Source organism: Melopsittacus undulatus, chromosome 2 (genome assembly GCF_012275295.1).
Source record: "Melopsittacus undulatus isolate bMelUnd1 chromosome 2, bMelUnd1.mat.Z, whole genome shotgun sequence".
Taxonomy (NCBI): Eukaryota; Metazoa; Chordata; class Aves; order Psittaciformes; family Psittaculidae; genus Melopsittacus; species Melopsittacus undulatus.
In genome coordinates, this window is record NC_047528.1 from 99605044 (window position 1) to 99677132 (window position 72089).

The 72089-nt window shown below is 39.3% G+C and overlaps 1 long non-coding RNA gene across 1 annotated transcript; it reads left to right on the forward strand.

Moving 5' to 3' along the window:
• Nucleotides 1–21356: 21356 nt before the first annotated feature.
• LOC117437212 (uncharacterized) lies at nt 21357–43008 on the forward strand. Its single transcript, XR_004550394.1, has 3 exons — nt 21357–21440; nt 42255–42323; nt 42879–43008. It is a non-coding gene; the product is annotated as an uncharacterized lncRNA (long non-coding RNA).
• The last annotated feature ends 29081 nt before the right edge of the window (nt 43009–72089 follow it).

A 72089-nucleotide genomic window follows, 5' to 3' on the forward strand; every position in this document is an offset into this window, starting at 1 on the left:
GAGGGATGAAGGAATTCTCATATTGTCAGTTTCCAGACAGTCAAAGATGACTCTGGACTTTTTCCCGCAAGGGAGGTGATTCATCCTCTTATTCTCACCTAGGGTCCTCCTAATCTTTCTCTTGATATGCAAGGCAGCTTATTGTATCTGTGCCAGGATGAATGTCACTGCCTGGCAGCTTTCAACTACACACCCACTCTCACTTTTTTTCCTCAACATTGATGTTTGTTTTTTTTTTTCCCTCTCTTACTGGTTGTCCTCTGTCTGCAATTAGGATACAGAGAACACTCTTTGTGAATCTTGTCTTTCTGGAGTAGTAAAATAAGGAAGAATTCTGCAATGGAAAGGAGGCATTAAATCTTGGCCACCTAGAGGGAGCTGCCTTATTTCTGATCCGCAAGTAAGTGCAGGAATAGAGAAGGAGAGTGGAAAGAGTCTCTCTTTTCATTACAGCAGTGCCAGGATCTTCTGTCTGTGACAGACAAGATTTTAAAGCATATGGATAAGAAGGATTATTCTACTTAATCCCTGCCTCACCAACTTCTATATAGAAAAGGGCAAGAAAAGCAATCAGAAAATGAGCAACCACAACTACACTCTTTGTGTGCCACAGCTGTTCTGGATGTCATTTCACTTGTGTGTGCTACACCTGCGCTCTATGATTTTCCCATCATGTACGCCTGCTCAACAGGTAGCCAAGGAAAATTAAATAGAGAAGTGGACATCTTTTGCAGAAGAAAAAGGAATAACACAGACTTTATTTTATAGTATCATTGTTATGGACTTTTTATAGCCCTGCAGTGCATTCCAAAACATCTCCTTGCTTGCTGTGAGAACCTTTTTTTCTAGTAGCCAAGTTTCACTTGTGGTTCAAGGTTCAAGCCTATTACTGAGTCTGTCCATGAAGAAGGAAAGACTCATTTCCTCCTCTGCAGCAGTGTCTCTCCTCACACATCTCCTCTCCAGACTAAACAACTCACTTTATTCAACCTTTCTCTTATTGGCTATGTTTCATCCAGTTGCTGTCATCCACTTCCTTCTCCACTGGGCTTTCCACATGCTTGTGGGCATTTGTGCGTATCTGATGCAGCTGTCCTCAGCCAGGCAGCCAGACCCTGCTGGGGGTGGCAGGGAACATGCTCTGGGCCCTGACAGCTACATATACCTCTACAGATCCTGTTATGCTGCAGTATGTCTTTAAGGGGATAGCTTGCACTTTGGTGTTTACAACAGCAGAGGTTTCTCCTGTGAACTTCTCTCCCTTTTGCTCAAAGTCCATGTGAAATTGAAAGTTCAGCTCCCTGGTGGAAGTTGGCCCTGGCTTTTCTGATATGCCAGCCACAAACATGTGCAGGAGAAACAGAACAACCATCAACAGGCATTAAACAAACTGGATGAAAAATTAGATGGGTTTTAACCATGTGTGAATTTCTCTCCTAACCAAAGACTTGGGTTTCTGGCTTAGTTTGGTGTTGTAACACTGACTTAATCGATTGTTTTGTTTTGTTTTTAAATTGGTCGAGTTTATTGTAGAGTCCTAGAGCATACAGTCTTTTCATAAAGAATACCATGAAAGGTGGTCTATTGTTAGTGCTCTCACACAGGGTGAGAAGCATATAGTTAACCTCAAACATCCACACTCATGTGCTACCTGACTCTGGAGGAAACAAAATCTGCATTTGAACCTAAAGGTGCACCAGGTGCTGGAAAGTTTTGTTCTTGGTCAGATCCCGAAGTACTTTGGTTGTGACAAAGCTGAATATCAAGGCTGAACAGAGTGGTCACATCCCTAAAACTACAGGTGAGGTTTCTTTCACCTAAACTTGGAGGTCTGCATCTCAGTAACAGTTCACCCTACATACACTTTAGGGTTAGCAGAGTAACACAGGCACTTCTAGTGCTCACAGTGAGATGAACCATCCCTTAGAGGAGTCTGTTTCCCTCCTCAGACAACAAAAACATTTAGATGACTTGCTCCACAGAGAGGTCCATGTTTTGTCACCTGAAAAGTGTTTCTTCCTGGGTTTTCTGAGGACTGCACCTACTATGCATTCCCAAAGGATGTGGGGTCCATCCTGCAGGATGGGAAGCCTCTTGCTCAGCACCTGCACACACACATAGGCACTCTGGTGACTGCAATACAACACCACTCCTCATTCATGAAGATCAACTATGTCCCAGTTTCAGGCATTCTTCAAAAAGGGAAACAGTGTTGGGAGAAAATACCGTGTTGTAAACCGAAGCAGAAGCTCAGCCAGGAGAGGCCTGTGTGCTAAAGCAGCGGCTTGGGACACTCGGCTGTGTAATTTAATGGGGAGAATCAGGTAGACAGAGCCGCACACACCTGTTTTAACCACAGAGGCTACCTCCTCCTCTAAGCGCCGGCTCTGGTTCAGGGACGGGGAGTCTGTCTCTGTGAGACACTGACCTCCACTGGTGGCTTTCCTAATTACAGGATACTCTTCCACACTCCTGCCTGCTGTTGCATCAACCACCCCAATAGGGCTGGAATTCCTAATTCCAAAGTTTGACTTGCAATTTTAGGAGATCCTGGTGTGCAACAGAGCAGTAACTCTGACATCTCCTTAGACGGTCCCTGGCTTCTCACAATACTTTTGGCCTGCTTTCACAAAAAAACAGCCTTGGGGAAAACCAGAAAAAAATATCACAGATTTACAAGCCCAGATCTCAAAACTGCTTCTTTGCCTTTATTCGTCATATTAGTAGTAAAAACCCCAACATGTCCACATCTTATGTCTTATTCATTAGGTAGAAAACTGTAAGTAATACAACTTTCCGCACTATGATAATTCAGGTTGAGGAGTGCAGTGCTTTATCTTTGAGGATTTCAGAGCACATATAAACATATAAAGCCACTGTGCAAAGTCCTCTTCTCCCTTCCCCACACACTTGTTCCCGTGTACCCCTTTATCAGCACCAGTGTTCAAGATGGGCAAAAAAGTAACAGTAGCTAATTGTGATTTTACTACCATTGTTTACCTAGTAGAAGCCTAAAATGACTGGTCTCTGCCAAGACTGTGACTAGCATGAAAAGGGAAGCCTTCAGGTGCTGACTTACTCTGCTATTACATATAAACTGACAAACTATATGGGATTTACTGGCATGTTATCAACAGAACAAGCCAAGTGACACTGCTTGAGCGGTATGGTATGGTGATGACCAGCAAGTGAAGATGAATATCAATACGCTATACGGACTCGTGCCTGAGAAACAGCTGTCAGATACAGTTTGTGACCTGCCTCTCTTGCCACTAAATGTTTACTTTGCCTTTCCATTTCGTGTAAGGGAATAGCTGGACTGAAAGGAAAGGCTGCTCTGTGAAAGAGAAAAACCTCTGAAACCTCCATAGATTTCAAAGGGAGAGTCTTAAATAGAGAGCTACAGTGCTTGATCACTTTCCTGTATTTGCCTCAACTTGACCCTGTTGTGCTATTGCTACAGGAGTGCAAAGCATGTTGTGAGTGTTGTGGCCATGCCATTTCACCATGGGAGTAAAGAACAGCTGGAGTAGTGGAAATTATCTACATGCAACAGACCAGACAGTCTAAACTGTCTGAGGCTGAACAGAGATGCAGGCATTATATATTGACAGAAGTGTCTCTTGCTGATGTTACCTGCTTTCTCACAGCTTTTTTTCTCTTTTTCTATAAGCTTTCCTAAAGCCAGGAACCTTGCTAAATACAATCTTCATTAAAAAAATAGTTCTATCTCTGAGCAACAGGGCTGCTCTTAGAAGAAGCAAGTAGAGAGCTATTAAGGACAGACAGGCCTAGCACACAAGTATGGCCCAATGGCTGCATTATCTAAGCCAGGTTGGTCTTGCCACTGTGGGGAATAAAGGGTGTGTGACAGCGCAGTATCAAAGGGCTCCCTGCAGCAATGGTCGCCATCTCCTGCTTCTCTCCTCCCTCTGCCAAGACCCAGAACCACAACTCTGGATCACCCATCTCTGCCACATCCCCCGCTCCCCAGACAGTAACACCCCAGCCCAGGCCTGTAAGACCCTGAGCTCACTTTTGACCAGAAGCTATATACATGGAGTATCAATGCTGTATCAGTGCATCCCAATTAAAGTTTATTTACAAATGATTTTTGGAGCATTCCCTACATTAGAGGCATTCTGCTGTGCTATTTATTAGGCTAAAGGATAGTATCTGTACATCTCTCAGAACAAGTCTGCTGGAATAAGGCAATGTGTTAGAAAGCTTCAGTTTAATGCCATACAGGCTGGTATGGCTACATGACACAGGGCAGAATCATGTCACTGTATGACTTCAGGTCTCAGAAGCAGCATGGACTAGCTTGCTCTGTTTCTCCATCAGATACCATTCTGGTATTTATGCTCCAGCACTTGCAAAATCCTAGGTAACAGGTACTTCATCAGGAGTCCCTATGAGAAGGAATGTTCCTCTCCTGTGCTCCATTTCAAAGGCACTTCTATGCCTGTACTTAGTGGTCAGAGCACACAGACACTGAGCCACCTGATGATGTGAAAGCCAAAAAAGAGGTCTTACCAGGAAGTATCTGTAGGACACAGGTACCCTTGTATTCTGCCCTTGCACTCTCATGTTCCTCAAGTAGAACAGCAACTCTTTCTGTGGTGACTGTCACAGTAAAGCTGGCAGTCTAAGCTAGAATACCATGAAAAAGGAAGTAATCACTTGTATAAAATCTATAGCATTCTAATATCTATTAAGATTTCATTTATACATGTGAGCACTCTATGCCTAGCATCCAAGTCAGTCTCCCACTTATCTCAGATGTACTCTACTGACTTCCTTTACAGGAATAGTCTGCTCTTTGTCACTTGATCGGGTATCTCCACACTATTTGTAAGTGCCTCACTGATACCCTGTTATGGGGGATCTGTGCAAGACAGTATTTCTACGAGTAGCAAGACGTGGAAAACCTGCCCACTTCCAGTTTTCTGTCCCGTGTTTTCTGGATTTTCTATGGTAGCATATTGATTTCCTCTTCTATCACATACAGCCAATGCTGCAGTATTTCCAGGTTCTCTGTTTCCTCCCAAACCGTGTCTGTACTTCATTTTCTCTTATTGTCTCCTAAGTCTACTGAGACACTTAGCTCCTTCCTGTGTTGCCTGAGGCCTCCTGCTACACTCATCTCAGCAGTCATGCCTTCTGTAGCTCTCCCGTAATATTCCTGTTCCAATCGTTTTGCATGATGGCTGTGCAAGATACATTATATACTGGTGCTGGTTCAAAGTCCAGGCCTGCAGCTCAGTCAACTGCCTGACAGGTACCAGAAAGAGTCACAGCTGAACTTCAGCAAGCAATGAAGCACTACCTGTTCACTGGTTTTCAAGAAACCTGTGGGACAGAAGACTTTTTAAGATGCAACTCTATCTGTGACATATCTACATTATGGCTTAAAGAGTTTAAAAAGGCAGTGGTGACAGTGTGGCTGCACAAGCCTTGTCTCTGTATGAAATCTGACTGAAAATCAAAAGCCATTTTGCAACAGCAGACAGCAGTAAAAATGGTGGCATCAAACTAAAGCAAACCACTGCTGCTGGCAGCTGCTGCTCTCTAGATATGGATATTCTACTACAGCAGTGCCTTAAATTACAAGGCTACTGGAAAGCTATATCTTGCAAACCCTACTTATCACAAAGTGAAAATCATAATTACAAAAAGTCACTAGGAATTAAGTCCACAATGCCCAAAGCACCTCAGAAAACTTGGCATGTCTGTTAACAGCACAGAGTGAACCCACACATGACAGATCATTCCCCAGCCTGAAGAATGGGATCCATCTTCTCCCTGAGAGCTGGAGAAGTGGATATTCCCTCTGCCCTGCAGCAGGGCAGAGCTGATTCCACCCTCTGGAAAGGTCTGTAATCCACATGACTTGAGGGTCTTAATGTTCAGAGGGTAGGTGTTGCCGACTTACACTTGAACCTGGTCTCAGAGAGACCAAAGTTGTGCTTGAAATTACAGTTAAAAACTCTTGAAAAAATAATCCTTGTGCCAAACCCCATCTTGCCTAAACACGGCAAGTCATGAAAAGCGATCTGGTGGTTTGAGAGCTTTTTTATTTACTTTTTTTTTTTTTCATTGCTTAATATATTCTTTACATTAAATTTTCTTTAATCTTAGTTTCTTTAATCTTTAATTTCTTTAACCTTAAATCTTTAATTTTCTAAATCTTTCAAGATGTTGTCAGTTAGGGTGGGAGAAGGGAGTCTGCTGCAACTGAACATAATGGCTACACATACAAATATATAATCAGAGTTAATTTAGATTCACTTTACAGCCATAGAGAGAACTAGTAACTTTTAGCATATGATCCAAGTAAGTGGAGTCACAGCCTTTTCTGATGAATGTCTCTCTGAGGTCCATCACTTTTCCAAGCTCAGACATAGCAGTCTTTGACAACTGGCAGCATATGAAATATTTTCCTCTTGTTTATTTTGTCCTTTGTTTCTGATCTAACCTCTCTCCTGCCTTGCTTAGTTCAGGTTGTGTCTACAGTTAGATACTGGCTGCTGATCTGGAGGTGGCCAGAGGAGGTGCAATGTGCTTGCTTCTGACACAATTCTGCTCATAAGTGTTTGAGTTATCCCAGAGTAGAAAGCAGAAAAAACAAACACTTATGAGAGCAGCAGGACCAGTGCAGCCTGGTTTTCTGTGGATTAATGTTGCAAGATGTGGGTTCTCTGTTGTGTAATAGAGTACAGATACGGCAGCTGCAGCTTTTCCTAAACTATAGGCTAGTATAGCCTTCTCCTATATTAAGACTACCTATCTCCACAAAACATGCCTAAAATAATTAACTTTAACATCCACATTACCTGAATTGGTTGGAATTGGACAGTGGGTGGAAGAGACAGACTGATGTTTTTGTGTATACACACACACATAAGCACACAGCCCTGTCACTTAACTTGCTTAGTCAAGCCAAAAGCCGTAAGGATAGAGTTACACAGGAGGCGTATCGCAGATCATTCAGCTGTGACTATCAAGGTCAATTGCATACACGTTTTTCTGTGATCATGTGTATGTGAGGAGTTTGCACTTGTCTGGCTCAACAATCTAGTCTGAACATTGAAAATTACCCATTGAAGTCAGTCACTTTTAATTTAAACTGAGGCTGCTTGATGGAGATAGGAAGTCTGAGAAACTGCTCAAGGACACTGCTGCTGCTGTTCCCATGGCAGACAGGTAACCTGCTCTTCCTCACAGGCAGCACAGTTACAACCTCAGCGCCAGTATCTTCCTTTCCAGAACACACTCTTAACCCCGGTAACAGGCTGGGCAAACGTGTGCTGCTTTGGGAAAAGCAGACGCGAGCCTGCAGGTACAGGTATTACCACGGCAGTTAGCGAAAACTTTCAGCACTCGAATGCCGTTCCAGCTTTGGACTAAAAGCAGCAAGCAGAGCTCAACCTAAATCAGATCAACCGTTCCGACGGTAACCAGGCAGGCACGGCAGCAGCCAGAAGCAAACGCGATCAATACCTGTGAAATAAGGACACGTCCGGCTGTACAAGGGCACGAAAAGGGTTTTGTGACGTGAGAGGAGGGACCGGGAGAGGGCGCGCCCCCCCGCGGCAGATGCCGGTGGTACCGGCTTGTAGGGGCTGGGGGAGCTCCCCACGCGTCTCCTCCGGGGCAGGCGGACCCCGCTGCTGCTCAGTGGTGGGGGGGCCGCCGGCGGACCGGGACGTGCTGCGGCACAGGGTAGGCGGTAACGAGCGTCAGCCCCTCGGGATCGTTATGCAACGCGGGAGCTCCCGGAAACTGCTCCGGCATAGAATGGTTTGGGTTGGAAGGGACCTTAAAGCTCATCCAGTTCCAGCTCCCTGCCATGGACAGGGGCACCTTCCACTAGACCAGGTTGCTCAAAGCCCCATCCAACCTGGCCTTGAACACTGCCAGGGGTGGGGCAGCCACAGCTTCTCTGGGCAACCTGTGCCAGCGCTTCACCACCCTCACAGGAAAGAATTTATTCCTAATACCTAATCTAAATCTCCCCTCTTTCAGTTTAAAACCATTCCCCCTTCTCCATCACTACATCACCTTGTAAAAAGTACCTTTCCAGATTTCTTGTAGACTCCCTGTAGGTATTGGAAGGCTGCTGTAAGGTCTCCCCTGAGCCTTCTCTTGCAGCAGAGCAGCTTGTGCTAGGCTTTTGGGGGTAAAATCGCATCACTTAGTGCCTTTCATAGGATCTCAGCTCTTTTCACAGGAAAATATAAAAAAAAAAAACACAGCCCTTCAGAAATGGAGAAAGGGTTTCTCCAAGCCACAGTGAAACTGTAAAGGCAGAAATCCATCCCCAAAGGTATGGAGCTGTATTACCAGAAATGGTCAGCTGCACACTCCGACCTTTAACTCTGCATTTATTCTTGCATTTGAAGAATGATTTTATGTATTTCTGTATATAAATAATTTATGTATACATATGAATGTATATGTAATATATGTATACCTATACTTGGGTTATCTAGGAAGTTTGCATTAGATTTAATTCATTAATAAAAATAATACTGAAAAAATTGATTTTTTTTTTTTCATCAGATGTTCATAACATTTGGAACATTCATTCCTCAGAAGTTCTTTTTCTTGAAGTTGTGAACAATTTTTAATACTGCTCTGGGAGGTATTTCCAATTGAAAATAGCAATACAGCAGTGCATTACTGGTCATCCATCTTTACTGTATAGCACCATCTAAAGCTGTATCAGAACATTTTTATGCCTTGCCGTAGGCATAAGTTTTATAAAACATCTTTGTTCCAGATGGATTCATTATGGGAAGTATGGGACAGGGGAAGACAGGAATTATAGAAGATGTGGAAAGATGGGGAATTACTGACTGGCAGATAGACAAGACTTCATGAGAGCTTGGAAAACTGTTTTAGTTCTGAAGTTCACGTAACTATACACCATTACTTTAGAACTCTTTTTTTCCCCCAGTTCACACATTGCCCTTACCAATGTAGAGATTTTTGTCATTAGTTTATGTGGGAGTAAATTCTAATCCAGCATGCTTAAAGAACAGAAAATATTGCCCCCTAATTTATCAGAATTCATACATAATTTCTGTGCCCAAAAGAACCCAAATACAGCAAAAATGGAAGCAGAGAATTAATAGGGGAAAACAAAGGTCATTAAACTACCAGGCAGTTGTAAGGGGACAGAAAAATGCTTATTAAAAATCATAGCCCTACATCTGAAAACTATAAAACATAGTAAATATTGAAATAATACAAATTTATTGAAATAGGCAGAAAGGGAACATTTTCCTGAACAAAAATGTCATTTGCATAAAAACAAATAATTTGGAAAAATAAAAAAGTTTAATTTCCCTCTCCTTACACTAGATTATTATAATCAGATTATTTATCCATTAAAAATATTTAAATTAACATGAATTAATTTAAGTGAAGCCACTCCCCCAGCATAACAACTCAGTTGAAGGTATCCTTGATCCTTAGTCTGATTGGCAAATCTGAGGTTCCACCAGTCATAAAAGTCCCTGCAGTGGCATGTTCACTGTTATGCCATTAGGCTTCAATCTGAAAAAAAGATGTTTTGTGTGATGCAGAGGCAGTAAGATTGATGGCAGGAAAGACAAAATTAAAGCACAATGCCAATTGGATTGATGAAAACAAAATCCAACTAGACTCCATCAGTATAGAACAAAACACAGATTGAAGTCAGACAGGATGGTGCTCCAGAGGCAATCTATACAACATGCTACATAACCTAATAATGTAAGAGCCTTTCATCAAAGTCTAGTGGCATTTCCTCATAGATTTGTCCTGTGGTATATTTTGGTTTAATATTTTAAAGTCCACTAGTCCATTATCTGTTGCTGTCCATGGTTCAATCGCTCTAAATCTCTGGACCAAAACATCCCATCAGCCCTTAGCTCCACTGTCTCTACTTCATTGACTTTTGCTTCATTTTGGTGCCAGGCTTTCCTTTACTTCGGCTATTACTCTGACTCCTGAATTAGATTAAATGGCCCTAGGGACATTCTTCAATGTTCATATTGATGTTCTCTGCAGCTATTCATGGTCCTAATCTATCATATACTAATTAGTAAAATTAACCTTTTGTATTCAGTACCTTCCACCTAACAAAATCCCTGACACTGCAGCAACCTCCCCTGACTGCAGCAACCTGCTATGAATGCTGATATTCATGATTGTATGTTATGGCAAGGGCGTTGTTCAAGTTTCCAGCATGTCTTTTTACATGATTTGGTTCCTGGATATTTGAATGGAAATACTGTTATATAGGAAAGTTCAGAGGAAGAGTAGAAATCTATTTTAAACAAGAAAATTCATTTTTTTACTACTATTTCCAGGCTTTTTAAACACTAATTGTTTTCCCTGTTTCATGTTTGTCTGTATGACACCTTGAAATAATAGAATCATAGAACAGTTTGGGTTGGAAGGGACCTTCAAAGGCTATCTAGTCCAACCCTGCTGCAATGAGCAGGGGTATCTTCAACTAGATCAACAGGGAGCACAGAGTAATACAAATAAACTCAGTGAAAGCTGAGCTCTAGGTACATGTGCTGCATAGTGTTAAATAGCCCATAAAAGAAAGTCTTGGGGGGACCCAAAATTAGTGGAAACATTCAACTCTCAGTGACTCAGTTCACTACTTGCAAAATGGACATGAGACCCTTTTGCCTGTCTGCAATTGTACAATAGTAAAAATAGACTGAAAGTTATTGAGAACATTAACAGATGGAAGAACTAGTGTGTTATAAAAAACCAGACATAAATTAATATTGCTTTGTGTTTTAGGAGCAAGTTGGAAAAGAATCCGTCATGGAAGTTTCATATCCTATACTTAACAAGAAGAAGCAAAATCCCAAATAGCAGTGAATTTGGCCAGTCTTAGGTAGTCTGTGAACTGAGCAAGGCTTAGCACCAAAACTCCAATGATGGCACAAACGAGTATCATCAACTTTCCTAGTACTGAAGTACCAAATCAAGGTTTCAGCAGTAACTTTGATTCTGACACTTCCTAACCTGTCATCACAATCCTGTAGATGATTTTTCAAATGAAGTCTCTTATGTCACATATAAACTTGTTTGGTGTGTGTGCAGTGCTCAAGGCATCATTCTCACACACACAGACTCCCACTCTTCTTACTTTCTAATACAGAATCATAGAATAGTTAGGGTTGGAAAGGACCTTAAGATCATCTAGTTCCAACCCCGCTGCCATGGGCACGGACACCTCACACTAAACCATATCACCCAAGGCTCTGTCCAACCTGGCGTTGAACACCGCCAGGGATGGAGCATTCACAACTTCCCTGGGCAACCCATTCCAGTGCCTCACCACCCTTACAGTAAAGAACTTCTTTCTTATACACAATCTAAACTTCCTCTGTTTTAAGTTTTAACCCAGTACCCCTTGTCTTACCACCACAGTCCCTAATGAAGGGCCCCTCCCAAGCATCCTTATAGCCCCCCTTCAGATACTGGAAGGCTGCTATGAGGTCTCCACGCAGCCTTCTCTTCCCCAGGCTGAGCAGCCCCAATTTTCTCAGTCTGTCTTCATATGGGAGGTGCTCCAGTCCCCTGATCATCCTCGTGGCCCTCCTCTGGACTTGTTCCAACAGTTCCATGTCCTTTTTATGTTGAGGACACCAGAACTGAACACAATACTGCAAGTGAGGTCTCATGAGAGCAGAGCAGAGGGGCAGGATCATCTCCTTTGACCTGCTGGTCATGCTCCTTTTGATGCAGCCCAGGATACGGTTGGCTTTCTGGGCTGCAAGCGAACACTGAAGCTGTCTCATGTTCATTTTCTCATCAACTAATACCCCCAAGTCCTTCTCCACAGGGCTGCACTTGTGGAGACAGTGTTCTCACTGGAGAATGGATATTTGGTACATGAGCTCTGAATAACTCCAGAGGATACAGCAAGGCCGTGGGAGGCCCGAGGAAGCCTAAGCAAGCAAGATAAGAAGAAGCTGTAATTCACTGAGTTATGAGAACTGTGGACTGTTGGCAAGTGTTCGAGGTCAAGTTCTCACACCTGTGCTTAACCAATTATATGTTAGTCACTAAGAGTTTTCAAGACAAGTATCCAATCATGATATGCCAAATTGCTGTAGGTGTGTGTAAGCAATAGCATATAAGGAGTTAATGCTTTGCAATAAATGGCTTTTTGTCTGATCATATTAATCTCTGACTGAGTCCATTCTATGGCATGCACTGAATCTCTTCTCTGCCCAACCTGTAGCTGTGCCTGGGATTGCTCCGGCCCAGATGTAGGACCTTGCACTTGGCATGGTTAAACTTCATGAGGTTGTCATCAGCCCACCTTACAAGCGTGTCAAGGTCCCTCCGAATGACATTCCTTCCCTCCAGCCTATCAACCGAACCACACAGCTTGGTGTCATCGGCAAATTTGCTGAGGGCACACTCAATCCCACTGTCCATGTCACTAACAAAGATGTTGAACAAGACAAGCCCCAACACTGACCCCTGAGGGACACCACTCGTTACTGATCTCCAGCCGGACATTGAACCGTTGACCACAACTCTTTGAGTGCGACCATCCAGTCAAAATTTTATCCACTTTGTCCAACCATCAATTTGACGTTTCTCCAATTTAGAGACAATGATGTTGTGTGGGACAGTGTTGAACGCTTTGCACAAGTCCAGGAAGATGACATCAACTGCTCCACCCTTGTCCATCAGTTCTGTAGCCCCATCATAAAAGGCCACCAAATTGGTCAGGCAGGATTTCCCCTAGTAAAGCCATGCTGGCTGTCACCAAGCACCTTGTTGTTTTTCATGTGCCCCAGCATGCCTTCCAAGAGAATCTGCTCTAAGATTTTGCCAGGCACAGAGGTGAGACTGACTGGTCTGTAGTTCCCTTGGTCTCCCATTTTCCCCTTCTTGAAAATGGGGGTTATATTTCCCTTTTTCCAATTGTCAGGAACTTCACCTGTCTGCCATGATTTTTCAAATATGATGGCCAGTGGCTTTGCAACTTCATTCGCCAGCTCCTTCAGGACCCGCGGATGGATTCCATCAGGTCCCATGGACTTGTGTACATTCAGGTTCTTAAGATGGTCTCGAACCAGATCCTCTCCTACAGTGGTCCCAAGATCTTTATTCTCACAGTCCCTGCATCTGCCTTCCTAGACTTGGGCACTGTTGTCAGAGTGTTTGCCAGTGAAGACTGAGGCAAAGAAGTCATTCAGAACCTCAGCCTTCTCCAAATCCAGGGTAGCCAGTTCTCCTGATAGCTTCCGGAGGGGGCCTATGTTGTCCCTAATCTGTTTTTTATTCACAGTGTACCTATAGAATCCCTTCCTGTTATCTTTAACATCCCTTGCCAAGTTTGATTCTAACTGGGCCTTAGCTTTTTTAACCTGGTCCTTAGCTTCCCAGACAACATCCCTTTATTCTTCCCAGGCCTCCTGTCCTTGCTTCCTCCTTTTATAAGCCTCCTTTTTCCTTTGAATTTTCCTCAGCAACTCCTTATCCAATATTATCCAATACCCTTATCATCATACTGTCTTTCATCTGGACGAATTAATATCTTGTAGATCTTCATTTACTAATGTCATTTTACTTGTGAATGAGCAAATACACATAAAAATGGAATTATCTTCTGTGCATCATACTTGATTTGCAAAGTTGATGTTACTGCAGTCCTTTGGTTATACTTGCAAAAACCCTTAATGTGCCACTCAGAGTGGCAAACATTTCCTACATCTCCTCGCCAAAAAATCAGTCTCATAGGGAAACATTGAGTCTTTCTTTAAAAATGTAGTGTCATTCTTCAGTCTAAGAAGAAATGGGGAGAGATATGCAAATCTGCCTTCAGAACAGATTTTACAATGCACCACTTTTGTGCACAGCCTTCTGGCATGCTTTAAAGTTACTTTCAGTACTGGAGTGCTGAGCAGTGGTAATGACTGCAGCTAGAAGTGATTTTTGTGAGAGTTTGTCTCAGCTACTGAAAATAGAATGAAATTAGTAAAATCTGGAGATTTTTTTTTTTTTTTTGCTGTCAGTGATGGGACTTATTTAAGAGCTCTGAATCCAAGAATAAATCCCTTCTGGCCAGAAAGTAGCTCTAGAAACACACACCAGTAAGTGTATTGAAGAATAAGATTCAGAACTTACTCATTCTGAATGGCCTCAAATGCATGCTCTTGGTTTTCAGACTGTCATTATTGGGATGATATTAATATTTTCTTTTCAGTTGCTGGTCAGTACTGCTGGGAGAGTTCAGCATTTCTGAAATCATTTGGGTTGGTATCACAGTGTTTCCAGCCAAGGGAGATGGGCAGGGTAGTTGAGGTTAGGATACCCTGTGTAGCCTCTCTTCAAGACTGTTCTCCAGCTTACCTATCATGTCTTTCTTACTGCAGGACAGAGTTAAACTGATGTCCTATTCCTTTTCCCCAACCTTCTTCTGCAAACCAAAGCCTCATACTCTGTCTTTTATGTCTTTTTCAGGTGCTGTGTTTGTGTCAAGTGGACTTCCTGCTGCAATCTGCTCAAGTAATTTCAAAGGATAATGATCATTATCAGAGACAGGAAAAGGTTTTATACCAAAAGGGATGGAAAGGGCTGGGCTCCTCTACTTTAGAAGGGTAAAAAGAGGATGAGTGTGAGAAATTAACATGAAGAAATGCCTGGGATAGAAAAGAAAGACAGAGTCCATGTCTTCTAAGACATTAAATGGTGCAGTGAGACGTTGACTGATGCCCTGATTCATCAGTTAATGAAAACAGAAGGGCACAAATATAACATTAAGAAAGAAAGTAATTTTTCCAGAATTGTTGGGCTGTGAAACATGTTGACACTGGAAACCACTCTGGCCAATGATTTAGAAGTATGTGAAAGAACTAACAATTTCCAGTAATAATAAAGATATCCAGAATTATAACAGTTAATACAGCCAAAGAAAGGGTTCAAAAATTCTTTTACTGTGCCCTATTATGGAAGACATGAAATGACCTCTGTCAACTGTGTGGTTTTTGCACCTTCTTCTTCTGACATGTCTGGTACTATTTACTATTGTAGACAGACTACCAGACCAGATGGATCACAAATCTGATCCAATATGGTAACTCCTTATGTTCTTAAATGAAAAGTTTGCCCAAAGCATATCAGGAAAGCTTTTGGAAAATCTCAGCAAACTAACATAAAAAAATATCTTATAAATTGCCACCTTCTGTCTGCTAAAAGAATGTCAAAGAATAATCATTTTATTGCTGTCTACTCCAGTATGCTCTCTGTTTTTTTAGGGCAGCTATAGTCTTCAAACAGAACACTTCCTGAACTCTATTATTTTTTTAGGAATGACTTCCATCTGGCTTTGAATAAGCTAGCCTTGATCTGTGTTCTGTGTGTTAGGTTGTATCTCTGAATGTTTTTCCTGGTCACATTCTGAAGCCTGGACAAAGTGTTTTCAAGGTGGATATATTTCAATGCTGGAACCATGTACATGAAGGAATTCATGACCTGTCAGTACAGCAGGTATGATATTAATATAAAAAAAACAGAACATGCAATGCTTATCAGAAACAAGAGGAAAGCAGGCATATTTTACAAGATGCATTTCAGATACCCTTATCACATCTTTCCCTCCAAGACAGTAGCATTCATCAAATAACATTGCTTCCAGTAAAAATGGTAACAGTTTCCCTTCAATCAACAATTACTCTGAGTTCTGCAACACCCTCTTCTAGTGTATTTTTCTCCTATCCCAAACTCATTCTGTTTTCATGATAACTGGATTACTGAACCCCTGTAGGAGTGCTGAGTTTGTTACATGTGGCAAGACCTGGCTCATCGGCTGTTTTTCTGTGCACCTTAAGACAATCAAGGCACGGGGCAGGTAAGTATATTCAAATATCTGTTCACTGCTCCTCTCCTATCCAGTAATATTTTGCACCCATTTTGCACAGAAGAAAAGATGCAGTGAAGAATCAAGTCAATTAACCCCAAAGTAGTGACGTAACAGCTTCTGACTAGAAACATTAAAACTTAGCAGCAGCTCCAAGGTAGGACAACAAAGGTCTGACCCACAGTGCTTGAAAGGCCATAAGAAGTATAGTATTTCCTAGTGGATTGTTCCCTGCAGGACATGGACATTTCCCTATTTGCATCAAGTCTAATAAGAAGCCTCATGTAATTGCCTTCCTTACACTCCACAAAGTCAATCCCACTGGATGCAGATTTACAGAATTTCCAGGGGCATCAGGTCTCTTTTTTTCTCCCACTCTCCCTGCGGCAGGACAGTACAATAGTACAACTGGCACATTGCCAACACATCAGGAAGATCTTCTTACACCCTTATCCATGGGTCCCATCACCAGAGAAAAGCTGTGACAGCATGCTGTAACTGAAGACTGTGTATTTTTCTCCATGGCTGCAACCATGTGCTGTGGCCACACTTTTACCAATATACCTTTGCAGCTGTGGCACGTCCTGTCTGTGATTTAATGTAGAGGCTGCAGCCCCTTTCTACCGTATAATGAAGGGACAAGGATACAAGCATGCACCTTGAGGAGTGGGGTAAGATGTGGCCATGCAGATTTCTAGCTGCTTCATTCACTCATGGCCTCATCTGACCCTCCTGAATGTATGTCTGTGTATATATATGTGTACTGCTATACAGGAGGCCTTGTAACAACAATATGGCATAAAATATCTATGGCAGATGAGAATTTAGAGACATGACAAAGTTCTTGGTAGCACAGTGGGCAACATGAGGCACTCATAGTAGTGACTCATATGGGTTGAACTTCACAAGATTATTTACCTTTTCCAAGGGCATCTTCAATATGTGTCAGATGTATAAATGCATTCAGCATCTCGCAGTAGTCTCTGGCTTTCAGACTGCACCCCAGATTGCTTTCTCCTGGTTATCTGTCACACTTTTATTTTTTGTTAAGGTCTTGCAGTTTTGCTTCCCTAGGTACAGGGCTATGTAAGCATATCAAATGCCCTTTGTGAAAGAAAGGCCGTTATTTAGAACAATTGCAAAGAGAGAAAGCTGTTGGATAATGAGGCATTATATATGTCTTATCTTTTAAACCTATATAGCAGTTTCCTAAATAGAAAGGTTGTGTTGCTTCCCTGTTTGATCTTGCCATAGCTCTCTGTTAAAACAAATCAATATATTAATTCAGAAAAATATAATAACCCAGTATACCAGAGCTTGCTTTTGTGAGTTAGGTCATAGGTATGGTTGATAAAAAAAATGACATTTTTGAATTACTAAGTTAGTACACAGCAGTTTTAAATAAGGAAGAGCTACGGACTTAGATGTTCAAAACTGAAAAGGGATTTGGGGCCAGTCTTATAATCTGGGCTGTGACTGGAAGACACACTAACTCTTGAGTCTAGCAGTTAGAACTGGCTGGAGAGGAAGGAGTCAGATGCTAAAATGAAGGTCAGCCAAGATCATACACCAGAGAAGGCCAGCTGCACACAGCCAGTTATCTGGTACGAAGGATCCTGAGGAAGCCAGCAACTGAAGGGCAAGACTTTTAGCCTTTGAGGCAGGCTGGCTGGCTGGCTGTGAGCAGGAGCTGTGCCTGGGACAGCAGGAGATAAGAGAGAGGGATGAGGAGCCCACTGATGGCCCCAGAACCGGGATGAGAAACATGTGGCTGGGACTGAGCAAGGATTAGGATTAAGGCTGGAGATCGGAGGCTGGCAACTGAGAAGTACAAACCTGTAAGACAGGAGAGACACTCTGAGCAAGTCAGAGCAACGCACTTGGCTGCTTCAGGCAGATGAGATGCAGATCAAAAGCTCAAAATTATACCTTTGCTGGTTGCAAACTTTGGTTACTTCAGGCTGAAGATGCTGCAAAAATGACATTTCTGTTTCTGGTTCACAGTTAAAGGGGAGGTACAAATAGGAATACCTAAAGGAGCTTAAAGTAGGGTATTGGAAAACTGAGAAATCCTAAATAGCTAATCACCTTGGAAAAAAATAGGCATTAGTTACTAGAATGATTTATCTCTATTTGGCAATGAGTACTCTGGTTACTGATTATACTGTAATGTGCTTATGACACAGTAGTTCAAAGAGCAGAGGAGTGATACAGAAATAGGGAGACCACTGACTAATAACAGTTTCAACTGCATGGGAATTAAAGCTGAGTGAATAAACTAAAGAAATGATTATCCAAGAAACATGTGAAATGAAGAAGATCAAAGAGTGAATTTAACAGTGAACAAGAGATTATAGGCAGTTGCAGTTAACAGGGTCTAGTTACTGAACAGCAGTAAGAAAACTAGTTTAGATTGCCAGCTGGTGTAAATTGTCACCATTGGGTAGCACCAGTTTCTGCTATCTAAGAATCTTATCCCTCACCAGGAACATAAAAGAGGGTAAACCACTATACTGTACGTCTAGCAGATCTCCATTAGTAATAAAGTGAAGTCCCCAGTCAACAGTCACAGGAGAAAACCAAACAGGGAATGGGGAAATACCCACTTGGGCATAATGCAAGAGAAGGCCATAAAGTGGATCATTTTGGAGGTAGGTACATCTTTTAGAAGGGATGGTTGGGTAAAGGCAGGCAATGGTGCCATCATACTGCACAGCAGAAATTGAGACCCCTGAGCTGGCACCAAGCCAAGCGGTCTCAATTTCTGTGTATGTAGCATGGCATCCTTGTTGCTGGATCTGCTTGGGAGGTGGATGTGATCAGCCCATTTAGAAGTACCATGTGACCATGGCTGTCCTTCTGAGCCAAGCTTTGTGTCTTTTAGAACAGAAATATCTTCACCAGGTAGAGCATTGCCCATTAATGAAGCATTTAATAGTCTCTTCTTTTGCTGGTGGAACACCTGCGCATGCAGTTTTTAATTACCAAAAATTATTTTCACCATGATGGAAAATCAAAAGCAAGAAAACTCTGCAAGAGTGTCCTGGTTTGAGCAGTAGCAGTCATTTTTTCTCCTTCTTGGTAGCTGGTGCAGTGCTGTGTTTTGACTTTCGGGCTGAGAACGGTTGCTGATAGCAAGTATGTTTTGAGTTACTGCTCAAATGTTTGGTTTGTCCAAGGCCTTTTCTGAGCTCATGCTCTGCCAGGGAAGGAGGGAGGCCAGGAGGAAGGAGAGACAGGACACCTGACCCAGGCTAGCCAAAGAGGTATTCCATACCATAGCACGTCATACCCAGGATGTAACCGGGAGAGAGCCGGAAGGGCTGGAGCTCTGGGGGGATGGAGGAGGTATCGGTCGGTGCTCGGTCAGGCAGGGTGGGGTGAGTTATGGGTTGGTGGCTAGTGAGGTGTTGGATTCTCTTCACTTGTTATTTGCTTTATCATCATTATTTGTAGTAGTAGCAGTAATGATTTATGTTATACCTTAGCTATTAAACTGTGCTTATCTCAACCCGTGGGGGCTACATTCTTTGGATTCTCTTTCCTAACTCTCCGGGAGTCGGGGGAGCGAAGGGGGGGAGTGAGTGAACGAGCTGTGGTTGGACTTGGTTTAAACCACGATAAAGAGAGAAATAGTTACTGTTTCCGTCCTTCCTCTCACACCCAAAGACCAGCCCTATGACTGGAGCAGCACCCAAGGCAGGGACAGCAGGGGACTGCAAAGCCATGTCTGGTTTGGCAAGAGGGTTGCTCTTGAATGCTGCCAGAGTGGCCCACTGAAGCTGTGCGCTGTGCTGCTGGCTAGTGTAGCCATGGCAGTGCTTGAGGGCTGCTGCGGAAGCAGATGTGAAGGGGCTTCAAAGCTCTGCCTCCATGTGTAGAGGACTCCTGAGATAGTGTGGTGCCAGGGTGACCTGGTGCAAGGCTCAGACTTCAGGGGGCCTGAGACCTTTCAAAAGGGGTTCTGGTGGGATGATGTGGCTGTACCATATCCTTTGTGCACTCTAGTCTTTTTATAAGTACTTGTGTAATCCCCCTTTTGGCTTTTTGTTCATGATGGTATTTGTGTTGACTGGAGTATGGTGATCAGATGCAAATAATGTGCATTGGTTGTTAAGCTCTGATTGTGTATATTATTGGAAGTGAATAATTAATGATAACAATTATAATAAAAATAAATTTTTAAAAGTAATGATTTATAATGAATTAAATTATAATTAACCTAATAATTTATTGTGAATTAAATAAGGAATTTAGTAGTGACAAAATAATGAAAAAAAAGAGAAATATTGAAGGGGAGGTTTTGCCCCTGTTGTCATGTCCTCTCCTCTGCCCCACAGTTGTTTCCCATGAAAATGTTCCTTAACAGCACTGTTGATGTTTTAACCACAAGGCCACAGGAACAACACTATGAAAATAATGTCATGAGATAACTGAAGGGGAAATATTTCAGAGGCTTTGGGAAACACTGCCTCAGCAGCATCAAACGAAGGTTATAGCAATGCAAAGTGCATGCTGTTTGCCACTCTAAGGTACTCAAATAGCTGTGCAGCACAAGTATTAGAGGCTTGTAAAGGGGTGGTACTGGGTGTTAAATTTCTTGAAGAACTGATCAGGGATCTGGACGGAAACCATGGCTTTATAGACCATGGCATAATGGCAGTTCAAGACCCTGAGAGGCATGGGGAGGGCGTCAGCAGAATACAGGCCTTGGGACTCAGGAAAGCACTTCCTTCTCATATCACTAATGAAGGAAGTTCACATTCCAGGAGAATGATACACCTACAGGTAAAAATGGAAGAAGTAAAATTTGAGGATGTGTAAGCCTCACTTCAGTGTTGGGAAAATGATGAAACAAATCTTTTTGGAAGCCATTTCTGGGCAAGTAAGTGAGAACAAGATGAGTAAGAATAGTCAATATGAATTCCTTAAGGCCAAATGATGCTTGACCAATCTGATTGGCTTCAATGCTAAATAAGATGAATTGCTGGAGAAGGCAAGAGGAAATGATGATGTCTACATAGACTTTAGTTGGACTTGTGACATGATTTCCCACAGTAATCTTGTGGTATGCAAAGCATTACTCTGGCTGGCTGGCTGGAGAAGAAGCTCTGTCTGGGTGGATGGGTTAGGTATTCCAGCTGGCTGGCCACGATGAGCTGCTTTGGCTGGGCAGCCAGGCAAGATAATCTGGCTGGTTGGCTAGGGTGGATGCACTGGCTGGCTGGCCAGAGCTGAGTCTCTTGTCTGGCCGGCTGGTGGGAGATGTTCCGGCTGGTCAGCCAGGGTTGAGCAGCTTTGGTTGGCTGGTTGGGTAAGGTGATCTATCTGGGGCTGAGAACCTCTGGCTGGCCAAGATGGAGAAAGAGGATCTGGCTGGCTGAGCTGGTTGAGCTGCTCTGGCTGGCAGACCAGGTAAGATCTTGTTGGCTGGCCAAGGAAAGAGGCTTTGGCTGGCTGGGGAGGCAGGGCTCTGGCTGGCCAAGCTGGAGAGAGAGGCTCTGGCAGGATGGCTGAGCGACAAGGGCTCTGGCTGGCTGACCAGGTAGGATGATCTTGTTGACTGGCCAGGGAAAGAGGTTCCTGCTGGCCAGCTGGGGAAGCAGGGCTCTAGCCTGGTGGCTGGGGTTGAACAGCTCTGGCTGGCTGAAGAAACAGGCTGTGGCTACCTGTCTGGAGCAGGCTGTTCTGGCTGGTAGGCTGGGAGAGAGGTTCTGTCTGGCTGGGAGGTGAGGATCCTGGTTCTGGAGCAGAGCAATACTGGGTTGTTTGCACAGGATTATTTTTGGTGATCTAGTGAGATTTGATAATTTATCCAAATAAAATGAAAGTCCAAACAATATGGTCATTAAAAATAAAACAAAATTGTTGCTTATTACCAATTTATTGTTTTTTTTGTGATGGATTATTTCGGTCATATTCATGCAATTGTCATGGTTAATGTCCCACAGTTTAACTATGTATTAATTGTCATTAAATTAACAGCCAGTTGTCCAGGAAGACAACTATTTTCAGAGTGTTGATCTGAATTCTAAGTTGCGCAGAGCTAGACAAACCCCTGGGCACAGTAATTGCCAGCTGGGGTATCAGGAGTCCTGTGTCTCATCTGATACACAGGCAGCTACTCCAAACCTACTTCATCAGCTGGAGTATGCCTTATAGTCTGGTTCAAAAAAAACCTAACAAACTTCCAGAGCTTTTATCTCTGTAATTCTTTCTATAGCTTAGATTTGTTTCTATTTTCATTTTGTTTAAACAAAGTCTTCTTAATGGGAGGCAAGATGGCCATTTCTTTCTCAATTGGAAGAAATATTATTGTTTCTACCAACGTTTTTTGTAATGGAAAACTATGGTTCACACACTGTGTTCTTACCTGCACACTGTTACTTGCATAGCCTCTGCCCCTGTTCTTTTCCTAAGAATACATAGTGCAGTTTTCTACCCCTTCCCCATGGATCATGATGATGAAATAGTTAATCATTCTTGCTGTGCTATGGTACCTAGTTTGCCCATGTATGGTCTAATGTGCCATACTGAGTGCTTTGTATGAAGCCCACTGGACTGCATTAAACACTGTACATCAGAATCCAAGCAAATCCAAATGGGAAGTAAAACAAGAAAACACACCGCAGAAAAGAGGCTTTTATTCCTTATCCATCCAGCTGACAGAGTGCTGCACATCGGTGGATTTGCATTATTTATCTCAGCCATCTGTATGGAGGAAGTCTGCTTCAAATATTGGCTCTACTAAAAGAAGAACAAGAATGAGCAAAGAAAATATATTTTCATCACCAAACATATGATCAGTGGTTTGGCACAGAACAATATATTATTTGTTAATGATTTTTATATACTTAGTTTAGCCTAAAGGATTATGTTATGCTTTGATGCGCACTATTAAAGCAACTGTAGCATTAGCAAGAATTTACAAACCATGTCAACATTGGTAAAGGTTTGGACAGTATCCAACATAAAAAAACACACATTCTCAATTCTCATGCAGCAACAATTTCAGTGATGGCCATAACAATCTTTTGATCAAATAGTTATGCAGGAAGTAATACAATTTTCTTTTCACTGGCTCCCCTCAAACATTTATTTTCTCTCCTGGTTAAGACCATGGTGAACATACCAAAGTAATGGAAATAATTAATAACTTAGCTAATCCTTACTTTGGTGACTTTATGACAACCATGAATATATTCTTGGTTGCTACTGTTGTTCATCCACACCAGTGGGGGCAACGATTTATGCAACAAAATACTCTTTGGAAATCACAGCAATAATGTTTCTATGGTGAATGACTTGGTCTAAGACTGAAGGAAGTAGAGAAGTAATGAAAAAAACCCCAAACCTAAAACAGAGAAAGATCATGGGTAGGTAAAGTGAGAAATAAAAATACATTTCTAAGAAACAACATTGGTTTTCTTACATGACCATAAGTGCCTTTGCCTCATTAAAACTTTCAATTAACAGTGAAAGTTAAAAATAAAATAACAAGATAATATAGTTAGCAAATTATTCCAAATAGTAACTCTAGAGCAGCCAAATATAAAGATAGGAAGTTCTTTCAGTGGTGAGTCAGATTTGCTGCTGAAAAAATAGCCCAACTTTTCCCATGGCATTTGTCTAATAGCAGAATGTATTTGATATCCCTACATGCATTATTGCGGAATAAAAGTAGCAGCGTGGAGCAATGTAACTTAAGAACAACTGGGTTTGAATCTACTGGTCAGAGTAAAATACTGAGAATAACTATATTTCCATTTGCTCTCAAAGGTATGTTTAGAGAAGGAAAGAAAGGAAACACTGTCACAAAAAGATACAAAGGAATCTGCATTATATTACACAATTACAAAAATACCTTTTGTAGATTAACTATTATATTCTTTAGCTTTATATTATATATATATATAAAACATGAATTTTCAGCTGGATAAAGAATGAAAAACAGAGCCTGTAAAATTCAGAAATTGTGGGCTGATTGTATTTCCAGTTCAATATATATCAAGAGCAATTGCATTAGTCAATAGAGTCAAACTATCGTAAAATTTGTGAAAGGGTGGAGAATGGAAGAATAGTTTTAAGGCTAAAAATGTTGGGAGCCTGCTATTTTCTGACTCTGTCCATTATGTCAAGAGTACTTTGAATGCTAACCGTGTCTTCCACTACATTTGCAGTCCCTCCTGATTTGGTATTACCTACAAATTTAATAAGCCCCAGCCTAGGGTGATGGGAAAATGACAGTTCTTTAAAACTTTCTTGTGCTTACCCTGGAACAAAGGTGCCAAGTTTGACACTTAATGTTGGTTGTCCTGTAGCCATGATGGTTTCTAGAGCATGGCAAAGATATGAAAGGCAAAGTTGTAGAAAGAGAAAAAGCCTTCTGTAGCCTTTCCAAGTAAAACAGGAAATATGAAGGAGTTGTCTGGTTTTTAGGCTCCAGAGCTCATTAATGTTTTGCGCCAGTCTTTGTAAAAGATCTCTCCCCCAAAAGCCTTCCTTCTTCCCCCTCTTCCCAAGGCAGGATTGAGCTACTTGGCCAAAATGCAGCTCTAAGTTAACATACAGAAGCATCTTTTTAAGAAGGCACACCCCCTTGCCCTCTCCTATGATATATTTAGTAAAGGAGCTGCCACTTTGTTTCCTACTCATTTCCCATTCTACAACCCTTTAACTTCTTAAGACATCTTCTGCATATTACATTTCTCGTCCTCTTTTTCCTCCCATCTTTTTTTTCTGCTTCAGGATTCCCTCAGTACCTTTTCTCATCTTCTTTCAACACCAAGTCAGTGTTCCTGTCACCTTTTTCCTCTAAATCTTTCTCCTGCTCCGTCTTGCCTCCTCCTGTGCTTTTCAAATTGTCACAATTTTTCCCTCTATTTCTGTAAAAATGTTTAGTTGTACATGATATTTGAGGAACAGCTGAGAGAATTGTGTTTGTTCAACTCAGAGAAGATTAAGTGGGAGATCTAATTGCTCTTTTTAGAAAACTAAAGTATTCTCAGAGGTGCCTCCCCAAAGACAACAGATACTAGCTGAAGCATGGGAAACTGAGGCTAGGGATGATGAATAAAATTATTCACAATGACACTAGTACACTGGTACAGGTGTTCAGGGAGGCCGTGAAATTGCCGACTTTGAAGATACATAACACCCAACTGGACAAAGAAAGCTCAGAGAACTTTCCTTAATTTTAGCATTAACCCAGCTTTGAACAGGCAATTGGACCTCAAGAGCTACAGAGGTTCCTTCCAACATAAATAACTCCATGATTCTATGTTATTAAGATGTAAATTATGTCAGAGGCCACACGAACAGTGTCTGATAAAAACCATCTTTATTCAAGACACCCTGTTTTCTGTGTTGACAGTATGGAAATAGTGACCATCACCTCATTCTTTTCAGCTTTAATAGTAGTGGGAAGTCAAGGTTATTCTGAATAAGAGAAAATTCATCAAATAAAAATATTTCTTTTTACACATAAGCAAACAAACCCCACTAAATCCTAACATACTTAGGTTCCTAATAAAATCTTAATTTTTAAAATGTCATATTGCTCACAGCACAAATATCCACAAGTATCTTCTACAAGATACTCCACTACTGTCTTTTAAAAATGCTTATACCATACAAGAGCATGATTATAATCTGTTTACTGCACTTGCTATGGTGAATCTATCCCAAAATTTTCAAGCAACCTTTACAAAGCTTTTCTGAGCATCTTTTCCCAATCATACTGTGATTCTTTAACACAGCCATGTACGAGTGTACTTGTCTGACAAAAAAAAAAGGGGGCAAAAAAAAAAAGCTTTAAAAACTAAAGAAAATACTGCCATAGGAAAACTGTTCCTTTGGAAAACTTAAAATCCAGTATCATCCTGAAATATGCATAAATGCCATGAAAGAATTCTATGCATTCTGAGTACATCATGCCTCATCCAATGGCATCAGCCTGAGAACATACTCTTCTTTTCTGCATCTCCTGCTACTTTGAGTTATTAGGAGCAAACCGTGTCTTGAGAGGATGTCCACAGCTCCTTTGAAATACTTCTGCTAAAATGAAGTGTTTGATACCAGGTCATCAGTTCCTTATTGAAAGGTGTATGCAATTTCCTCGTAGCCCAAAACTAGTATTTAATGTTTCAGTATTTTCATACTTTTCATACTTTCATACGCTGTAATATCTTCAGCTTTACAAACCAAAAATGGTGCTGCAATGCAGATAAAGTTTAGATACAATGCTTTGAAGTTTTTTTTGCTGGATTCAGACCTAGGGCTATGTTGTTCCAGATACTTGCTACCTTCAGTCTCCTTTGCTTCAATACATTCATCAGACAACCATATGCTGGAAGAAGACTTGGCTGTAAAAGCCCATTTTCTTGGAGAAAACTTAATATTGGGTACATTGTTCTATTGTCCTGGTTATCCACTGAAAATGATAACAAATCCCTCCATGATAACAGTTAATAGCTGGGGGGGGAGGAGGATTATCTCCTCCTTTTCATGTGGCCTCACACAAGATGCAACTGGCTAAGCTACAGGAAAGGATGATGAACAAGGGAGAGAGAACCTTCAAAGGAGATGGACTCTGGCACTCAGCCCCACAGATTACACTGATGTCAGGGCTGAACACAAATCTCATTTTTCACTGCAGCAGTACTTTTCCATCCCTGCAATTAGTAAAGCCCTAACCAAAGTAAAATCCAACTACTTAATTTAAAACAAACAGCATATCCCTAGTTTAAATTAAGAACCTGGCTTGTTTGGGAGGAATGAGACTTGAAGCAGACATATGTAACTAGTAGAATGCTGTTACAGTATATCTCAGAAGAACAAATAGTAGAATATCAAGAAGGGAAAGGCATACAGAATTTCACCTACTCTTGGGGCTGAGTAGAATGAAAAAGTTGGGTTTCCCTTCAGCTCCACTGACCACAGACTTACAAGTTTTCCATTAATTCTTCCAAGATGTATGCAACTTGGAGGTTCTACTCCTCACTTGTTTCCATTCCTCTTCTATTCCTCCTCCAAGAGTTCAGCTTTGTGTTGCTCAGTGTCCTTCCCTAGGGAGCACCATAGGCTGTGAGTTTACCTTTTCTGCAGCTGCTTCTTGTTCCTGAACAGCTTTAAGAGGTGTATCTTTAAATTCTCTGTTGATAGCCATTGGAGGAAACAGAGCTGAGCTGCCCCTATCTAAAAGCAGAGGTTTACTGGCTGGATGACTTTATCAAAGCACATTATCATCAACTGTTAAGGATAGATGTCACTAAGGAAACAAAGTTGAGTAGTCGTTTGGCAGAACCATTGACTCATGTAGGAATGATGGTAATAAAGGAACAATACAGGTAATTTTTGTAAAGAGTAATTGCTGTTGAAAGGGAATGTAAAGGAAAATCTATATAGCTTTGGCTTAAATGTGGACTATACATAATGAACACTCCACTTACATAGTGGAAAATCTTTTCACGTATACATAAAAGGATGGCAAAACTCCACAGAATCTAGCTGTTCAAAATAGTACTACCATGGCGATAGCTCTAGGAGAGGAGTGGATGATGGTGAAAAACAGTTTTGAGCATCCATCTTTTTCTCACTTGATAGGCCTGAGGAGTTTTCTATCCACTCAGTTTCCCATACAACCATCTTTTTACAATATGGTAGCTTGCAAGACAGTGCCTGTAAGAGAAACATTAATTTATTAACACATTCACAGCAAGATGAGAGCACTCTTGTGCTCAGGATATTGTTATTTGACATAATGAAGTACAGTTTCAAGTCCTTCACTGGAAAAGCTGGCTGGGGCTTAGTCATGCAGGTGCAAAGGTGTCCTGAGAAACAGCACATGCAATAGGACTGGTAAGCACAATGGCCAAGGTCAAAAACAGTGCAGTTGCACACACCACAGACCAAGTGAGATTTGTCATATGGTCTAGGAACCTGGGACTCTGTGATAATAGGAAACTGATTCACTTTAATGAGGTGGATGTAAATATCAACTCCTTTGCACTGCTGTATATCTTACCACGAATAGATTCCAACTGAGTTGAGTGGAATAATCCCTTTGACAAGCTGCAGGTGCTGGGCCTGGCATGTATTCTGTGACTGCTCGGGGTTACTTTACCCTGGTCATCTACAGTAGATCTTATAATATAAATGATTTAATTTTTCAGTGGGAAAAAAACCCACCCCAACATGGGGCTGAAATATCTTATATCATCCAATGAAAAGAAAGGATAAAACATACAGTACACAGAGCCGCTTTATATGATTATAGCAACTTGAGTTCTGAAAGAAAGAAGCCTCAGAAGAGATTTTTTCCTTCCCAGATAGAGCTTTTGTGAAACATTGTCCTAAACAAATAAAAGATTTTTGCTCAAATGATCTACCTTGCTGTTTTCCTTTCCCTTGAAGAACCCTCTGGTACAATAGACAACCCATCAGGAATAATTAGATTATACGGCAGCATCCATGGAAACAATGCATCTTTTGAAAAGAACTCCTGCAGAAGATCTTAGAAATCACATCTATTATGGATATCTTTTACTGTTTCAAAGACAGCACAGCTCCAAATTATGGGAACTAGCAGTGGGGCAAAATCTGACTGCTCCATGCTTTGTCCCTTTGTCAATAATTATTACTACATGAAACAGTTAAGTAGTCATTGTGCTGAAGAGAACAATTGGCTGACAGGAAGAAATCACCATGTTTTATTCTGAGTTTTGGGAATCAGTAGTGAAATCTACATCTTTTTTATATAGCATGTTTAGTAAACTCACACCTTTCACATTCTTCAGTTTTTATCTAAGAGAGCAATTAGTGATGTCTCAAAAAACAAGAAAGAGGTGTTAGGCAAAGGTATCTGCATTTTAGGGCCTTATTCATAGCAACACAAGAAATTGAAGACTATTTGGTCTTACCGTGGCCACTTTTGTGAGCCAGCCTACCTTATCTTTTGCAATGTATTAATGATTTCAAAATTGGAATTATCTTAAAGGTGATTAAATTGTAAGAAAAAATATAATGTATTTATACTATCAAAATCAAAGGAGAAGGATATGGGTTCTGGTTTTCAATAACAGATTTCAAAACTTTAAAGGAAGCAAAGACATTTGACTTGAGGAGCCTACATCTTGTGCTTCAGATGATCTGTATTTCATACACCATTCTGTATTATTATAAGTCTCATTTTCTCATTCCCTGCTGTCCCTGGTCTCATTGTCCTTGCGTGTTTCTGTGTGTCAGGAAAAGGATTTGCATAATAAATCAATTTATTTGAAACAAAGCAACAACAAAACCCCTCATACCAGTGATTGTGTCCTACTGACTAACTACAGTTTGAAGTTTCAAAAGTACTTAGGTAACTTAGGAAACAAAGTTATTCTGAACTTCCATGAGATGCCTACTCTAAAAATACTGTCACACCCAGCTAGAAGAGGTCATTACTTAGGAAATTATGTTAGAAAGCAAATTTCTAGAGCAGGTACAGGAGCAGCAGTACAAGATTCCCTCTATGGCCTTGCCAGTTGATTTTTATACCTCAGCTTCACTGGCAGATTAGAATTTTAAAGGTAAGGCAATTAAAAAATTCATCCATTAGACCCATTAAGTTTCTAGATACACTGGGCTAAGTCATATGTTAGGATTTTTGGGAAGGGGAGGCTGGAGACTTCTGTGGGATTTCACTATGAAGTGAACTAAACCCACAGTCATTCAGGACTTCATAGAACATATCACTGTGAGAAGGTAATGGCATAGCAGTTTTAACCAAGGCTGAAACTGAACTGAAAACCAGACACACAGCGGAGGAAAGTGGTCAGATAAAAAAAAAAAAGAAAAAAAGAAAAAAAGGATAAATATTTGCTAGCAGAACCCCTACCCATATAATACATATAATTATTCTATTCATGAACCCCTAAGGTGGGGGGGGTGGGGGAAAGGTTCTTTACTTGTTGTGAAAACTGGGAGAGATAACTCCCTATTTATACTGAATATGGTTATTATTGTTATTTTCATTATCATAATCATTGTTATTTTTACAACATTTATCCATAAGACAGTGCAGACGTGCTTCTCCTCTTGTCCTGTCCCCCCCATTTTTTTATAACTCAGTATAAGGTGATAGCACACAAAGACAATATGTACTTCAGTAGTTTATCAATGTTTAATGTAATTTTAGTTTAATGTACTTCTTTTAGTTTAGTTTAATAGTACTTTTTTAGTACTTTTAGTTTAATGTACTTCTCTGGCTACAGTGATATGGTCAGGAGTGCGATTTTCTCCTACTTCACAGGGTTATTTAGTGTGCACCTTTCCACTCCATTTCATTAAAAAAAAAATATTTCCTGGAGCCAGTAGTGGAGAATATGGAGGTTTCAGCCTTGCAAATCACAGCATCTGTAGTAGCAGCATAAGCAGACAGTCAGGGCTCGCTTCTATTTCCAATGAACTTAAGGTCTGAGTCACAGAAGTCATAGACATGTACAGTTCCCACTGAATTAATCTGGTTTATTAGGGACTGGACAGCTCTAACAAATTAAATCTGTAACTGTTATCACTATTTGAGGGAAAGTGATTGTTTTTGAAAGATTGCTGACTAAAGCACAGGTTGTGCAGAAAGACCAGTGCTATTGCCTAAAGAGACTCTTCCTGTTCAATTAAAAGGAAATCTATTTCCAAAGTCCACTACTTATCAATGAAAATGGACAGTTATGGAAGATTAAAAAAAAACAACAAAACCAAAGCAGAGCGAATACATCAAAACTTTAAAAGTTTGGTAAAATGAAAAACTATGTTAAAGAAACCCTGGGAACAAATGTATTTAGTTAAAAAACATTGTTCATTGTAGTACACACAGTTTCCTCTGAGCTGTGCTAGCTCTCCAAATATCATCGTCCACACCCTTCTCTTAGGTAACTGAATTTGCTGTTTTATCCTCAACAATGTCCACTGCTGTGTCTCGGATTGCTAACCCTTTCATGCAACCATTTTATACACAGCATGTTTTCAGGCAAGAACAGCAAAATACTGTAGAAGAAATCTGCTAAACCAAGGGATGATTTCTCTATTTTTAAACAAGACAGCACAATTAGCTCCTGTCTGAAGCTAGCTGTCTTTGTGAGGGAGTGACATGGATATTAGCTTTAAATTCCTCAAAACGATCGTGTATGTTATCCTGGGAGAATTCTAGGCAGTCTTAACAGCGTGCAAGAGGAGTTTTTCATGCTGTTTTGACATTTGTCTGCTTCCATGAGCCATTGTGTGATGTTGTACCATCATTATTGCTACCACCATAAATGTAAGCTCCTTTTGCTTTTACATCAGGCTGAATTCTCTATTATTCAGACGTGTTTAAAACCCAAGGATGCTCAAGCACACCTATTGATATCTAAAAAAAAACAGATAACACAGTAGGTCATTTTTAAATCAGCCACATAATCAGTAAAGTAACAGAGATCCAAGGTTTAACAAAGGTAAATCTGCGGAAGGGGGGAGGGAATTTCATGTTGTCAGCTTTTTATTGCCTGCAGATTCTTAAAAACAGGTTACCTGTGATTTTAAGATGAGTTCATTCTATTTGCAGAGAGTAACAACACAATAATTTTCAGACTACAGGCAATCAATTTAAATTGCCACAAGGTGAATGCTGTGGTAGCTTTTCTTCTCAGCACAAAGCTCATGGACTCATAGTGTTGCCAATATGGAATACACATTTATTAGTCCATCATCAGCAAGATATGTGTTTCCCCAGGAGACTGGCAGATCTTTAAAAGTGGCTTCAATAAGAAATATAAAAAAGGAGACAGAAAGAGTTTAATAACATGACTGGAAGAAATTGAACCTTATAGTAATGTAATATTAACACAAAGGTTGCCTTGAAAAATAACACTGTACTGTCTCAGATCATTACTTAGACATTCAGGAAGGATTCACCTCACTTAATATTATATACCTACAGTGTAGATATCTGAAATCCTCTATGTAGTGAATGAAAAGAAATAAGCACACGTCAACTAGTCCACTGTAGGTATTTCCCTTAGGATGAGATGAAATGCCTTCACCTCTGTTGACTAGTAAAGGAAACCTACAGGACTACCTCACATGTAGACGCATGCGTTTTATGAGATGAGTGATTTTTAGAGTGTCCATATTTCTCTAAACTTAAAAAAACAAATGCAAGTGATGACAGATAGATCTTCCCCTTCCATTAAGTGAAAGACCAGCTATGAAGAAGGCTTAGCTAGTCTCAAGAGTACCTCAAGAAACCCAGGAAGGTTTCACCTAATTTATGCTTTTCCCTTCCTGTACTGTATTGTAGTGTAAAAGCTCTGCTTAGGGAAATGGCAACATGGTAGAAGTACCCTTTCAATTACTCAGTCATGAACTCAGTGGGCTGCCCATGATGGTGGGGTGCTGCAATCTAGAGCTTGTGTTAAGAAGCTTCTCAGATCACATCAGTAGTAGTAGCCTAAAGATCTGAGCAGCATAGCTGTCTGGGGACAACTGAAAAGTCCCCCATGTTGCCACCTTCCTCAATAAATGGCAAGTCAGCAACCCCCTAGGATATAACCTTAGATACAGACAGGACATTCTTTTAGCAGGAAATAAGCCTCCATTTAATTTTGCCATTTTAGGGAACTGCATTCAGAGTACTGTTCAGGTATCACAGAGCTAGTACATGCTGCGAGCACACTGGAAAGATTCCATCTGGAAGACATGAAATGCAAAAAGATCACATTCATATGGCAATTTGATTTGCAGGTTGAGATGCCAAAATAAGCAGATTCAGACAGTTCTGCATTTGCATTGCATTTTGGTGGCTCTACAACAGAAGTCAATATTTTTTTAAAAGGAGGTCTGCTGCTGATTTTACTGAGATCTGTTCAGCAGGAACCTTCACCTTTCCTCAAATTTGGAGACTGAAATGGCACACTCTAGCTGCTCTTCAAGAGACTTTGAAAATGATAGAACTCCTGTTACCACCTAAGAAACATGGATCTTGATCTTGGATCTTGATCAGGACTTGGATCTTGAATCTGTCTTTTAAGCAGTCCCATCTTCAAACAAAACCCAGTAAGGACTCTGAAACGTGCATTTAAGAGATGGACAGTGAGTCAAACAGGGACATGCCAATCCAGAGAATGAGCAGAAGAGTGAGGTTTGCAAAAAGGTCACACAGTTATCAGACAAAATTATAATTTTGTAGTAAAGATGAGAAAAGCCTACAGAAGAGGAATTATGGGCCCTTGTAGTAGTTTTAGAGGGAAAATGATCATTGCTGAGTTCATAATTTGCATAATTATTATGCAGCTAGTCAGTGTTTCAGCACAATAGGGGGTTTGCAGGAGATCATGTAGCCTTTGCTGGCCACAGCTTTAAAGAGCCAGGAGGTTGGGTCAATGACTTTCAGTGCAGAGGCACAACAATTTGTTTAAAGCACATTTGCTACCAATAAAGCAAAGCTGCTGGAGATGGAAATCATCAAGTTGCCAGACTTGCCCATCTCTACACAGATAAGTGGAGAACTGCATGTGTTGGAAACTCCATTGCTTGCATGAGTACACATTTCCCTGTGCCTTTCAGCAAATCCAGTATTGACAGGCTTCTGGTATATCAGGAAGGTAAGACTTCAGGCAAAGTAATCAATTTCTAGGGTAACAGGCTTGAAAGAGTAGCAGAATGGCCAGCTTTTATTGACAGAGACTTGCTGCTAAGCATAAGTAGCAGCAGCCATGGTGTGGTGTGGCAGTAGTCCCTCCTATGAACAGTAGTGATTTCACTAACACTCTCATCTCACTAAGTGCTAAATGGGCAGCAAATATGGCTCTCCAGGGCTCTCCTCAGCATGCTGGTGCATTAGTACACTTTTCCTTCACCACTTTTCTTTTGGTAAAAGCAGCCCTAATCCTGCCTGCCCTGAGCTCCTCATGGCTGGGCAACAGAATGCTTTATCAGCTTTTACTGTACTCTGAGGAAGCTATGTTTATCCCTTGCAAAAGCAGTCAGAGAATCTTACTGACTCTCCTTGGGAGCAGCGGGATGAAGTGAGACAGGGTAGAAATAGAAATATTTTTTAAAAGGGGAAAAAAGCCATACTATCATTAAAGGGGCATTTTAATGTCTGGCTTTTCACCTGATGTCTCAAATTCAGACGCCTTGAGTAACCAAATAGTGGACCCAATTTTTAGTCCTCTTTGGATAGATTTACACTGTTAAAAGGATTTTCAATTTTCAAAAAAACATGAATACCAAAATATCACTTTTACACATATAAAAGAGGCTCCACCAAGTCTCTCTGAAACTGCCTGGAGTCTTTCAGAATAACCAATGGAGTTAAAAAATATATGAAATTTAAAATAATGCTCTCTTGTTGTTTGTTTCTTTATGCCATAGAATAAGTGCCTAAAAGACTTACTTTAAAGTGCTCAAGAGTGCCTGGAGCCAAAATTTTGCTTGAGTTTCTTTAGAGAGACAGCATGAAACCACAAAGCTTAAATCCACACTGAACTTTCTCAAAGATCTGGAGCATCCAAACTGATGATTTTGATTCATAAGCATGTATAATCATAAGGTCAATGTTTGATTTTGGTGTGTGTGGGTTTTTTATTACATTTTTGTGAGTGATTGATAACATAATGATAATAACATTTGCCATATACTGAATGCATTTTATTGCATCTCAGTCACCATGGACTACTATCAGACTTTCCCCCTTTATTTTTAAATAACAAAATTGTGCACTTCTATCCATTTCAGCCTGTGAGTGTATCAGTAAAAGGCACATTTGCCTGCTATCAGAAGAATTATAGACAAAGGTTTGATTTTGCCAATGAGCTATTAATTCCTTTTCACCTTCTGCTTTCCCTCCTTATTCTTTAAACTCCCCACCTTCAAGAACAAATGAGGCAGAAAGTTTGTGTTCCTTGTCATTGCAAAAGAAATCACGGAGAAGTGATTTCTAGAAATATATGTATATTTTTTTCATATTAATATGCAAATCTGACTTTTTATTGCCAGATCCCAGAGAAGATTTTTTAAATCACACAGATTCTTATTATTTTGCATTATCCAAGTTCTTATTTTGTAGACCAATGTGAGTTGTTACAGTTATGCTTAGTAGCATACAAAGTCAAGAGGATTTGAGATTGTTCTTTCATATCACTTATCTCAGCAGGCTAAGTAGTCACAGGCCTGATTTTCCTGGGTTTAGTGTCAATATTTTAAAAGAATATACTACGGTATTATAACTTGGATATGAGAACAATTAGAAATGTCACTGTTATGAGGAAACCAAGTAAAAACAGAGATATAAATGGAAAAAAAGAAAATTCTTAATTTCCAGCAGTGGTGAATTCATGCCCAGAGCAGGGAAGGAGTCATGGCATCCCTAATGCTAATTGTCACTGTTGATTTTCCTAGCTTTTGTATGAGTAAAGGTCTGAGTGGTAAGAAGTCATAAATTAGAAGAAAAGCAGGAATACTAGATGATGTAAGTGAATATAACCACTCACCTGAGGCTATAGAGAAAATCAGAACATTAGAATGTGACCCGAATTGCCTGCTTTGTGTTGCACCCTGTGCTGAATGAAGCTGAATGGAAACGAAAATGAATGTATTGAATATTTGCATATTTTCCTCTAATTATAGACCGCCTTTTCTTAAATATTGGTGTTAATGGTATTTTAAAGAATGTGACTATTTATATAGATGTCTTATCCTGCATGATGCTGAATTCCATTACACCAACTTGGTTTGGTAAGAGTAGGGGAAAAGACACCACCTTTATGGAATTGAAGCCTGAAGGCATAGAGTGCCTTTTATCAAATATGTCTGTAGAAAGGTGACAGTAACAGCTAGTCTGGAAAACATGAGAGAAGCTGAAGTCTGGCTGACCTACATTGGATTAAGCCGCTCCAAAGGGCTGTTCATTGGACAGAAAAAGACATAAAAGCTGAGCCATTCCCAGTGAAAAACAGAATGATGAGTGCATGAAAAAGATAGCCAAGCACATTATTCATTTAAAGGAGGAAGGAAAACCAAAAGAAAGACATTTAGTATCAGAAGACCATCAATGAACATTCAGCAAAGGCTCAGTAAAACACGATACAGTTGGCTGCAGAGAAACATTAAGTGAGACCACAGGGACTCTTGGTTTCCTGAAGCCAATCCTCAGCTCTTAGGTCATTTACCTTTTCATAAATTTCAGCTTGGTAATAGTATTGCTGTCCTCAAAGCTAAGAGGGCTGAGGATAATTAAAGTGAGTTCTATTAGGAGTATCTCAGACAATTAGGGATCTATATTTAAAAGAAAGTTTCTTTTCATGAAAAGCCTGTTGCTTCATAATAAATTAAAACAGTAATGTTATTCAGAGAGCTAAATTTCCTCCTAGGAATGTTTCAAGAGAATAACAGTAATACACATTCTGTAAAACATGAATTGCACATATGGATGTGTTTGAGGAAAACTTAATTTTATGTCATTTACACAAGCAAAATAAAGATAAGTACATGCGCTTGAGTTTCCTCCAAAACTATAGTACATCATAACCTGTGCAGGTATAACAAAGGGACAACTTCAGGTTTCCACCAAAATACCTATTTTTTGCCTCCAGAAAGTCAAACTCATATGCCTCATCCAGACTCTGATTCAGATCTCTTATATATAAGAGTCCCTACATATATAAATCATCTCACTGTTTCTTTACTATATGTTGGATGTTAATAGCTTTGGGAGAAATCAGCTGAAGTTCACAACAACAGGAAAAAGGGAAATATAACCCCCATTTTCAAGAACGGGAAAATGGGAGACCAAGGGAATTACAGACCAGTCAGTCTCACCTCTGTGCCTGGCAAAATCTTGGAGCAGATTCTCCTGGAAGGCATGCTAGGGCACATGAAAAACAACAAGGTGCTTGGTGACAGCCAGCATGGCTTCACTAAGGGGAAATCCTGCCTGACCAATTTGGTGGCCTTCTATGATGGGGCTACGGAACTGATGGACAGGGGCAAAGCAGTTGATGTCATTTACCTGGACTTGTGCAAAGCATTTGACACTGTCCCACACGACATCCTTGTCTCTAAATTGGAGAGACATCAGTCTGATGGATGGACCACTCGTTGGATAAAGAATTGGCTGAATGGCCACATGCAGACAGTTGAAGTCAATGGCTTAGTGTCCAGCTAGAAACCAGTAATGAGTGGTGTCCCTCAGGGGTCAGTGTTGGGACTGATCCTGTGCAACATCTTTGTTGGTGACATGGACAGTGGGATTGAGTGTACCCTCAGCAAGTTTGCCAATGACACCAAGCTGTGTGGTTCAGCTGATATGCTGGAGGGACCTTGACACACTTGAAAGGTGGGCCAATGCCAACCTCTAGGTGAGCTCCAGAGGTGCCTTCCAACCACAGACATTCTGTGATCCTGTGATTCTGATTCTGTGATTTTTTGGATGCTTATACAAAATATGTAAACCCCTGCACAGCTGAAGACAGAAACTCCTCAGGCTCATCATTTATGCCTTCTTGGTTTTATTTCTGTCAACTCTATATCTGTGAGAAATTCTTACAGATACAGAATGAGTCAATGAGCAGGGAAATATTTTATTTCATTCCATGATTGTTTTTTCAGATTGTTAAAAAGTACTGCAGGAATGTGAAGCCATAGCATTTCAAGAGCAGGATGTGGAAGAGGAGGGCCTAAAGTTCACCAAAGGAGCCCAGAGGAGAAAAAACAAACACAAAACCCCAAACTAATCTGAAAAGATAGTAGAATGATATAAACATAGTTTTGCCTGGAAGAGACCTCTGGAGGTCATTTAGTCTTGGATCCTGCTCTGAGCAGGATTATATCCAGTGCTAGGTCATGTTACCCATGGCTTTGTCTAGTCAAATGTATATCTCTGAGAATGGAGATTTCACAGGGCCCAGAGGAAGCTGTTCCATGGCAGCACCACCATCCCAGTTAAGACTTTTTTTTTAATGTCTGTTTTCAACCTCACAAGCCAGAATTTGTATTTTTTTGCTTCTTGCTGTATTTTCTGCCACTGTTAAAAAGAGTTTGGTTCTGCCAGTTTGTAACTGCCTTTAAAGAAATCACCAACTGGTATTAATCATCCCTAAGCCTTCTTTTTGCCACACTAAAGAAGTGTGGTTCTGCTGCCCCCACTTGCATCTCAGGTGCTCTAGCAGCTGACCATCTTGAAAGTTCTTTGCTGGACACTGTCCAGTTTCTGAGTGATAACTGTGGACACTATTCCAGGTGCAACCACTCAAGTACTGAGCAGAGGCAAATGCTCCCCTCCCTTCATTGCTGGCCCTATCCCTCCTGATGTTGCCCAGGACACTCTTTCCCTTGTCTACAGTCGGAGAATTCTGTTGTCTTGTATTCAGCTGACATTAGCCATTACCCCAGCTTCCTTTCCATCAATTGTCACTCACCCAAGTGTTTCATAGCTTTTGCTGATGGGTGAGTTAATTTCTCACCTTGTGCAGATCTACATTCTTCTCCTTGGTGAACTTCAGAAAGTCCTCCTTCACAAAACTCGAGGTGTACAGGGCATCTTGGGATGGAAACTCTATTATTTATCTATTTATATTGTATTTATATATTCCTGTAATGACATAACTACCTCAAAAATCTCTGATCATTATCATTACTAACAGGTAAAGAAGATGTGCAGCTATGTAACAAGATTCCAGCAATACTAACCTGTAGAAATGTTTGGAAACTATAAATAGATTGCCAAGAACCTGAGCAGAACAACCAAGATCTAATTTTGGACAACTCTGAAGCCTAACTATGTTAAGTCTAGACAGTGAACGGGTTGCTAAAACTCCATTAAACCAGAAAAGTATTTAAAAAGTTGAGAAGCATGAAAATATTCTTAAAATCAGAGCAGAAAATCAACTGAAGAAAATCACACACATGTTCAAAGAATATCTTAAATGATTATGAGATCAAGCTCATAAGTGAGTGGTATCCTGACTTTTCCTATTAGTAGTAATTGATGCTACAGGATACACATAAAGAAATACATATGCTTTTTTCTTGCAATAATGACATGCTTTCACCTGTAAAATGCTGCAAAGTATTTTCCCTCTATTTCTCACTGATATCAAATGATTCTTATGTTTTTGTGGATTATTCTACATCACACAGTTATTGATAAACACTGTTTTTGAATACAGTTAGGAAAAGTTTATAGAGCTTATGTACAGACTATTTCAGTTGGAAGGGACCTACATCAATCATCTAGTCCTACTGCTGACTAATTCAAGAATGACCAAAAGTTAAAGCATGTTATTAAAGGTATTGTCTAAACAGCTTTTAAACAGACAGGGCTGGGGCATCAGCCACCTCTGTAGGAAGCCTGTTCCAGTGTTTGACCACCCTTTCAGTAAAGAAATGCTTCCTAATGTCCTCTAGCACAGATCTGAACCATTCACATGTGTCCTGTCACTGGGTCTCTGGCAGAAGAGACCAGTGCCTTCCTCCCCACTCCTCTTCCTCAGGAAGCTGTAGAAAGCAATGAGGTCACCCCTCAGCATCCTTTTCTCCAAACAAGACAAACCCAAAATCCTTAGCTGCTCTTCATAGGACATTCCTCCAGCCCTTTCTCTGGTGTTTCTCTGAACATATTCATAGAATCATAGAATACCAGGTTGGGAGGGACCTTAAAATCATCTGGACCATGCTTTCTTGTCAAAAGCATGGTCTAGACCAGAGGTACCAGCACTCTGTCTAGCTGAATTTTAAAACTGTCCAATGTTGGGGAATCTACCATTTCCCCAGGGAGATTATTCCAATGGCTGATTGCTCTTATTGTGAAAATTCTTTCTCTTGTGTCCAACCATAATTTCCCTGGGAGTAACTTGTACCCATTACCCTTTGTGCCCATGTGACTCCTTGCGAAAAGGAAGCCTCCATCTTCATTGTAGCCACCCTTTAAATACTGGGGCATGTTGAAAACATTTCTCCCAAGCCTTCTTTTCTCAAGGCTGAACAAACACTGTTCTTTCAGCCTTTCCTCATATGGCAGGAAAGGACCTTCACATCCTTAAACTGTGGGCCCAGAACTTCATACAGTACTTGAGGTGAAACAGTACCAACATTGAACACAGTAAGATAATAATCTCTTTTAACTGGCTGGTTATACTGTGTTTAATGCACTGCAGCATGCAGTTTGCTCTCTTGACTGTCAGGGCACATTGCTGACTCATACTGAGCCTGCTGCCACCCCGCACCCCCACATCCCTTGCTGCAGGACTACTTTCCAGCCACTCCTCTCCCAGTTTATACTTGCCTGGCATTACTCCATCCTAGGTGTAGAATCTGTCATTTTAAGTTGTTAAACGTTACCCCATTAATCACTGTTTGATGCTCTAATCTATTGAGATTCTAATATATCAAGATTCTCCTGCAAGGCTGCTTGTCACTCGAGATACTCAACAGCACCTCTCAGTTTGACATCATCAGCAAACTTGCTAATGGTTCATTCAGCTCCTGCGTCCAGATTGTTAATATATATATTGAACAGAACTGGCCCTACAACTGAACTCTGCAAACAACACTGGTGACTCGTCACCAGTCAGATGTGGCCCCTTTCACTGCAACTCCTTGAGCCCTGTCCTTCAGCCAGTTCTTCACCCAGCACACAATGAATCCACTTATCTCACAGCTGTACAACTTTTCCAAAAAGATATTGTGAGGGACAGGATCAAAAGCCTTACTAAAATCTAGAAAATGCCTTCCATCACTCACTAGGCGACCTTATCATAGAAGGGTATTAAACTAGTTAAAAAGGACTTTCCCTTTGTGAACCATGTTGACTGTGCCTGATGATTGTGTTATTCTTTAAATGCCTTACATTTAAAGAATATGTCTTCCTGTTTTGCTCTCATTATCTGTAACAGACACACCCCCTATGTCATGTAGCAGATTTCTCACTGTGCTAGATACTATACAAAAAGAGCTGGCGGCGTGAGGGAACTGGTTTCTGTTCTCACATGGTATTGTTTCAGCTCCACAGTAGGAATACTGACATTTTTCTGGGCCATAAGACAGAAACCAAATAGATTTCTAGGAGAGCTACAAAACTTGTGAAAGTAAACATTTGCTAGATATTTGTCTTCCATGACCAAAATATGATCACTGCATAATCTGTGCAAAAGGGGGCATGAATTACAAATACATTTAAAAAAATGCTTATGAATTCTTTTTTTCCCCTTGTTTTTTAATTGTGTCCTTCTGACTTTATTGACATCTACAGTTTATTATAGTGCTTGTGCAGAGCTACATTTAGAATGGGTATAATTCCACTGACTTCAGTGGAGTTACACCAGGCATGAAAGCAGCCCACCCACTGACTTTACATTTTGAAAGCAAAGCTGTGCAATTGTAACAGGCTCCACACTATGTCTTTGCTAAATTCAGAGACATTCTTCCACCCAAGGTCTCCCCCTTCTTTTTATGCACCTTGCTCCTTTCTTCACTTTTATTACCACACTGCTCCCTCAACATGATTGCATCTGCATTTTATTAAGATTACTGCTACTGTTTAAGGAGCACCACATCTCACTGCATCATGCTGTGTTTTAATATTTCCTGTTTTATTGTACTTGTATTTCCTTTAATAGATAAGTATATATATTTTCACATGCAACAAAATCAGACTGCTTCAAGGAATAAATTGATAAATTGGCATTTAGAATGCTACCAAGCACCAGGGCTGCCAGTTACTTTGGCTGAAGAGCCAGACCATAGCCAGCCAGGAAGGGATTGTCTGTCTGTTGGAAATTACTATTGTCATTATTTAGGCTTGAAGTGCTGCCCAATGCTTCCTCTTGAATCATAGGCAAGGTACAAGAAGCCCTGCACCAAAAATCCTACAATACAGCTTGAAGCATACAAACCCTCAGTGAGCAACAGTGATTTCTAAGGAGAATGGGAGAAGGGTAGAGGAAGGAAACAAATCCCTTAAGTAAGGAAAAAACCTGACATAGTTCCTCTGCAAAATACCCTGCATGTACATGGATGTGTATATTTATGTATAAATATAAGCATACTTTTTTAAAGACTCAGCCTTTCTCTGTCATACTGAACAGCATCCTGATCACGCAGTGGACTCTACCGTGGTTGTAGTTGAAGCCCCTGGGTAGCTGAAGGAACAGTCTATATACCTACAAGAGTCCTGTTAAGAGGGCAGCATTACTGAAAATGAGTACAGATGTTGTCCATGAGAGACTATACCACAATAGGGAGGGACTGCTACTGCTGTCAGTAAAGTGGTGTTGCCAATTTAACATAAAAATATTAAGTAAATATGTGATCCCCCCTTCTCTATCCTGTTTTCCTGTTCCAGAGCCTGAAGTTTGGAGGAAGAAAGAGAAGACACACGGGCATCCTGGAGGACAGCTGCTAAGATGTTAGAGTAAGCTTGGGCATGAAGGTCCTCTGGGATCCAATGGGTTTGCACATATTGTGTCTAAAATCATGCTTGCAGGCTTGCAATGCCAAAGGCTAGAAAATCTGTCATTGAGGGCATTTTCTGAGCAATCTCTACTAGACAGTAAACATATAGCCTGACTTTCCCTCCTTCTTCCATCTTTATTCTCTTTTGCTCTGAAATTGTGTACTATAGCAACAAAAGGCTGCAAATTTCTCTCTGGAGCTTCTTCCTTTATTTAGTCAGTAGATTAACTGCTGTGTAACAGGGAGTGAAAAAAAGAACAAAAACCAAACAACCAGCAAAAACCAAACCCCATAAAACACACTGCAAACAACAGCAAAGAACAACTAACCAACCAAACACCAACACACCACAACCCTCCTTTCTGCCCCTTTCTACCCAAGCTGTAACATGCTTTAACCTAAGGGGGGAAGTTTGGTCTATGAAAAGAAGACATGCTTCTAGCAACAATGTGTGGTACAAAATTAACAAATGGAAAACCATTTACTTGATTAGTTGCTTCTTCATGTATTTCAGACATTAAAAACCCCATATGCAGCCTACCAACCTCCTGGCCAGAGAGGATCTGAAGGGTAAAGGAAAAGCAAAGAAATAAGGATGTGCAAACAGAATAGGAAAGTACTTGGATGACTGCCCTATAATGAAAACTGATATCACTGTAAGCCAATGTAATAATTCATCTCTGCTGATAGATCAGCTAACTGCTAATATCTTGTGAATACAATAGACGTTCTGGGCTCTGTAAGATGAATGTTTTTCTGCATGCAAACTGCAACTAAAAGAGCTATTTTCCCCTTTCATTAATCTAGAATAAATAATGGTTATAATATTACATATCTCTTGCCTTTTCTCTGACAGTTTATTTGTGCTGAAACAGGAGATCATTGCAGTGTGCAACACAGCTTCTCAATGTGTTCTGTGAGTGGGACAGAAAAGAAGTCATTCATGCTGGAAAATGTCTGGCAAAATTTTGAAGTTGCTTCCCTTTTTAATCAGTCTCAAATGCAGATACAATGTGTCCCTGGAATTTTACAGCTAGATACGTGTTTCTGTTTGCTGCTAGTGAGTTATCTCATTTCTTGCAGCATAGTTCTCAGTTGTGAACTGTGATCAAGCCTACTGTGAGGCTCTAAAGAGAAGTAGAGTAAAATCTAGTTTTCTTTTTTGGAGTGTCTATATAAATCCTTAGGCTGAGCAGTCTGTTGTAATAGGTGACAAATGAAGCATCGTGCAATACACAGAATAGGAGCAACTTACCTCCTGATAGTCCTGACATGACAGGCAAGGTAAGATCAAATATAATAGTCTCTAACACTTGCTAAAATCTATTTGCATTTGACACTTACATGAGAGTACAAGGCTGAAAGAGACCTCCTTGGTCATCAAATTCTGTCCCCTGCTATCACTGGCAACCACATCATATGATCCCCTTGGCAAATTATTTTTTCCTCACCTTGCTTCCACTTCTGTGAATAAATTAGAGTTGCTGCTAAACATCACCCAACTCTGTGCACACAAAGGCTTTTCGCATGTTGTCAGAGACTGGGATCTTTGTCCTCAGACATGTTTGGGGTTACCACCTTCATCAGGCGTTTACTGTCTGAATCACAAATGCAAAGAGAAATTGCGGTAATGCTGAGGACGGAAAGGTCTCCTGTGAGCTGTACCACACGTGTGAGGTACAGTTTGCTTCTGTGTATGGCTTACATGGATTCGATTTTACTGCACTCCCTGGAGCAAAGCACAATGCACATACAAGGCATTTTCAGGGAGGCAGTAAGAGGTGTAACTGTGCATGGATTCATGCAGAAAAGGCCAGAGGAGGCTTTGTAGTATTTCCCTCTGTTGTCATTGTAGAGACCTGCACACTAGCTTAAAAACTTGCAAGGCAAGAACTAGTAGGGCAGTAAAAGAAATTGGCCCCATGTTGTTGCTTCCTTTGGGAAGACTGACAATGAGGCAAACCCTAGGAACTGATGGAGTTCCTCTTTCCCCACCTTCTCAAAGGAAGCATAATTGAAACTTTATGTAAAACTTTTAGGTTGAAAAAAACTGCGGAACATAATATTACATTCTTCTAATACATTTGTCTGTCTTGAAAAAAAAATGTGTCAATCTTTACAGTGTAAATTTAATGTAAAATTATCCACAATATAAATCAAATTAAACTGGTTAAAATGACATCTTATCAGCATGAACATGATAGATAAGATGCATATAAATTTGCAGCATATAGATAGCAATGGATTCCCCTTTTTCTTGAATTGAGATGTAAAATATTTTTCTTTTTTTTTTCCTTCTGTCCTTTTTTTCTAAGAGGAAAATTGATATTTTAGCAGTGTCTGAGAAAAAATGCTGTAAAATATAATAGCATTTTTTAAAAAAAATATGCAGTCTGCACCTTTATACTGTTACTTTAACCACTTACCTCATGTTTTCTGGTGGCTGTTGTAAGTTTTGTCTAAATGATCTGTTTTCCCCTCTGAAAACTTATATAACTACGTATAAATTTATAATTTGATCATTTCTGCTTCCAAAGTGATTAGAAAAGTTGCCTTCCACAGAAAGCAGCTTCATTTCTGCATTTGTGATTTTTTTTTTTATCTCTTGCTGGAAATAGACAGCTGGTTGAGTAAAAAGAAAGAAATATATCCTGTCTGTAGGGTGAGCATGGGCAGTGCTGCTCATGCTTTCCCCCCACCCTTTCAAATCACAGCTGCTTTTGTATATTTCAGGGCAAGCACCTTAATCCATAATTTAATTTCTATGTATTGTTTTGTTATTCTGTTGGAAACAAGGAGATTATTTATTAGTGATAAACAAGTCTAATTCGGTAAAAATTTTTACTTCAGTGAAAAACCTCTAGACTATCAGTGTAGCAAGGAACAGTTCAAAGCAGCTCCTATGGAAGTACTTGTCTCCGGCATTATCTTTTAGACCTCTTAATGTTCATTGTGGGGAGGTGCTGGAAGTGCAGTTCAAACCTCAGCAAAATGTAAATAGAGATGTCATATTTACTGATCGGTGAATTGCTTACTATGAATCTGATATCAGGTTGAAAATGAGACAGGCCATGGGTTGGCTCCTATATTAGATATTTTTTTGACTGTGTTACTTTATCTGTAATATTGCCCTAAATATAGAATGAGTCTCTTATGTAACAGGACTCATATTAATGTTTGCTCTTTAGTTCAGCAAAAGCGTGATTCTCATAAATGCACTCATGGTGCTCCAATTTTTCTAAAATGATAGGTGGAAAAAGTAATACATTTGCTAAACCAACAAAAAGAGCTTTCAGAGGAATGAATGTAGGTAGACCTTTGATGTATAGAGGTTAACAGAAATGGGATCAGACAGCAAAATCAATGATGTGCACTTCTGTGGTTCAAATAGAATTTATTTACCTCAGTATAGAAAAAAAAATGCTAAACAAAAAGAAGTTTAAGTCCAACATAAAAGGAAGGAAAAGATGGTCTTGCTGTTAGTAGGGCATGGTCAGAGGAACTCAAGAGGGCTGAACTCAATTGCTCACTTTCCTGCAGACTTCCTGCAGGACTTATGGTAAATCACGCAGGGCTTGTCAGCACGGTGTCCTGGAGGCCAAGCAGTGTGCATTATTAAGGCTGGCTCTGGCTCTGAGAACCAATAGCTCACCAGCACATGCCAACACAGCTGTACGTGTCATGGCCTGAGTTCAGGGACAGACAAGTTTGTGCCGCACAGCATTGGAGGAGGAGGACCAACCTGCCTGGGTCAGCACTAGCTCCTTCTCACATTCCCTGGTCCTTTGTTCTGCTTTGTCTCAGCTCCCCATTTGTGAAGCAAGACTAAGTCACCATACATTTATAAAGCACTGTAGAAGGAAAAATGCACACAAATAATTTCAAATTTGCTAACAAAAATGGTTTTACCTGGATGAAATGTGGAACAAAAAGAGGTAAAACCTTCAAAATAGTCATGCTGAAATGTGCCCTGTGCTTAAATTCAGTACTATGAAATGAATGACTGAATCTATAAGGTCAGACTATCACAGGAACATAATTTAGACACAGGAAAGTTTACCTTGATTTGGTCCACTGGAACAAGGTAACAGGACAGTACTTTCTTCTCTGATTTTCCAAGGAGACAGGAAGAAATTATTTTTTGCTTTGTTTCCAAAATGAAATCCAATTCACTTGATGCTATGCCACTGAAGTGTTAAGTAAGTCTGTATATGGTTTACTGCAACAACTTACTGGAAAGAAGAAAACCTGGAAGAGGGAAGTTGATACCTTTCGTGGTCTATGGAGAAAATTAAAGGGACAGTAAACTGCAGTGATATCATTCATTATCATAGCATGCAGTCAAAAAAGTGGCAGATGGCCAGTGAAGTACTTTGATGACCTTCAGGTTTCTCCATCTGTACCTACAACTACATATGCTTTTTATTGCATGTGATGGCAAAGAAAGCTACTTACCAGATCTGCAGCTCTAAGCACTTTAAAACTTCTTTAAATTTAATTTCAAACAATAAAATAACTACTATTCTGCTTTCACACTACCTCAGAAATGTAGCTTTGTAAACATAGCTCAGAAACTTGCAGCTGTTGAAACCAAAGAAAATGGGTCATTCCAGTTATTTTCATAGCTAGTACGAAAGTGTATTCCCACACTAGCAAATCTGAAGAACATTATGTAAACCTTGTAATTTACTGTTTTGACACACAAGTATTCTCTGTGAAATAGACCCTGTTGATTCATAGTAGGTTTTGCTGCATTTGAGATATATCGATGTTTGACTTTGTTTGGAGAAAGCTAAAAGGGCTTGAGAGAAGTCGTTTATCTCTTATTCAAGGAAGGCTGTGAAACAGTTTGTGTCACCTCAGTGACTACAGGACTGCAAAACAATTGTAACTTTCCAGTGCAAATTTGGATTTTGATATATTCCACTACAAAATTGCAAGCCTCACATAGCAGGAAAACAGCACTTTGACTTATCTACATGAAAGTGATACCCATATATCTCACCTAGTTTGTTGGTGCAGCTGGGTGGCCAGAAAATAATTTTTTCTTCAGATTACCTTGGTCTGTTTTCTGGAAAGTAAATGCTCTTTATAGGTCCCCCAAAGACCCATAAATATTTGAAAAAACTTTTAAAATGATCATCTGGGACTTTTTGGCAACTTGAGATATGCATTTCACAAAGTTTGCACCGCACAATGGCTTGCTAATCATGTATTCCCTGGCTCATTCACACACATAAAACTACTGCTGTACATTTGGATGTATTTATAGTGCATATATAGAATGGATATTATTTGTAACACATGGGCAAAAGAAGCCATTTCAGTATGAAGAGCTAATGCCCACTCAAACCTTGACACATTTTCATCATCTTTAGAATCTGAAAAAATATTTTTCTGCATTTTTAATAAAATGAAACTGATTTATACTACATGCAAAACAAAATAGATTTTGTACAAATAAGTGCCGTAACAACTTTATAAAGAGGATCTGTATTTTAGCAGGTTAAAAAGTATCCTGTTTGGATTTGTTCAAAATTTGGTGGCTATACCTCGTTAGGCAGTTAAATGTACATGTATTTGTAGTTAACTTGGGACCATCTAATTTAAAAATGGATCCCTCAGCCCTGTAATCATAAAATCTGGAAGCACAAATATAACCAGTTTAGTAATTAAAGGATTTTAAAATACTTCATTAAAAAAAGGGACACTATGCAATCTGTTACAAAGTTAGTACATCAACCAACTGTACCTCTTAAAAAAAAAGGTGATAGAATCTGTGACTCAACTGAGTGAAAGACAGTGTTCCTCTGTTTATTGCCAAGCCCCAGAGCTGGGAATCTGCCCCAAAACCATGAAATTACACAGCCTTTAACAGTTATGTTTTCCGAGTATTTCCTGATTTTTAAAACCCTCTTTTCCCGTTGTCATTGTGCATGTCAATGAGTTTTATCAGGTTTAAAAATGTTACCATGAATAAATATTATTCAATTTCAGCTGCAGCAGGAAGGCTCACTCCTTCCCTCTTTCCTGCCAGTACAATCCTATGAATGCTGCAGCTTCATACAGCACAATGAAACTGCCTGCAGAGGAGACCAAGCTTGGAGCCTGTTTGCAAAAATTAATGGTGCTGTATCAAGCAACTGCTCTGATTACAGTTGTAAGAGCATTTACACCAAAAGGTAAAGACTGATACATTTTGTGGTTGTACTCTTAGTAATAAAAATCTAGGAGGGGAAAGGAAAGGAAAGATGACCTTACAGTCAAGGAACTAAATTCAGATGTTTGAGATGAGGTGGGTTCAGTACTTTCCTTTCCCTGAGAGCTCTTAAAGACTTTGGTGGAAAAGGTGGAAACAATTTGAGCACCTCATTTCCTAATCTATTAAACAGGGATAAAAGAATGCCTTTGCCTGCATTGTCTATCAAGCATCTGACTGCTAGAGGAGGCAGTAATGTCTCATTATAGGTACATTAACACACAGCTTTCTTGGATCCTAATCACATTGAGTACCCTTCTGGCATAAAAACTTTAGGAAATCTTTTGCGAATCAAGTGTTTTATGGCACTCTGAAGGCTAGGTATCATCTGTTTTCAGATTTCTGCTCATTAGCTTTTACAGATGCAGAGTTCAAACCTGAGCTTTAGCCAACTGTGACCTAGAGAAACCCCCGTTCCCCTGCTGCACCTTGGCTGCCAGCTTGGCGCTCTGACAGCAGTTAGTGCTGTCCCAATTTCTGCACACAGCGTATGGCACCAGAAGACTGTTAAGGCAGTCAGGCACACTCAGCCAACATCCAGGCAGACTCTTTCCTAGCCATGAAGGGTTAGGCTGACAAAGGAATTGCTAGTGTACTTTTCTACTGTGCAAGGTTCTTTAAACACATCATCTTCTGCCAGGTGAATAGCGAGGGAGAGGTTCATATGCTTTTTTTAGGAAATAGGCAGAATTTCTATTTGCATTTCTGCAAAGACTCAAAAGCAGACAAAAGGGCTGCCTGAGGTGCTCTTCTATCAATAAGAACTGTTGATTTCTTCTTTTCTGACTATAACGCACATACAAGCATAAAATGCCAACAAGCAGATCTACAAACCAAACAGATCTTCCCTTCCCTGGTGCCAACTTTAGCTGCAATTGCAGAAGACCTTGATGACATCCAGGTGTTCGTCTTTGCAGTGGCAATCCCTACCTATCAGCCAGAGGTCTTGCAGCAGCAAGACCATTCAAAGCAACCTTAGAATTGAAGCAAGATGCTGCTCTGCTCTCTTGGCTGCTATCATGTCATGTGGCAACTCTAAGAACACCATTTAATTCTGAGTGATTTTACACCTAACACATTCTCTCCTGATTTGCCCTCCTTTGTTTCTAGGTAGCTATATAATCCTTATAGTAGCAACAGGCCCTTATGAACTGGGACAGTTTGATTAGCTGATGCATCAAACTGACAAACTGCTATTGTGTACTGGAAAAAAAGGAAAGGAAAGGAAAAGGAAAAGAGAAAGGGAAAGATGCTATGGTATAACACTTCCTAAATACATCCTTGCCATTTAATAGAATGTTGCCCAGGCTGCTGAAAACTTGCTGAGTAGTTTATCTTGATACATTTCATTTATCTAGCCATGTAGGTCACTTAAAAATAAGGATCACTGTGTAGGAATCTGACAAAGTTTGGCCTGCCTGACCTAAACACCGACACAAAATTCCATCAGTAAAATTATTTTAATCACAAGCTAAACAATGACAGAATACACTATAGGGAAAGTATTTGTTCTTACTGCAGAAGGTACAGAGGGAGTTGGGTGTGTCTGGATCTAGTCCTAGTCTCAGACTTGGTCAACGTTTTATGTCTAATGATTGCATAGTGCTTGTGCCTTCCTGTCCAAATGTGTCCCGCATGCTAATAGTGTCAGATTACAAGGGGGCTTTCCTCAAACCCTTTATATTTGGCCAGCCTGCCAGTTTCCCCCCCAAAAATGACATCCTTGTGCCTGACCATCCTGTCCATGTACTGGACAGCCCACCAAATCAAAGATGGCTAACCTATTCAGAAGCTCCCACCGACAGTGTCATCAAGTCAAATCCCTTATTTCAAATATTAAGTCTCTGGAGACTTACACAGAACAGACTTCAGCTGAAGATTTTAATTATAAAAAAAAATAAGTATTTGACAGGATAAGGTCCAGAGATTAATGGTGATAGGTACTGTCTGCACAAACAAGCTTAAAGTGGTGCACAGTCAGACTACAATCACTAAAACTAGCTAGCATGAGTTAGTCATTTAGAGCGCATAAGATAAAGTTCTTATCCAACAGGCACCCCTAATTGGAGAGAAAACAATGTCAATAACTATCAGGGACCCAGCCCTGTTACATGTGTGGCATAAACATGCTCACTGGCACTGTTTCTGAGCAGTATCTTAGACACAATCTGTGGGCAATATGATAAAAAGAGATACTACACACATTTCTTCACCCAGCCAGGAAAGAAAAGCATAAGAATTCACCTCACATTGTCCCTGTTGGTAATGCTCCAATATGAGTAATCCAGCAGCTGCTGATGTGGTCCTAAATCTTTCCTACACAGACCACATGTGCCTAGGACCTGAAAATTTCAGGTTTAGTGGTGTGGTAAAGGGCATCTCAAGACCTGACCAAGAGCACAACTGGAGCAGCAAGATGTTCCATAGCAATACTTTTCATAATCATATCTTCATAATGTGTAATCAGGTGCAGAAGCTTTGATGGGTTCTCCCTGCGAAGAATCATGAACGAGACATTTTACTCGAGTTCTGGAATAGTGTCCCATCACATACACATGGATACATTAATTTATCATTGCATCCAACTTTTTCTTTCTTGCAAATACAGAAAATCACCAGACTGTGTGGTTTGCAGGAGCTTCCAGCACCACATCTTCCAAGGTCTTATATTTTTCTGTGAATGGTCTGTGAATTGTGCCAGAAAGCTTATGGGAGGAAAATAGTTCTGAGCTGGGCTTTTATCCAGCTGGCCCTAATCACAGTGTACAGACCCTTTCAAAAACCAACAGGTAAAGTCTGAAGTAGGCGACAGTTTGTCCCCACTTTTAGTGATCATTGCTAGGGAAAGTTAAAAATTTCAGTCTGAATTTCAGAAAATGCTCAGTATCTCCATGGGTAGCTATACCACCCATGATTATATTTCCTGATGTAGGGGACATGGATTATGAGGATATCATCTGTCAGGCACAGATTTAAACAACTGAACCTGTATACAGTTGGGGTACAGAATCTGGGAATACTCATATGAACCTTTCAGGTTCAGAAGAAAATTTGTTTTGAACTGACAGATTATGTGCTTTAATGAAACTAATTTATGGTCTGAAATAGATGAAGGGTAAGAGAACATCAAATAGCAAACATGCTACAAATCAAATGCTAAGTGATCTCTTATGACAGACTGTAAATATAACAAATAGTGGACATATCGGGTTAAGCTGGTACAGCTTGACCTGATATATCCAATTGTAAACTTGCCTGACTCAAATGTATTACAGCAATAAAAAAAAAATATAAAGAGGTATGTATTTATGTAAAGTATCCAGAGCTCCTGAGAAGTTTTCAGCCACAAAGACAGCCTTGATAGTGAAGCACAACTACTTTTGGATTCCTAAATAAACTGGGTTGCTAAAAATCTTGTTCTGAATCATTCAGCTTCAGGCATAAGTGAGACATACATGAAGGCTACAGCAGATTATTATACTGAAATTATCCCATCATATTTTCTTGTTGTCAGAGAAACAAAGTAAGCTATAGTATGTCTCCTGTTCTTGGAAAACTAAGAATGATTTAACATTAGTCTCTTATGTCTTCCTAGTGTGAAATGCATAAATGTGGAACAAGCTTTTACTGACAGTCAGCTGGAAAACTGAAATAGGCCTGTTTTATAATGCAGTGTTTGAAGAAACATCCAGATAAATGTAGAAAATTGTTTTCTCTATTTCATGTGGTTTAGAGAGTTTTATACAACTCAAAATCTGATATCTGATCTGGTTTCCAGGAAGTATTGTGCTCCATACTCTCATTTTTCCAATCAATTTCCTGCTATGATATTAGGTAAGAGATGAGTCCAAGTGAGTCAGAGTGGCAGTGTTTTCTCACCTTTCTAGTGAAGATACAGGTCAGTGAAAAGTAAGGGTTCAGCAAAACAATAGAAAATTATTTTTTCACAGTTAGTGAGCGTGTTCAGAGGAGACAAAGGCTGAAAGGGGCAGCCTGGATATCGAATGAGATCTAACGTTTGAAAGGAGATGTGAAACATGAAACTTTCACAGGGCAGATATTCCCACTGGCTCATTGTTCTCCCTCCCTTCAGTTACAGCTGCATGAGTCTCCCTTAGTCGGTCATCATCTGAGTCCTAGAGATGAATGTGAAGAGAGCCTAATTCAACCTAGTAGATCAAGAATGTCAACCCAGTAAGCACACAATGGAACCAGATAAACATCTAGTATGTGAGGATGAGTGAATGGATGGTTCCCTGTGGAATTTATTTAACAAACTTGTGGCCTGCTGCTTAAATACCTGTCTTGTACTCTTGTGTATCCTGATTTGCCTAAGTATGGGCCACTGTTTAGCTTCTTCCTGTGACTGGTTTAGTTGAAAATGTGACAGTTTCTATTGCCTGTTACCCAGGATAATGATTGTAAGATTTAAGATCAAATATCGCTGTTAAATTTAAAAGAGTGTGCTTGCCAGACAACTTACTTTCTATCTTCATGAATCAAAATAAGAAGTCAATCTATTACTGATTTTCACCTTTAAAGAAACCTTGCCAACAGAACTGAAATGTGAGCTGCTTGGGTAAATATTTTTCCCAGTGTGTCCTAAATTTTAGTATAAACTTTTTTGTAAATTATTATACATTTTTTATTCAAGTAATTTGCCATTTCTTCAGGGAATAAGAAAAATTGTCTTGGCTTGTCTGATTTTCATTGTTTTTAATAGCCAGTGCATATGATCTGATACGAAAAGTTTCTCATGTATTTCAATACTAAAAGGCAGTTTCCAAGTCACTGTACCTAATTAACAATTGAATCTTCATTAGAATTTCACTACTGACAGTTTTTCATATCATGAACTGCAATGTAACTTCAGCATGATCAGCTATTCTAAGATTTGTGATTCTATCTCATTCTAAAGGTTGAGCCACATGAATTAGAGAAACAAAGTATAAAATAGATACAGTAAATTATTTCAAAGCATGCATATTAAAGGAAGACTTGAGAAGTTATTAGTCATAGATAACTCAGGTCTAACAGATAAAATACTTTGGAAATTTTTCTAGATTTCTTTTGTATTCATATGAGGATTTAACAGAGTCATAGCACTTGAGATTCCACAGAGAATATTTATGCTTTCTGTATGCATGTGACTGCTTGACCAGAGGCTCAATTCTGTTTCTACTGAAAAACATGGCAAAATTCTCATCAGCTTAAAAGAAGGTAGAATAGCATCCAATAAAAAGGAGTTATGGGTGTCTAAGCCTTGGCAGTATTTTATCTTTAAGGACTACTTCTTACTACTGAAAAGATTCTCTGCCTTTCCCATTTCCAACACACATATCCAGGTGAAAGCCTGTACTAATCAAAGCAGTATATTCTTAGTGTTAACAAAATGCTAATATGAAAGATGTGGTATAAGCTGCAGATTGGTCAGTTTCTTTTAGAAGTGTAATAGTCTTTAATATACTATTTAATCACATTTGGAGCTTTTCAATCTGAATTTAAGATTTCCAGTTACATTCTGGTCAAATGCATAGAACTTCCTTAGGTTTTGTCTAGTAGCTGTCTGTGGGGTGGAGAGGAATGGGAGAGGGAAGAGGGATATTTACATTTTGTCCTAGAGATTAGACAAGAAATTATTTGTAGAAACTTCACTTGCTCCTGAATCCACTAGCAAAACTTTCTTCATATTAAACAGTAACATGTGGAGCTCCAATGATACAATCGTATCCTTGTTCTCAAAGTAGTGATACAATTTTTTATAATACAAATGGAACAGGTATAGTGGAGGACTGCTAGAAAGACTGGGAATGAAGATCTCAAGCTCACTTTGCCCCCACCAATCTGACTGTATGTACACAAAATCCTATCCAAAAACCACAGAGGTGCAGCATTGTGTCAGATCTTATACAGCCAGGCTCTTGCTAATCCTGGGATAGAGCAGTTTCAGTGGTCTGAGTTCAAAACTGTCTCACCCCCAGCCAGCTGAGAAGACAAACAGAGCAGCCTTGTGTCTGTCCACAGAAGTCTGCAAAAGGCAGGTAATCTTGTACGTGCTTAGCTTGTTTCCTAGCAAGGCTAGGAGCATTAATGAATGCTGTCTATGTGAAGGTAAGCCAGGATCAACGGAAAAAGACAGAGCTATTCAGTCTAAAGGAAAATATTAAAATAAATATCCAAGTTACCCTGGATATAAGAAGGGTCCTAACCTCCAAAGTAGGTGGCTTTGAGAAGATCTTTCAGTCAGAATAGTGACAAGCAAAGGAATAGCTACTTCTAGCAAGTAGTTTCTGAAGGAGATTGCAGAGACACAATGTGTGTGTTTACAGGAACTACTTTAGTAACTCACCTAATTCCTTCCAGGAGTGTACTCCTAATAATTACTTCAATAAAACAACAATAGTTTATGTAAAATCTACAGGACAGTGGGAGATCTCTTCACATTCTGCTGAAGAGAGTGTGGATGTATCCTTCCCCTTAAGGTCTGAAATGCTTAATGGTGTGAGGGTGGTAAGACACTGGCACAGGTTGCCCCAAAATAGTGTCAAATGCTCCATCCCTGTCAGTGTTCAAGACCAGGCTGGACAGCGGCTTGGGTGACATGGTCTAAGGTGAAGTGCCTCTGTCCACGGCAGGGGGGTTGGAACTAGATGATCTTAAGGTGACCTTTCCAGCCCTAACTATTCTATGATTATGATTCGATGTCCTGTATATAGAAATAGATACCTTATATATTCAGGGCTTTGCTTTAGGGAAGCATTCACACTAATAGATGCTTATTTGTATTTCGGAAGATATTTGGTCTCAGAAAAACTATTCTGGTAGTTTTCTGAGAATACATCTCACAAAATTTTTAGTGTATCCATTTCAGATTAGTTTAATATTTGTGTTGTTTCAGTTTTCATTTGAACTAGACCCAGGAAATTCATAACAGATGATTAGAAATGTCATAAATTTCTGGAACTTATTCTAGTTTCTCTCCAGGTTTACTCTGAGTAAGATTTACAGAGATTTCAATAATTTCTTATTTTAAAGCTTAATTGAAAAAATATCAAATAAATTTCCAAAAAAATATATCTTAGCTGTAATTTTCAAAAAGCTCTGAATTATGAATGGAAAAAGTACGTCTTGTTTTCATTAGCAGAAAATCTTTCCAAGAAGTCAATGATTCATCATGTAAAATACACTGTTGTCAATAACTGTGGGCAGCAGCTTAGATGTATTGACTTGTGTCTTGCACCAAGTCCAGGGTATATATGCTGTAGAAGTAATTAATTGGGTAGGGAAATACTTTTTTGATTCTTACATTTAAATTCTGAAGAGAACCTTTTCAACAGTTAACTGGAAAGAATAGTTGCAATTTGTGGTAGTGTTATAGGCTCTAGAGCATCAAGTCCTGCATCTCAGCCTAAGCTGGTTTTGAAAATCACTGCCATTAGTCTCTGATTTTGCATATGTATATCCTGCATTCCATCACTGTATGTTTCATTAAGAGCTTAACCCTGAAAAGGTGGTGAAAAAAGTTATGCAAATATGACAGGGACTTGTAACCAAATGTAATTTCTGTTAGCTTGTATTTCACACTGAAAATAATACGTTTTTCAGATAATGTTTTAATGTGTAAAAAATCCCAAATAATTCTTCAGGTGCTTATGGTGGTAATATTGTAAACCTTTTTAAAGTGTTACATAATGGGATAAAAAAGCTACTTGTGATTCTGGTCTTAATACGTGTTAAATACGCAGCACAGCTGAGACCATGAAGTTTCAGCATTCTAAGCAGTTACAATAACGTTCATTTAAAATCTTATTTTAACAGAAAAACTTAAACAAGAATGTCATGGCAAATACTTTTTGGCTTCCTTACAAAATCCTTCATTGTGTGTTTGTTCCACTGCTCTGGTCAAGATAAATGGAGACAGTTTCGCCATTAATACCTGGAATTCTTTCTCTCCGGTTTTGCAGCAGACCAAGGATTTCTATACTAAAAGAATGGCAAAGTATGCATCTTTTATTAAGTTCAGTCTTGGAGGGAGCGGTAACTTTAAGAGTTTATGATAATGAATGTTCATAATAAACATAGATATTATTATAAGTTGATCTCTAAATTCTTGGCTATTGTAGTCATCTGTTTAGATCAAGATTTTAAAGTAAAAATGTTTCTAGAGATGACACCTCTTAAAAATTATATTAATTATATCTTGGCCTAAGTTTTATGTGGACTATGTATTTTTCTTCCATTCTAATTTTGACAAAATGCAATGTACATGATACAGAGTAATTATCCAAGTTTTCCTGGAACATCAAACTTTCATCTAGAAAGAGAAAAGTTCTTCAAATAAGACGACATTGTAATCTGTTGATGTAGCAACAAAAAACCCCCAAACAAACAATCCTCCCCCCAAAAAAAACTTTTGAAAAATCCACAATGAAAACCGAGCTATTGAGCGAAAGCAGCCACACACTTCAGAAAAATAGTCTGTAGTGAAAGACCTTGCTTTGAGTTGGAGGTTGGATCAAGTGATCTTACAGAGGTTTCTTACAGTCTAAATTATGCTGTGACTCCGTGATTCATACAGAGCATTCAAAAGTTAAAGCCCATGACAATCCACTTGGAGAAGTCCATGCCCTGCCAAACACTGTTAAGTCATATTAACCGATAGTTAATAGCAGACCCATCTGTGATTGCATAGCTTTGACAGAGAGGATAACAGCAGTATCAAAAGCCAGAGGCACTCTTCATAAGACCAATGGAAAACCCTCTAGCAGAAGATTAATGAGACTATATTTTATCATTATAAAACAAACGAGATAGTTATTAAGTTGGACTAGCTGCACCGGTGCCAAAATCAGCAAAACCAACATGGAAGGAAGGAAGGAAGAAGTACATGAGTAGAACTCAATCTATAAGGTTGTCCATATTGAGGGAATATGAGATTTACTGTATTGGTAAATAAATTGGAATAACAGTATTTAGAAAGAAGATTAATACCTATAATAAAATTGAATTTTATTGAAAATAAAATGGTTATTTTTCAAAATATGATGAAGGCTCTGGAAGGTATCCTTTGGAAAAACAAAGGCCACATACCTCTCACTTGAATATTATTTCACATTCGAGGCACACAAAGGCAAAATAAACAATATTTCGGTAGTTAAAAGATGAAAGAGCCATTACATCTGGAAGGAAAAGTATAGACAAGCAACACGAGAGGCTACAAACAACCTCTGTGAGAGCCATTGTTGAACTTTAAGCTGGGAAACATTAGCGGTACCTTATGGTGTAGTTGAGGCTATCTGCAGTATGCCTACACCAACAGGCACTTAACAGATAGACATATTCCCAGAAATGGTGAGCTAGGTATGCACTAGTGCACTGCAGCACTGACTGACTTATTTGATGGGACCAGACTAGGTTGCAGGCAATTTCCCACACAGGGAGCATGGATAGTGCCAATGTCACATCCTCAGCAGTGGATGGTATGCGGTACTCAATAAGGCAAACAATATCACCAGTGTTTCTGAAAAGTGGCCTAGCACAGCTGCTCTTCACCTGTAGAGCACTTGCTTATAAGTTATGAACACTAATGAAAATAGATGTCGAAGATGTCTGCTCAAATGCAGAAGGGGTCTTTGTGTTCGTTTTTAGCAGACTTTTTTGTTTAGTCATAAGCCGATCAGCGCTACTGACAAAAGGTGCAGAAAAAAATATCTGCTGGTCAGGAATGCAGTGATTAGCTTTTCATTTAGAAAGAGTGTGCATCCTGGGAAGACTATACAGATAGATTATATATATATATTTAAAAACAGGGAAACTGTTTTTTACCCAAGTATAGGTTATAATTTCCAGAGTTACTGCTGCTGACACGTAGAGGAAATAAGAAAGGCTATTAGCTCAGATTGTTAGGCAAGCATGTTTTAAATTCCACTTATAGGCTTTTTATTGTAGAAGTCATAAGGATGTTTCTTAATGTGCTAACGGTAGTGAAGGCACAGAAATACACACACACAAATGTTTATGTACAAATGTCCAGCACAAAGGCTGGAGACTTTTGACAGTGGTAGCAAATGATAAGCTCTTTAAGCTTGCTGTATACACCAGAAAACACAAGCCAAGCAGCCACATTGAAAACACTAGAGTAACTTGCTCCTCTCTTCTGCCATACCTTCAGCAAACTATGCCTGCTATGCTTTTTTTTAATTAGTTACCCAGTATAAACTTATTACCAATATTATTCCAAATATCATCCATATCAGAACCATTTTCACTTAACACAGTAGCATAGTTCAGTAGGCTGCAAATAAATGAACGTAAATTTAATTTTGTGTGAAATAAAGATTTATATATGTAATCACCGTTGCCTTCACTGAGTGTAGAGGAACTAATAGTGATTATATTCCCAGCTTAGCTACTCCAGTTTAGTAAAAAAGATATGTGGACTCGAGCCAGGGAGTTATGCTCACACACTGAAACTTTGCACACAGATGAAGCACTTACAAATGTAACTGTGCTCTTTAGCAGATCTGGCCCCGTGTGACTAATATTTCCAGAATCTACTATTCTCTCATATTTTGTAATGTTCAATATTAATTTTAACATGATTTAAAAGTATGTATTTACTTATTTGATTGCTAGGCAGTGCATTAAACTTTTAATAAATGCTACTAATTCCTACACCTACAGAAATATAATTTATAACATTATCAGTCAATTTGTACTGCACTGATGAGGAAGGTTATTTGCCAGTGTTTTCAAGTCAGGCAGGGTGAAGGCGAAGAGCCCTCACATCTTCCAAGTTTATATCTAGGCCCCAGATGGAAACAATTTTACAACAAAAGAATGAAATCTGGTAGGATATTCTCGAGATCTCTTAAGTTCAGCAGCACGTCACTGGTACTGAGGCCAATTTTCCAGAAGACTGATTTGAATTGCAGAAAAGAGGAGGAGAGGAAGGCCAAGTTGTGCTCTAAGTTAACCCATAATATGCTGCAGTCTAGCATTAAATGGGAATTTTATGTAACGCAACACACATAAATAACTCACGCTACATGTTTGGCTCAGTTGTTAATATTGACTGATAATATATGTGCCTGTGGTTTTTAAACTGAAAAACCTTCAGCACTTTAAGGGAGGCAAGTGAATGATGTGAATTTCTGTTACTTATTACAGTACTTACAATACTTTAAAGGATCTGTATTTATAATCCTAACATTTATCTTTGACATCAGAGGCTTCAATCTGCAACAGTTAAAAGCTTCATACTTTTTGTTGCAAAAAGCTACCATTGAAACAAATAAAAGTTACCCCTATCAGCTCACCTATCTTTCAAAATAGATTGTTATACTAATCAGTGAGAGAAAACAAAAGGCCTTTTAAAGCCTGCCAACAAAGATGGAATGAATTACTTCTGAGAAGCAAGACTGCAGAGCTGGTAGCTTGCTAAGTAATCATTCTTGGAGACTATTCACTTTTCAGAGTGCTTAAAAAAAATCATGGCAAAATTAACATCCAATTTAACATCTGTTTCATAGCAGAGGAAAGATAGTCTTGTGGATTAAACCTGAAGACTTCTGGACTCAGATTTCCTGGGGATATTTGGCCAATTCACTTAATCTCCCTCCCCTTCATTCTTCATAAGTAAAATGAGGGATAAAAATGTTTTCTGGGGCTGCCTTTATCACTTACAGTGAAAACTCTTTTGGTGGAGGTTGTGTCTTACGTGGGCACGTACAGCTCTTATGACAAAGTGGTTCTGATCTCAGGTCCTTTGGGCCCTATTGTACAACAAATGAAAGAAGTAATCAGAGAACAGGCTGATGTACCACATACTTAGGGAGTCATATCATATACACTAGAGCTGACAGAAAACAGGTCAGTAAAATAAGATATGATTAATGACTTGGGGTTTTTTTTTCATGAAACTAGTGGGAGTTTCATGAGTTTTTGCGACTGCTGTTGGGAAAAAAACATCACGACAGACAATCATCCTCCACAAGGCCTTAGTGAACTTAGATGAAATTATCAAAGTAACTATAAAGCAAGTAACTACAAATTGTTAGGTCTGCCAAGACCTTCTGTCTCAGAAATCTTAACTTTGAAAAAAAATCAAACCTTGGTAACTTCTAGATACAAAGCCCAAAAACTTGATGTTGATGCTGAATATAAGCAATTGGAACTTGAAATAATTTTTAAACTATTGCTTTCTCCTAAAGCAAGGGGATTTTCCCATATTGCTTATAGCATCAAGACTCTCATTCTTAAAACCACTGATATCAGTTTAAATAATGGTTTTACAATGTGAAAACTAAACTCATTACTAGAGGAATAAAGAGATTTATCAATCAGCTTGAGACTGTTCAGGATAAAAACCTAAAATAAGTATCCAAAAGGTCTTAAACATGAAAATGTCAACGAATTGGTTGGGTTTGAACCTTTCTACAGAAAAAAAAGTGGTTTTATTTATTTTTATAGAAGTTGCTTGGCTTTTTTATACCAAAAAGTAATTCTAACTTTCTACAAATGTGTTCTCCTGAAGGCTGAAATTCTTGGTGAGTTGAAATGGTGCTTGGTTACCTACTGTGCTTTGCAAATTTAGATTTCTTCAATCAACCTGCCAATCAGCTTTTTTCCATCATAAATAAATTGACTGAACAAAAATGAAGTAAAAAAGGAACACTGAACAGAGAATTTTGTTAAAGATAATCATTCTTATCTCTCATTCCCTTCCGTATTCCTAGCAGTGCATACAGAAGAGAGCAGTGAACTATGAGAGCAAAGGGGCACAAAAGCACATACAAAATGGAGAAGACACAGCAAGCTAAGTGAATGACCATCTCGTCTTAGGAATTTTCATGTTTGTGCAGTTCTTCAAAACTGGTTCAAGCAGAAAACAGTTAAATGGAGCATAACCAGAAATGAACAAATCAGTTGTTGTGTACTTATTACTGCTCAGGTCAGCATAACCTTTCCATATTTTGATACATTTTTAATCTCACTTTTTCAAGCAAAACTAATTTTATTTTTCTGACACAAATCTCACCCTCCTGAATGAGTTTTAAATTCTTTTTTTAAATGAAAAGGCTACACATTTTAAAGAAGCAAAATAAAACTATAAGTAAGTAGAACTAGAGTAGATATAAAAAGATAGTTTCCACGAACAATTTCCTTATTGTTTAAATTATACTGTTTGAACCTTGATACTGCCAATATGTGCTTCAGCATATATGCTATGACCAGGAGTGTAATGCAGGCCTGTCTGTAAATAATTTTAGATGCATCGTCATGAAAACTGCATTTTGAATTTGTGATGAGGAGTGTTTGTGCATAAAAATCTTTTGAATAAGAACTGGGACCATGTGACTTTTAGAGGTTTCTTCCAACCGAAACTATTCTGTGATACTATCAAAACCAGTTTTTATGAGTTATTTGTATCTGATCTGTATGGAGATGAATTTCCTGTGATTCATCTTGAATCAAAAGGACTTCTCAAACACAGTGAGCTACTCAAAATCAAACCATGAGCAAAGAATTATGCAAAATAAATTTTCCAGTGACTTAAGCAATGAAAGTATTTGTGGAAAGCTGTAAAAAATCACAATCAGGACAGACAAAAACCCAAACCCAAATAGATAAATCACCAGGAAAAGCTTGTATGATGGAATTTGTGAAGAAAGGGAGAAATCCTAAGACCCTGGAGCCCAATTTTTCTGTTTCTCATAGAAACTTTCTACAATTCTGTGAAACACCAATTTATTTAGCCTCATTATTTACACATTTTGCTGATTTGTGGAAAGAGATGTTAAAAATAATAAATTTTGTTTGAAAAGGTTCAGAGTCAGAGGCTTTTAAATAGTTTCACTAGTGTATAATTCAAGTTGTCTCACTCAAGTAGGTAAAATTGTTCTCTTTATTACTTGTTTGCAATATGAAGGCAAGGTCTAATAATAGGTTTATTTCTCCAGATTTTTTTTTCCTGGTACTTTGTGTGTTTCATCATAGAGAGATAAAGTAGTTTGTACACAGGAAAAGGTTGGCATTGGATGGCAATGAGCAGAAGCCTATATAACATCTTGTACAAGATGTTTGAAATGCCATTTGTCTCTTCTGTTTGTTAACTACAAAGAAAAAAATAGTGAGGGCAGAAAAGACCCTGAGAGACATAGTGGCCACAATATGTGTTTAAAGAAAACTTTGATGCATATAGTTAAAATTGTTGGCTGAAACATGCCATGAGTCATGTTCCATTATAGCAATGAAGTATCAGCCAACGAAATTTGAAGCAGAACCCAGATTTCTTCTTTAAACAGACTGTTACCCAAAGAAATTAAAATATATGTAGAGAAGCTGGATCAAAATAACAAAACCAGAAGCATAATTTGAGCCTTCTACTCTCTAAATAACTGAAGAAGATGTGGGGTCCAGTGGTTCAGTTCCTCTCAAACCCAAAGGACAGGGAGGCACTTAAAAACTCAGGCTGAATTCTGAGTTCAGGAGCTTTTGCACGTGAAATTCTCCATGGCATATGGAAATTGTTCTTCTCTGCAAACCAATAAAGGCTGACTTTCAGGCAGATTCTTTTCCATTTCAAAATACTTAAACATTTAATGCCTAACATTAGGTCAGATGAACGTTCCTCATGATCATTATGAATATAACTATCTACATGTATTAAAGTGTACTTTGAATTAAATATAAATAAAGGATAGGAAAAAATAATACCAAGATGATGAGGTGGGAAGTTAGCCAATGGGAGGAGTACATAGAGAGATGATGAAAATTCAGCATAGTATTAAAACAAAAAAGTGAGGTGTAATTAGCCTCCTACAGTATGATCTACATTTTTTTTAAATCTGAAAACCACTCTTCTGTGCATATTCTTGAATTAAAAACCTGAGACCCATAAGATTAGAGAATATCCATGATGTGGACCCATCTATAATTTGAATTTTCCTCCCTTTTCAAAATTTCTTAGTTTACAACTGCCTCTAGAGTTTAGATTTCATCGCTAAATGCTTTCAAAATACTGAGCCTCAGACTTGCCCTAAGGAAGGGAGTAAAAATCCAGATTTCCTTATCTACAGGGTACTCTATAATTTTTTTCAACGAAAAATTGATTACTGTTAACCTCATTTCCACATACTGGCCTCATAATTTCCCTCATAATTAGTCTCATTTCCACATAAGGACACTCAGGTTTTTAATCCCTATTTAGATAGTGTTCACTCATATTTTAAAATTATCAAACATTTCCTTCAGATGTAAACATTTTGGCTTGCTTGCTTTCTTGCTTGCTTTCTGCCTGCCTGCCTGCCTGCCTGTCTCTCTGCCTAACTGCCTGCCTCACTGCCTCATTACTTCACTGTCTCGTTCCTTCCCTTCTTTCCCTTCCATCCCTTTGAGAAATGTTAGACGCATTTCATTTCAAAATTATCTTTTTTAGCCCAAAATAAAACACAGTAATTGAGATTAATTGCAAATTTTTTTTACAGGTCAGACTTCCATGACACAGTATTTTTTCATGCTAAAGAAAGTTAAGTGTAGCCTTCCTAACACACTTCTATTATCTACAACACTGACCTTATATTAAGAATGGTGTACATTAAGCACAATCACACCTCTCAGCTGTATTTCCTTTCAATATAAAGAGGCAATCACACCACATCAGACTTGTTTCCCAAGCCATAAATCAATATAAGTTTAAAACAGATGTAGAAACTTTAAGGCCAGTACTCTTCTGTTCAATATCAGTTTTAGGCAAGTTAAACTACAATAATTTGAATTGTATTAATCTAAATTTACCTAGTGTGACAATGAAACACTTTATTGGCACATGTACTATCCTTCTTTCTCAGAAAACTGTTTTATTGCTGTTCTTCATAGAATTTGTATATTATTTATACTGCAGTAGTCCCTCGAGGTTCAGTAATGGATGGGGAACTGGTTGCATCCAGCAGAGCAGGACAATGGGACCATTGTCCAATGGAACATCAGAGCAACGAACGTTGTCCTCCAAAACTATAAGTAATAGCAGATATACTATTATATGCTTTCCTGAGGGACAAGAATGAATGAACATGAACAAAGCACTCAATCCAATGATAGATTCATGTGGAGAAGTCAAGGCAACATTTTCAAAATAATCTGCTGAGGAAGAGACCAAAAGATTGTTGAGACATGTCCTGTGTGGCTTTTTATACTAAAAGTTCTCTACAATAGAATCTTCAGCTTCTGTCACCTAAAGGAAATCTTACAGTAGATAAGGGAACATAAGGGCTGTTGAGGTATTTGTAGATCATCTGAATCAATTTTACTGAGGAATTTCTCATGGACTTTCAAGAAGAAAGGACTTTCCCATTCAATTCAGCAGATGATGAAATGGGAAAGAGCTTTTCTGTAGGACATGGAAACATAAATATTAAATCAAGAAGAGATCTTTAACAGTTGGCAAACTTCTGTGTAGCCACGATTGCCAAATATTGCAATTATTTTTTCAAGAAGAAAAAAAATCAAATTTTAATGTTCAGAGGCGTAAAAAAGGAGAAGGATAGAGGTGTCAATTTAAAAGAACCATCAACATACTGAAGTATGCATTTGAGCTACAAAATCATAGAATCATAAAATATCTGGAATTGAAAAGGACTTGTAAGAATCAGTGGATCCATCTCCCAGCTCCTCACAGGACTACCAAACACTACACCATATGACTAAGAGCGTCCTCCATATACTGCTTGAACTCTGACAGGCTTAGTGCTGTGACCACTTCCCTGGGGAGTCTATGCCAATGACTAACCACCCTGTCAGTGAAGAGCCTTTTTCTAATGTCCTGTCTGAACATCTCCTGATGCAGCTTCACTCCATCTCCTTGTGTTAGATTGCTTGTCACCAAGGAGAGAAGAATACATCATTACTTCAGAATGAGAATGCAGAAGATTGTCTGCCCAGCATCTTTCCTAGATGACATGCAGAACCAGGTAAACTAGTTGAATTTTTACAGAATCATAGCACATGTTTCTACTTAGGCATTCCAATTATTATTACTTAGATGAGCTGCAGTTTTCTTTACTCTGACATGTGGACTCACCCATTTATTTTTTTTGTAGTCAACTCCTTTTTTCAATTTAATCTTAAATTTCTGGATTACTTAAAGCCTGTTCATCTAATGGTTAATAAAACTGAACCATTAGTTCTGCTGTTAATCCACTTTTTTTTTCTATCACTGAAACACACATGTTATGTTAGATGTTAAAAATCATCATACCTTATCAGTCCTACTAGAATTACTATCACCACAGTCGTTTTAATTGTTGAAAGGATTTGTCTTTCTCATCCAACCGCAGCTATTAAGTATATGATAAATATGAGTCTGTTTCTCCTTTTAAGACCTGAAAAATGGAAAAAAAAGGTCTTCTATGCCTCTGTTCTACAGATCTTTCTTTTAAATGTGTAAACCTATCGCCTGCTTCCATTGTAATTCTTTGTTACTGAATAGAGAATTTGTCTAATTACATCAGGTCACCAGTCACTAAAGCAAACTAGAAAATGGACTTTAAGACATAAACAGATTCAACGAAATACAAACAGTTTCCGCTTTAAAATGTTTGGTTGTTTTTTTTGCAGGTTGTTTTTTTATTTTTTCTAGCTGAAAGCTGAATGAAGAAAATACTCTTCTGCAAACTTAAAAATCAACTTAAAAGTGTATCAGTAGATATTCTGGTAATTCCGGTTCTGAGATCTAATAACTCTCTTTACTGTATGGGCTAAAATCTCTACCTGAATTGTATCTCTTATGATATATCATCCTTTAAAACTCTTTCAATGCCAGGTTGGACAGAGCCTTGGGTGACGTGGTCTAGTGTGAGGTGTCCCTGCCCATGGCAGGGGAGTTGTAACTTGATGATCTTAAGGTCCTTTCCAACCCTAGCTATTCTATGATTCTATGATTCTATGATTACTAAGCTGCTCAAGTGTGTAATGGGAGGTTTAAATCTACAGCATATCCATGGTGATGTAGGAACTTCATTGATTTTGCAAGTAGTTACAGATCTTCATGAGATATTTGACGTAGACTTTTTATCTCTAAACCACACATACTCTATTCTCAAGCAGTTGTCTGAATTTACCCATGGCAGACCTTCAATAATTTTCACTGAATACTGAGTAACCTCTATATACCAGAATGTTTGAGTTACAGGGGTAGATTTGTGCATTTCTGAAATGTCCCCAGGATATTTCCATAACACAAGGATTGGAAAAGTTTAAAAGAAGAAATCCATACTTAGAAGGATGTATTTTCAGTCAATTTTATAACAAATTCTGAATTTATTCTTTAGCAATGTTCTTCAACCCAAGGACTATCTTCCTGTTTGACTGAATCCTCTGTTTAAACACTTTCAACAGTGAAATGCCATATTTTCAATACGATTTGGAATAAGCAATCCCAGAGATTTAGAGGTCATAAATGTTCACAAGCTTTTCTCACCATTTTGAGCTCCCTTGAAAAAAGTCTTATTTCTCAAAGCTGTATCTACTGCCTTGATTGACCTCGTCTGACCAGATTTTTCTCTTTTCTCCCTTTCTAGTATTGATCAATGCATAACCTCTGTTTCAATTGTCTATAGATACCTTAAGAACACACAGAGAATGCAATATAAGCAGTAAGAGAGGAAATACATGTTTAATCCTGTATTAAATCCCTTGCTGGAATGTTATGAAGAAAATCGATGTTAAGCAAGATCCTCACCTAGAGTAGGTTTGTGTAGCTCTGTGAAAGTGAATGAGCTACTAAAAATATCTCCACTGAGAGTCTGGTACAGTATGTTTCATACAAAGGAGAAACATAAATTCTTTCAGATTGATATACTGAAACATAATTTTATCATGAATTTTGTATCAATAACATGTTTCAGTTTGTATCCTAAATAGTATTTTGTATGCTTGGTTTCATAAGTGGGTTGAAGCAATCTCATCAGAGCCCCTCTCATTCTAGTAAAACCCCCACAGTGCAATCCTCCTGTCAGAGCTATGCTAGATGAACAGAAGATAATGAAAACATGAGAGGCTGCCTCAGCTCATAGGCTAGTTAAGCCTGCTCCTTTTCTGATCTTCTCACGTGTGTTTGGTCTTTTCCTTTTGTCTTTAGGATGATTCTCCCACTTCCAGCTCTCCATTCAAGTTGGTTTAGGTGGTTCCCAGAAGGGAACAGCGGTCACACAGAGTATTTACTTGATGTTGGTATTCAGTGTCTCATAGTGTAGTGGGTACTTACTGTGAGGGGAACAGACCTCTCAAGTGGAATAAGATGAAACTGTTGCCCTCTCAAGTGAAAAATCAAGTGCACAGATCAAAATGTTCTGTCAATACAGGTATTTATGGATTTTTTTTGTTACAATTTTAGCATTTCCCCAACTGCAATTTACATTATATCCACAAACACTTTGTACTAAACTAGGGAATGAGAAAATAACAGTTTATTACATGGTATCTTCTATTTGGATATGACAGTGTGTCCCATTATCTTCTAAAAAGCTTTTTTTTTGATCATCATTTACAAAAAAGAACATTTATGATGCAATGCAGGATGAGTCTGTAGTTCTTTCCTGATTTGGTATTGTCTATTGCTGAATATTCTATCTCTGTGTGAAATTTCAGTACAAACAAGCTATTGAAGAGGGTTCATATACATCTAACAACACGAATTTTTTCCTTGCAATTTCACACACATTTATATTGCTATAAAGATACGGTGCTTGTATATACTTGTGTCACAAAAAAGTGCAATAGAATGGCCTTTTTGGAGTGTGTCGTGGTTTAAAACCCCACCTCAGTCTCCCGCAGTACCACACACCGCTTTCCCCAACCACCACTCCCGGAGGGATGGGGAGGAGAACCGGAGGAATACAACTCCCACAGATTGAGATAAAACCAATCCAGCAATTAAGGTATAACACAAATCACTACTGCTACCATTAATAAATCAATGATAGAGGAAATAAACAAGGAGAGAGAATATGATACCACCCACCGAAACGAGCCCAACCCGGAAGAGAACTAATCCCCCCCTCCTTCCAGCCAACTTCCAGTTACCTCCCTGAGCATGACGTGCTGTGGTATGGAATACCTCCCTGACTAGCCCAGGCCAGGCTCCCTATCTCTCCCTCCTCCCGGCCTCTCCTCCTCCCTGGCAGAGCACGAGCTTAGAAAAGGCCTTGGACAAAACCAAACATTTAAGCAGTAACTCAAAACGTACGCGCCACCAGTAACCGCTCCCAGCCCAAAAGCCAAAACACAGCACTGCACCAGCTACCAAGAAGGAGAAAAAAGGACTGCTACTGCTGAACCCATGACAGAGTGAACTCAATTGTTACAACCTCATGACTTGTAGACTGAAGCATAATTTTAAACTTAATTAATAGATACCTGGATGTTTGACACTTTGGATGAAAGGAAGCTTGGATAAGCTGAAACTTAAACGTGTTTAATTATACCATGACCTATCAGTTCTGTTTGCCATTTCACACCTGGCCCATGTCAAAGTGTTCCAGATAGCAGTGCTTTACTCCACATGTTGTCATTTAACTGCTTTATGTGTTTCTGATTCACCTTGCCACAAACTGCAGCGTCAGCACAGACCTGAATGTGTATTGAATTTTATGATGTAATTTGAAAGTTAAAGATTTCAAGTCATGTATTGCAGTTTTTTTTGGACCAGAGTGATGCAAACCATGATCCTGAACAGGATGAATTATAACACTGTCCTATGACCTACATTTTGAAAGGGGATTTCATCTTACGATAAACACATTTCTGCCATTAAAAATAAAATAAAATAAAAACAGATTTACGGTGCTATAGCATTTTATTAGGAAAATGTGAAAACAACAGTTTTATGATGCTCAGTTTGTGGGCTAGTACATTCCTAAGTGTTATTACAACTCAGCAGAGTACACATTCTCATTCTGTAGGCCAATGTTATTAAAAACACAACTGGGAACACTTTCCAAAAGCTGCCAGTATCCTTGTAACAGTCTTTCATCAATAGGTGATCTGGTAGTAATCTCCTTTTTTCTGTAACTACCAGTTCCTTTGTATTAGGGTTTCACCTACCAGCATGCTCAGCTCCTCAATAAATGCCAGAGCAGCTCCTTCAGTCCAAGATCAAGAATCTACAGTGTTTCAGCAGCTGCAGTTTTGGCCAGGCAGCTGTGTGGCCCTGTGGCCCTTCCCAAGCACTGAGCTGGAAGGCAGCACTGTTGGTGGCCGGTGCTGACTTCGGCTCAGCTGATAATTCCTAAATCAAAGCACTGTATCTGAGCCTGGGCCATAGCTCACCACAAAAGGCTGTTTGGTGCTCAGCACTTTTGTAAATGGAGCCATCTGGATGTTTAAACACACCTTGGGGGCTTGACTTAGGATATCCAAGGAAGGTAGCTTTGTTCTGCTATTCTGACTTTGCTTACCAGGAATGGACTTGGGTCGAATGCTGATGGTTTTGGAAAGACATAGCTCTAAATTTTGAGATCTTAACCAAGAGATTCCAATGGAGGAATAAGTCACCACCTACACTTTATACAAGAAATAAAAGTGAATTGTGACAGCACTCACATGATAATTTTGACTTACTATGCCCATTTGCTACATTTTATAATTCCTTGGGTAGCTATACAGCTTGCACAACCCCAAAATATAATAGATATCCTAAGGAAAAAAAAATCCCCTGCTCTCAGAGGGCTGTTTTAATTGCCTGTGGTTTTTAACATCTAATACTAATGATACAGAGAGCTACCATTATTTTTTTTTTTACATACCTTGGCATCCAATCAGTAAGGATAACATCTACAAGCCACTCCTTTGTGTTTCTTATGACCAAATGATAGCTGGGCTATGCAGATGACTTGTGATAAGGACAGTCACGCTACTAGTGATAATTATGACATTAGCTGTGCTTTGATTCTAATTAATGCCTAAATAAAAAAAGTTAGCAAGTGTATGCCAAAAGTGCATACATTCACAGCCTACATTCAGCTGGCTTGTTATTATGACAGACTGAGACACTTCTAAAGCAGCAATCTGCAACATTTATTAAATCCCTGAAAGCCTATAGGATAAAAGAAACCAACAACTGGCACTGAGCACAGTCACCTCACCGAATACACTGAATATGACTCTCACTCATTGGGCCACCTATGTGACTTGAGTCTTTTCCAAATATATTAGTACAAAATCATCCAGGCATCCGTTCAGACCCCAGAAGCCTGTAGAAACTCTTGGATCTTTTGCCAGACCCTCGAAACATGTAGCTACTCTCTCTGTTTTGTTCTGATGTGTTGATTGATTCTTATGCTTTCTGCATTGTTTTTCTTGCTGTTTGAAAAGTCATGTTAATATCCAGAGGAGATGGGAAAACAAGAGAGAAGAATTCTCTCTTAACAGCTTATGATGGATCTATATATTTCATTCTTTTCAGTTGTGCCTGTCAGTCTCCAGTTTAAGGGAATTAATGGTATGTACATTTTCCATGTGGTCTATCTCTCAATCTTGGCAGCCCACAGAAAAGACAGTCCTCAGCCAAAGGGAAAGAGGCAGGAAGTCCATCTACTTATAACTAACCAGATAAAAAAAAAAGCAATACTACATAGTACTGAACTGGACATCAACAGGGGGCAAGCAGGTAGGTCAAGTTCTGGTTAAGCTTCCCTATGGCAAGTAAGCAGTAGCAATTCCACAACAAGATACAGGTCAGTGATCCTCTAAGTGAATATAATGCTTTCATATTTTAAGTTTTCATAGTTTTTTGTTTGTTTGGTTAGGGTTTTATATTTTTTTTTAATTACCATTTAAAACTAGATATCTCAAGAGAAGAGTCAGTGCCAAACTGGGTAGCAGTCTGGGAATGTTTCTCTGAGTAAGCTGGCAAATATCATTACAGACTTGCACATTCTAGTGTGCTAGGAGAGGTGATATAACTGAAAAGGTCAACAGCAATACTTTTTAGTGTTATCTTACTACTATTGGAAGATGGTGTTGCAGACTATAGAGTTGATTCATTGCTGTAGCAGAAGCAAAGTGGGCTAGAGAATAATGGTACTTGGCATTTAGCATGTATAATGCAAGCTTTATTAGACTGCTTCATATTAATCAGAAGGACTAAGTTGCAGGTCAATTCCTCTCCAAATTATGACTTTTTCCAAATGTGATTCACTGAATGCTTAAAATGAAACTGCAGTAACTTGAAAAAAGTTGTCTTATAAGTACTTTAGCATCTGGAAATGAGGATGCCTCCTGTTACCTGTCATATCTCAAAATACCACAGGTGATTAAATATCTGAGACTGTGTTTCCTACAGAGCTCTCAAAGAGTATAAAGAGTAAACTGACAATATCTTTACAACCTGTTTAGGAATCATTACACCCATTCTATTAAAATATTATGATTAGTTCCCCCAAATAATACAGCACAACTACATGTGTT